The 67819-nt window shown below is 43.6% G+C and overlaps 1 protein-coding gene across 8 annotated transcripts; it reads left to right on the forward strand.

Annotated features, from left to right (window-relative positions):
- The first annotated feature begins 333 nt into the window (after positions 1–333).
- Positions 334–17356, forward strand: SERTM1 (serine rich and transmembrane domain containing 1). Of its 8 annotated transcripts, none has more exons than XM_075420563.1 (3): positions 334–351; positions 8470–8568; positions 16181–17356. In XM_075420563.1, exon 3 carries the CDS (start codon positions 16366–16368, stop codon positions 16687–16689), a length of 324 nt encoding a protein of 107 aa, XP_075276678.1. In that variant the 5' UTR covers positions 334–351; positions 8470–8568; positions 16181–16365; the 3' UTR covers positions 16690–17356. The 8 variants fall into 8 exon arrangements, with proteins under 8 accessions (XP_075276678.1, XP_075276626.1, XP_075276651.1 ...); XM_075420511.1 differs by lacking the exon at positions 334–351 and adding an exon at positions 1592–1657; XM_075420536.1 differs by lacking the exon at positions 334–351 and adding an exon at positions 1612–1662.
- The last annotated feature ends 50463 nt before the right edge of the window (positions 17357–67819 follow it).

The raw sequence follows: 67819 nt of genomic DNA on the forward strand, positions 1-67819 counted from the left end.
ATCTCACAGAAGTGCCTCTGCAGCACGTTACGAACTGCGCAGCTCCCAAAGAGCAATTTAAAATGAAGAACAACCTTTTCCAACATCCTTTTCAGAACTGCACATGGACATTAGCCAGACACAAGACTGAGCTGCAGAGGGTGCATTAAACTCCCCATCTGCTCTTCACAGCACTCATCACTGATTTATAACCCACAGTAAAGTCATTTGGCCAAAAAAATCATAGTGGATGAGAAAAGTGCACCAGAAGCCAGCTGAGCCTTTTCCTCCCGCAGTGTCCACGGAAGGAAACATGTCCCACCCAGCCAGCATTTTCCCAATATTTGATTCCAGAGAATGCAACAGCTGTAGGTAAGTCACTCTCTAAATGAACTAGCAAAGCCAGATTTTGTTCTCGTTTACGATACTTTATAGGCATTATCTCAGTTGGTCTTCGCATGGCTATTAATTCACTCCTGCGTAAACGATGTTGAAGTATCCTTGAGGGCCTCAGCAGCTTCCCTGAGAACCTGGAAGAGTTTTCAGGAAGACACCTGCAAGCTTCCATGTCCCAGGGAGCCTGCTTTTCTAACCCCCTCCTTTGCCATGCCCAGCTCCCGGCTGTGGTGCTGCCACCCGACCCTCTGCAGACTCCCTGCAATGGAGGAGCCTGCATTCCCTGTGGGCTGCTCTCCCCGGTGAGATGTCGCCTTCACATGGGATCAGGTTTAGGCACTGGAGAGAGGTACATGCTGTGGGACAGCCATGGGATGGTCAGAGGCCAGCGCCACTGAGGGCTTGTAAGATGTCCCATAACTGAACATGAGCCAGCACTGTGACCAGGTGGCCAAGAAGGCCAACGGCATCCTGGCTTGTACCAGCAATAGAGTGGCCAGCAGGAGCAGGGAGGATGCACTGGTGAGGCCGCACCTCGAGTACTGTATTCAGTTTTGGGCCCCTCACTACAAGAAGGACATTGAGGTGGTGGAGTGTGTCCAGAGAAGGGCAGTGAGGCTGGTGAGGGATCTGGAGAACAACTCTTAACGAGGAGCGGCTGAGGGAGCTGGGGCTGTTCAGTCTGGAGGAGGCTGAGGGGAGACCTTGTTGTTCTCTACAACCGCCTGAAAGGAGGTTGTAGTGAGGCGGGTGTTGGTCTCTTCTCCCAGGTAACTAGTGATAGGACGAGAGGCAATGGCTTCGAGTTGTGTCAGGGGAGGTTTAGATTGGATATTAGGAAAAATTTCTTTACTGAAAGAGTGGTCAGGCATTGGAACAGGCTGCCCAGGGAAGCGGTGGAGTCCCCATCCCCGGAGGTGTTCAAAAACCGCGTAGATGTGGCGCTTCAGGACACGGTTTAGCAGGCGCGGTGGTGCTGGGGTGACGGCTGGACTCGATGGTCTCAGGGGTCTTTTCCAGCCTTAACGGCTCGGTGATTCTCACCCCCGGTGACCTTCCCGCCCCCCGCAGGCTGAGCGCAGCCCCTCGCCCGCACCCACACACGGAGGGCACGCCGGGGGGGGGGCCGCGCGGCCCCCGCCCCCGGCCCCATCCCGACCGAGCGGAGGGCAGCGCGCGGGGCCGGGGGCGACGGGGGGCGGGGCGAGAGGCGGGCCGGGGCGGCGCTGCCTGCGCGGCCGCGCGGGACGGCGGCGGGAGCGGGAGCGGGAGCCGGAGCCGGGTGCGGTGAGCGGGGCGCGGGTCGAGCCGAAGCGTTTCGGGGCGGCCCGGCCCTGCCCCTCTGTGCGGGAGGTCGGCGCTGCGGGGGTTCGGGGGGCTTTGCTGGGCTGCCTGCAGCGCCGAGCACCGCCGCGCTGGCTGCCCGGTGCCGAGCGGAGCCGCTCTGCCCCTCGCCCGGTTCCGGGAGCCGCTGCCTGCGCTCCGTGCCCCGCCGGCTGCTGCCGCCGCGCTGGGGGAGCCCCCCCAGCGCCTTCCCTTCCCTGTCGTGCGCCGGGACCGGGGGCGGTCGGTGCTGGCAGGCGTTGTCGCCGAGGTGCGTGTTAGGCCCGCGCTTGGTTGTTCCTGAGGTGTGGGGTTTTTTTTCTGGAAAGAGCCTGGTTTTGTCCTCGCTGACCTCGTGGGTTGCCAGACTGCCGGTACCCGAACGAGCACTTCTGCTTCGTGTCGGAGAAATCGGCTGTGCGGGAGGAGGGATGGGGGCACAGGCTGGGCGCCGTTTGCGAGCGGTGCTGCGGACCGGGAGCTGGGCACCGCGGGGCGCTGGGTCGTCGCTGTGCGAGCGCAGCTTTGGCTCTGTGGGCAGAGGCGCAGACGGCCGCCCGTGTGGGCATCGTTCGTGGGGAGGCGGCAGGAAAGGGGTTGCTCCCTCTGCAAATAAATTGTAGGATGCCTGTCCGGTGTGCTGGCAGAAGAGCTGAGCTTAGACAGCACGGCGTGGAAAAAGAAAACAGGGCGGATGCACAAAAACGTGCCCTTTTCAGACACTTTCGGCCCAGCTAAAAGCTGCAGGCTGTTACGATGTCATCTCAGTAGAGGTAATGAAGTTTGGGACAGAAAGCGAGTGAAGCAAACTCTCCCCACCTTTGCAAATGCTAAACGGTTAGTTAGAGGGAAATTGTGAAAATAATGTCAAAGGGCTGAGCATTTGCCACCTTGATAAATATTTATGTAAGCAAAGAAAATTAGGAATGCATACTGGGTATTATTAAATTTAATTCTGAGGTGAGAGAGAAAAAGCTGAATAAAAGAATTCTATACAATCCAGACCATATAGGATGCGCATAGTGCTGGCAGTTTTATTCTGATAAGGGATCTGGCTGGAGGGTGGATGCTTGTTTCCTTACGATTTTGGTTTTTATGGTCATTTTGACCCCACTCTGACTTCTCTGTGCCTGAACAGACTGAAACGAAGGGCAACCAGAAACCACAAGCCTCCTTCCCTCTGCTGTAACACCGACAAGGGCTTGTCCCCCTTAGGGATGGTTGCTGCTGGCTGTAGCTGGGTACTGCCTGCCATCCTTCCCCGCGTCTTGCTCAGACTGGGTCAACCATATTGCTCAAGGTGGGGAAGAAGAGGCAGGCACGTCACCCCTCCCTCCCTCGTGTTTCCCTGGCTTGCCTGCCTGCGGACTGCTACTTGCTATATGCAGTACGTGTGCATTGCTGCCAACAGGAGAAATGCTGTAGGGCCTTGAACTGGTGGGGAAGGGGTCCTGGGCTATTTCAGCATCCCAGTCTACTCTAGTACCAAGTAGGTGAGTGTATGGGTATGAGTGTATTTGGCTTAGGAAGTTATTGCCGATTGCGTTTTGTTAACCTTTTCAGACATAAAAGGCTGACTGGGATAGCTTGTGTCTGCCAGGTGTCCTGGTTCATAATTGGGTCTTACTGGTGCAGCACAAATTATAAATTGTATTCCGTAAATTCCCCATCAGAGGCAGGAAGCGGTGCAGTTTTCCTCCTGGCGCCCCATCTATGCAGAAGCAGAAGATGAATTAGCTCAACCGTAGAGTACATCCAGAAGTTACTGAAAAATCTGATGTTTCTAATAGGTTTGAGACTTGGAATTTAAATACTAGAAAGTCAAGACATTTTCACCTCTACTTCCTGCGCTCTCTTGCAAGCACACCTCCCCTTGTGTCTTCACGACTGCGGTTACCCTCCTTTTCCTGGCTTGCGCAGAGGAAATCCTGTTACGGCCGTCGATCCACGGCGCTGCTGCAAAAACCCACCGCTTAGCCTGCCGCCTCGGCTGCGTCTCCCCTCGTTGTCAGTCCTTCTGCTGCTCCCCCTTCTCCCCTGCATCGGACACGTCAGTCGCAGGCTTCACTTCCACGCAGTCCTCGATAGTCTCCCCGTACGTGATGTGCCACCTCTCCTGCTTTACCAAGACCCGTGATCAGCCCATGCTCTCGGCGTCTGTCTCCCTCAGGCTATCACCTGTGTATTTCCCCGAGCTGCGCCTTGCGCTGATTTGTAGCTTCTTATAGGCACCTTGTCCATCGTTTCATTAATTTCCTTGATACGTCCCAGCTTCTGCTGTGGTGCCTTCAGCGGCTGTCTGGTGACGTGCCGAGACGAGCCCTCACCCGTGCTGCTGCACATCCCTGTCGCTGGAATTCGTCTGGCTCTGGATTTGAGCACAACGGTGTCCTCTAAAGCTAGGACACCTGAGGGGCAGTGTCACACAGATCACTCTATCTAGCACCAGCAGAAGCTCTCCTTCCATAGTCCGTGTTATCCTCACTTGCTCTTTTTGGCATTTCAGGTGCAACCCTGCCCCCTTATGCTTACACATCTCAGCGTGGTTCGCTGCAACTCCCTTTGCAATAGTGTTGTATCTTTGCGTAAGTTATTGCAAACAGTGGCAGCATGTAAATATTATGCACACAAATACAGATATGGTAATGCCCCAGTCTCTTTGTCAAGGGAGGGCATGCAGCCTGCATTGGTAAAATAAGGAGTAGTGTGAGGATGGAGATCTCTGCTGTTACGCTGCTGAGGTGAAGCGCAGAATCAGAGGAAAAGGCGGTGGCCTTGCATCTCTTGGTAAAGCAGGCTGAGGCACCTGAGCTGGGAAGCAGAGCTACAGAGAGCGGAGCTGCTGTGATAGCACATCTGCGCCTGAAATTCCCTGGACATTGACGTTCACAGTACGTAGTTGGTACTGAATCTGCTTTTTGGGGGAGAAAAAATTTCTGAAACAAAATGATGCATTAACAGAGGTTCCTATTGAAACAAGCGTACGAATTTCTGTCCTAGCTTTGTATTATGTCATGATTTCTATGGAGGTTAAAATTAAATCTACTTAATATTTTTGGGTTTGATATGGACCATATACTTTGTTTTTATAAAAAATATTTAAGCCAGTGTGTCAGCTGAATTTTACCATAGCAAAGTGTCCTCTTATTACTCTGGACGCCACTTCCTGGGTCACAACTTCATTAGTTAAGGACTGATAACTCCATTGACTAGCAAAGTTAAGGCCGCTTATTGTTCAGCAGAGCCCCTTGCCGAAGTGTGCAGGGAGGGCTCCCGAGACCGGCTGGCACGATGTGCCCACGGAGGGTGGCCGTGCCCCTGTGGAGTACGAGAGACGGAGGCTCTCAACCACGCTGGTGTCTGCAGCCACCTCCTCTGGCGTCGGGCAGGGTGCTGTGCCACAGCACTGGAGGGGATAATAGAGACCTTAAATCCATTCACTTTCAGATTTAGCCACATGTTGTCCTAAAACTGTATTCCTGGTAGGTCTAGGGGACTGTGCCTGATATTTCAGAGGATTTTTCGCCCTTTACCTGGAGCGATGCTGAAGCTGAGGGTCTGAGATCTGCAAGTTGTTAGCTTCACAGATGAGTGTGAGGGAGAATGAAAGCAAGCTCTGATAACAAGGACTGCTTGCCCTGGGGCTTGATATTTTGTCGGGTAGGCCTTGCTCTGAGTGAACAATGTGGAGGAGCCCATGAGAAGTCTGTGCGGCTTCAGGAAGGGCGAACGTGGTGCACATCCCTCTGCTGCACCAGCCATTTGGCCCCAAGCGTGGAGCCCAGCACCGGTGCCCTTGTGTTGAATACAAAAGGTGGTTATCGGGAGCCCACATTAAGAGTGAAGTGCGATCTAACAAAGCTTAATTAACTTTTTTGTTTGTTCTGAGATAACTGCATCACCAACACCCTACACATGCTGAGTAGTGTCTTCTCCTGAAAGGCTTATCAGTGTCGGTGGGATGCTCCACACAGCTGCTCGCTGGCTGCCTCGGCAAGGAGGGGTGGCAGGAATGGGATGATTCAACCATGAAAGGAGACGCCAAGCCAGAAGCAGCTGAAATATTTTCATATATGTGTTCCATTGAGGGAAACGGGCTTTAACTGTTTTTTTTTTTTACCTTCCTTTCTTTTTGCCCAGTGACAATGTACATTTTTTAGTTAAGCAGCCATTCCACCCTACACTAAATTTTCTTTCCAAACAAAGCTTTTGAATTCAGGGTTGCAAGAAATCAGACAAGAAGTCATTCCACAAAGCGCAGAAATTAAGGAATCCTGACACCCGCCTGTTCCTCCCTCTTCCCTGGCTAGGCTTGCCCTGGACCTCCTTCCAGCCTGCTGTCCCCACGGGCACCCGTGGTCTGTTACTTTGGCATCTTAGTGGCTGTGTTTGACAGTAGAAGTCAATTACCGAGACCTAAAGCTATTAGGGGGAACCAAATGGCTGTGTGAACCTTTGTGTCTCCTCTTCCTGATCATTTGCTGTCATTAAACTTTAGGAGCTTGACTGTCTTTGAGGTTTCTGCCTGGGCTTGAATTTGTCTGAAAGTGGCCAACAGGAACAAAAGTTATTCGGAGTGGGAGTAAGGGAAATAAAACTGGGTCTGGACACAGAGAAATCAAATGTGACCTGTCACTGTGGTCAACAGAGAGTGGGCTTTTGAGTTTCTTTGTTTTTTTTTTTTTAAGTAATCTGTAATTTTCACCAGAAACTTTCAACAAAAGTGGGAAATAAATATTTTTAACAAACCAGCGTAGGAAAGAGACTGATTTCCCCAGCGACCGTGTGTCCTTTGGGTGAGATCCAGACCCACCCTCCCAGGGGAAGCAGGACCAGAAGGACCCCATTTCCCTATCTGAGGTCCCAGATGTACAGCAAGGAGACTCCTTTCCCCATTCACATCCCAAGAGAGAGAGGGAACAGATGGGTCCCTGCTCCCCGCGTATCTTAACTGGTGATGGGAGTGAATATGGTGCTTGGGCCAAATCCTGCTGTGCCGGGACATGGTCAGCGTGAGCCTCGGCTGTGGGCTAGTCTGGCCGCTGAGACCATGAAAATAGATCTGAAGGGCATTAGACTGGTGCAGAAAAGGATGAAGGACCACGGAATACAACTGTGTGTGCCAAGGGGTCTTCTGTAGATAAGCTTCTTGATGTTCCGGTCCAGATATTTCTGTGTTCTTCAAAGTTAATTAAAAGCTCAGACCTCTCCATCTCACTGTGTACGCTTGCCATTTGAATATGAATGCACGCATTTAAAGAGCCTTGAGGATGTATTGTGTTTTGCGCTGCATCTCTGGCATATTTAATTAGCTCAAGATTTGGTAGGCTCTCTTCCCTTCGCCTTGGCGGGTACTGGGGCGTTGTATTGAAAGAAGGGCTAAATGGGCAAGAGCATTGTGTGTCTCTGGGTGGAGAGGGACTAAAGAAGATCCTGCAGGGACAAAAGAGAGCTGGAAAAGAAGCAAAATCATTTATATTTGTCTTGTTTGATGATAAAGTCCCCCTTGCAGAGATTCGTGCGTCTTTCCCCAAAGAGAGCCAGGGAAAGAAACAAAGGAAAGGGAAAGGGTCGCTGCTGCGAAGAGACAAAACTGAGGGGCATAGGATTGAGCTCTTTGGTACATGAGGCAGATTTGCCAGAGAAAAGGTGTGCAGGGGCTGTTTGCATCCCACTCTCCATCCCAGTACCACCACCTGCCTCAGCCTCCGTGCTTCTGGGGTGCATGTCCTCGCATCCAGAGGATGTGCTGGGTCCATCCCTGGGGAAGCTGGCCTCGGGGTTCACCTGCAGCCTCCCACCTCTCCTTCTGCACAGGGAGGGGGCCAAGAAGCTGTCCGACTCCCTTGAGGTGGAACACTAGCATAATCAGTGTTATCAAAACATTTGGATTTCAACAATGCTGACTTTTAACAGCTGCACTAGATAATTTTCTTTATTGAACTTGGACAGGCTTAAACCATAAGTGATTCAGTGATTGAAGGGATGAAAGCAACACAACAATACATTAACATTCATCCCCAGAGATCTGCTTCTCTAATGCAGTTCAAACCAAATGTGCTGAAAGGGTAGAGCTCTGAGACGTATAGTGGTTGTGCAAGCGTCTTTTCTTTCCCAAAGGGGAGGATCCTTTTTGAAAGTGGCCCTACTTTTGCTTTAATCTGCATTGTCTGGGATTGTTTCTTCATATACAATCCATTTAATTTGCTTTATTAACTACAGTTCGGGGGCCACGTTTTAATTTTAGGTATTGAATGAATGTAGCACACAAAAATCTGCTAGCTATCCTTGTGCATGTACGATACGCAGTTTGGGGATTTCAGGTAAATGAAATTAAAGTGCAGATTGTCTGAAATAAAGGGAATAAATAAATAATGATGTGTAATCCAGAAAGACCTCATTCCTGGCAGGAGTCTTTAGGGGATGGTATGAAATGAACTGGAATGCAGATACAGGACGCCGGTGCTTAAAGCAGTGCCAGAGGACAGCAGGGTGTCCTGGTCCTGGAGCACTCTGCAAAAGAAGAGGAGAAAGGTGTTATCAAGGCACGGTTGTAATGCAGAGATCAAGAGATAAGCAAGGTTTTTATATTGTACAGGCAGTGCTGTCACTGGACAGTAGAAGGATGTGACTAGCAGGAATAAAAAATAAGCCAGGATTCTTCTGAAATTTCTGGCACCGAGAGCAGTCAAAATTCAGCACTTTTCCTCCCTGTTTCTTTATTAATGTAGTTATTACTAAACTCTTCAGCTTTGATTTGCTTTTTTATAGGAGCTTTTCTCAGCATGCAGTTCCTTTAGATTTGGGCATCATAACTAATCACATCCTGCGCATTGGACCTTCGGCTTGCACCCCCATATCTTCCTGCTTGTAAGTATTTTATTCATTCTCTGTGCTTGTTTTTCTCCTGCTTTTAAGGAGCAGATTCAAATGACAGGCTCTGGGTCTGATCCCAGGTCATGATGTCTTTGCTTTACATTGATATAATTAACTCTATAATGTGCACATCTGTGGGAGATATAAATGATAGAAGCATTTGATGTTATCTGAATTAATCTAAGTATCCTTACGGGTCTGAGAGTGTCCTTTTCCCAGCCCCACACAAGACCCCAAACAATTTACAACTTGATTTTCACCTGCAACCAAGCCATCTGGGCACTTGTCGTCCTAGATTTTAAAAGTCATAAATTTAAATCATATTAAATTGTAATAAAAATGAAATTAGTTCATAATTTAGAAGGAAGACTTTGATTGTGGCAGGAAATAGTTTTTCCTTTTCCTTGTGTGCGCTTTTTTATTGAGTCAGTTGGTGACTGATCCGGTTTGCGAGGCAGAGTGGTAAAGGGATTCTCTGCTCCTGGAGGGTCCAGCTGTAACAGCAAAAAGAAGCATCCTACTTACTTGTGGTCTTTCAGTTGCCAAAGGCATTTGTGCAAGAATAAGAAGTATTAAGGATCGTATTCTAGATAAACTCCAATCGAGCAGTCATTCTTTGCCTTTCCTACCTAATCTTTCTACATTTTCAATGGAATAAAATGTTGCTTACTTCTTTTCTATCTAGAGCTGCTGTCTAATTTAGCTGCATGATGTTAAACTGCTATATTTTTCTAGTCTAGAGCAAATTGCCTTTCAAGACTGAAGGGTTGCCTGTATATAAAGTTCATTCACTCCTTTGGTATGAGCATGCAAACATATTTTTAATGGCATTAAATGCTTTGTGTTACATGTTAGCTGGAAGGACCATATGCGGTGACATAGTCCTATATTCTAAAGGAAATAAATGCAGAAAATGAAGATGAAATAATTAAACCAGAAGCTCACTGGCCTTTGTACATATATCAAATTAGCGAAGGTCAAAAGAAACCTTAATCTTTTTAATAGATCTGTTGAAATAAATCTAGTGAAAACTTGCTTCCAGCTTTTGGAATTAATGAGTGTGATAACAGGACTAACGGGAGCGGCGCACCTTTAAGGATGAGGAGGTTTCATCCTGGAACTGGCATCACCGTGTCTCCTGGGCTCTCTTCTGGGAGCCTGCACAATCCTCCTCCTCCTCTTCCTGCCCCTTCCGAAGCAGGAGTGGTTCTGGTTTCAGGTCATGAGGAGATGATATCATTATCTGCTGACTCCTGGCTTTAACTTTCTCAAATGGCAAAAGAGAGCAGAGAACACACTTGTGAGTCCTTTCACAGAGAGAATCAGTGTCATCTTTAATGAATGTCCTCTGCCTCGCCTCTCCGACTCAAAACGAAGAGCTGTCTGCCTCATACAGCGCAAGCGATTTTTGCACAGACCCGGAGTACCATCTTGCAATTCATCTCCCTTTCCTAACCATTTCCTAGCCAGATTAATTAGGCCAGTAATTTCAGGGCCATCTAGGATCTGCTAACCACCAGATCCTCCCCATCAGGGGAAAGGTCCCAAGTCTCATCCCTTTTGGGCACGTCGTTCCACTAGTGCAGGGGTGTGCTTCTTCGACCCTCATCTCCGCATTCCCTGGGACACATTTGTGTGCAGCTGGACCTGCAGGAGGACAGTGTGTGCGGAGATAACAAAGACTGGTGGCCAGAGGCTCCTTCTGCCAGGGTCCGTGGTCATCAGACATGGGCACGCTTCTTCGGCTGTCCTGCAGCGTGTCAGCAAGCGACTCCTTGCCCTCCACAGAGCCCTCTGTTTTGAAGGAGGTGGTAGAAATCTAATCCTGCTGTTGCACTCATCTTCTGCCTTTCTGTGTACATTGGGCTGAAAACAGCCAAAAGGGTTTTAAGTTTTTAGGGAAGGCAGGCAGATACAATTAACAGCGTATTGATGTCTGATGGGATGAGGGACCTCACTGTTGTAACGACGGTAAAGGCAAATTAAGCTCTCCTCTGTTAGGAGTTGCTGACCATAAGGGCTGTTTAGAATACCTTCTACCTGCGAAGAAAGAGTCGATGGGAGATTGTGAGAAAAATGTTAGTTTATGTAGCATAGAAGGGCTGATTTTCTTTGATGTGAATTTGTCTCTCTGCTTAAACATTTTGAAAGCTCTGAAACAGCCAAGGTGTTTCTCAGCTTGTAGTCACATAAAGCCAGGAGGAACCAAGAAAACCAAGTGCTTATCTATGGCTTATAAACTCCCAAGAAAATTAATCTACCAGCCTTATCTTTGCTTCCTGTTCCTCAATTTTTACGGCCTCAGTGGTTGCAAGTGTGCTCCATTAAATTGTATTTCACTGAGCCTTGAGAAATAGAGTTGTTGCATGAAGATATGCAGAGAAATACAATATAGGCAACTGGATGGTGAAGGATTTATGGCATTGGGACTATGAAAAAGCTCCCTGTTTACTGAGTGCCATCCTGGAGAGTGCTGCAGTCTCGTTTAACATTCACCTTAGACTGAACTGGGAGACGACTATTGTCTCAGCGATGCTCAAGATTGCATATGTTACATATAATTTGGCACCCAGGGTGTATGATAATTGATGAGGCCTCTGCTCCTGACCACATTTCCATTTCTTTAAAAAAAATAATAGTTTTTTGACAGGTGCCATCAAAGATGCAAACTGTTGATAGCTTTGGCGTGGCTACCCAGGCACAATATTGCGTGGTACCTGGGATTTACCTCTTAGATAGTGATGGCTTGCTTAATCCCTCACCTACCCAGTTTGCCCTGCTTTTGGTGAACGGCAATTTGCCTATATCCCACTTACCATGAGATAAAAGATGAAAAACTCCACCCGAGCCTGCGTACAGTATTTGCCAGGTAGCCTTACCCTTGGAGTAAGAGAGTTGTCCTCATCTGTGAAAAGTGATTTATACCAAGGACATGAATGGAGGAAGATGCACAGCTGGAGGAAAATACTTAAATAGTGGTTCTGGTTGAAAAGTGAGGATGTACAAATGACAGCAGAGCCTTTCCTTGTGTGCCAGCCCTCATACTTGGGGACTGAAGTAGCAGAACAAGGTTTTGCCATCTTGTACATCTAAAACCAGCAGAGCATGGAGGTGGAGTCTGCCGTCTTGGTACAGTGAGTTGTTTTGCTGAAATGCGTGAATCTAAGTTTGCCCATCAGAGCAGCAAGGCTGTGTAACAGCGGAGTAACAACAGCAGGAAAACTCGGCCGGTGTCGGAAAGGCTGACTGTGACCTGGGATTTTTAGTGGTGGGGCTAGACTCGATGACTCAGGAAGCCTCCTCAAGCCATGCATCCCTGTCTTGGGACTGCAGAGGTGCCTCTGAGAAAGTAATCCGGATCCAGCTACGCCACAAAGTCTGAGTCCCCCAGCAGACAGGTCCCAGTTCTCCTGTCCCAGGAGTTTTCAGGACTGATTATTTGGGAAGCTGTCTCCTGTCAGAGTTCCTCTCCATCTGCAGTCATTCAGCAATAGCACTTTAAATTAAGTCTTTGCTTTAAACCAAAACGACTTTCCAACAATAGATGAGGGAAAAGCAGGGGCCACTAGAGAATTTGAAAACTGTGGTTCCTTAGTTGTGTTCCTTGATGGGGTTATGGCTCTCGGAAAGACAGCAGGTTTATTGCGGTCAGCCACTTTCAACTTCACCATTGTACTGTGAAGTCAGTGACAAAATTCCCAAACACTTTTCTGGGAGCAGGTTTGGGCTTGAGGTTTTGATGTTGTTCTGTTTAGTTCTCAGAAACGCACAAAATCAATTACCAAACGAGAAGGTGAAGCTGACACCTGACTTTACTGGGGGTTATTCCTTTGGAAGTATTAGGGTCAGAGAGACAGAAATTGATTATGCGACTTACCTTCTTCTCCCAGCAGAAGCAGGAACCTGAGCCGAAGCAGTAGTGCTGGTGCACTGAATAAAACTGCTTGCGGGTCCCCCTCTCGCAGGCTGGGAGGTCTGACCTGTGGCATGGCAGAGGTTCGTGCAGGCGCACGTTGGTCCAGAACGGCATTGGCATCCCTGCCCTCCATTGCTGGCTGAGCTGGCCTGGCTGCTCTCCGGCACCATTGCAGTGCTGGAACAGCACTAGGGACCAGGATTGGATCTGTTTTTTTTCCCTTAAGCTTTTTGTACCTTTCTGTGAATACTACTGAGATGTCAGGACCAGATATGTTCACACTCGGTAGGATTTTGCTGTTTTACTCCATCAGGGTACAGATGGTTGGTAAAAATCCTTTTAGACTGAGTGGGACCTCACACTTTAGGTCCATATTTTTAAATGTGTGATTAAAACAACACAGATTTTTTTTTTCTTCCTAAAATATTACCCAAAGAGCCACTTTAGCTGAGGCTACATTTTATGGTGAGATTCATTTACACGTCATATCACTACACAGTGTGAGTGAGGCAACTAGGATCTGGGCCATAATCAGCTGGAATCAGAGTTTACAGTGCCTCTCATCTGACTGCAGAATACTCCATCAAAAATAGTCCAGTTGACATTGCAAGACCTATAAAGGCTCTGATCTAGCAAAGCATTCAAATCTCTGCTTAACTGTGAGGTTCTGATTAGTCCTATTTAAGAGCATAAATTTTTCACTGACGTCAAAGAAAGTCCTACGCCAAAGTTCTTCCTTGTACCGGGGCCAAAACTGTTAATGGTAAAAGCAGAATGTAGTGGATTTCAAATTTGTGAAGAATTTAAAGGCTTTTAACTTCTGCCATACTAAAGAATTTATGTGAATTAATTCCTTAAGTTATTATAAAGAAATTCAATTAATAATGGATCTGCTTTTCATGACAAGTAATCAAGGATAAACATCTTCTGTATCAAAGCTACCTGTTAAAAAGGATAAATTAGCTATAACGCACTTAACTACTTCCAGAACATGAACATGTATTCTTCCATTAGTTAATTTTGGATCACTAAATTAAAGACATTTCAAAAGGAGTGCAATCTTATAAGGTTCTCTCTTTGTTCAGTCTGGTGTGACTTATTTCATGAGGTACAATAAATGCTGTTTCCTGTGGGGTTAAATACTATTAGGGTTATAAAATGGTTTTGGTTTAGTATATTTTATACATTAGTATGAATGATACGTCACAAGGTTAAGAATATTTTTATGTGGTATTTGCAGATGCAGTTTTGTATTCTTGCATATCTTGTAGGCTGTCGAGATGCTCAATTAAGACTACCAAAAGCTCTACAATAAAACGATAAATGCAATAAATAAACAACTAAACAAGATCTGGAATGTAACCTTTTATGCATTAAAACATGGATGTGTATGTACTAGCAAATTAATCCAGGGCAGGGCATAGGTCTGTCATCGTCTCTCCTGTTGAATTAGCAAGCATACCTCCTGGCATGGTTTTGGCCAGGTAGCACTCTCAAGCAATGCCTGGACATATCTGGGGTTAGGATTGGATTCATCCCCAAAGGCAGATGTGATTTGGCAATCCTGTCCATGGGGATAAAAGGGAGTTTAGCCATCTTGATGCAGGGTGCCACACGAGTTGTCCCTGAGACCAGAGAATAGCCTTGACCTGTTTTAAGTAGTAGTATAGATGTAGTTCTGAGGTATAGAAAATAAAATAGGGCTTAAAAATGTAGAATTAGATTACAGATCACAGGATCACAGAATGTTTGGGGTTGGAAGGCACCTCTGTGGGTCATCTAGTCCAACCCCCCTGCCAAAGCAGGGTCACCTACAGCAGGCTGCACAGGACCTTGTCCAGGTGGGTCTTGAATATCTGCAGAGAATGAGACTCCACCACCTCCCTGGGCAGCCTGTTCCAGTGCTCCGTCACCCTCAGAGGGAAGAAGTTCTTCCTCATGTTCAGATTCTACCTACTGCTTAATGTAGTCCTTGTTTACTCAGGCACTTAGGGGTTTTTACAGCGTATAGCATAGCCTCCTAAATTTTAATTTACAGTGCAAAAGTACAGCGGGTAACTATGCAAATAACTTCAAGTGACTGCAAAGCAAACTTCTGAGCATTTTCAGTGGGTGTCTCCAAGGCTTCTGTGTTCTCAGAGAAGAAACAGGACCAGCAGAAAAGTACCTTATCCTTCTTAAGAATCTTTAGTCCAGGTTGGGTCACACCTAGTGTCAAAAAGTGTTGGCCTCTTCAAGAAAGAGGTGCTTGACTAAGTTAGCAAGGGTAGCATGTTTAAAGCAAAAATTATAAGGCAGACCGTTGCTGGGAACAGTGTTGGGACACTTTCATGGAAACTCAAAGAGATACTTGGGCAGCTGTGTGACACACAGGAGACCCCAGCCTGTCTCATCATGACTTTAAGGACCTGATTCTATCTCTCTGGCAGATGCTGACAGTGTTTGCTCTCTCTATCGCTGTGAAAATCGGTGAGATTTTCCTCAAAGCCTCTAACTGTGAGTTAGAGATAATTGTATTGAACTGGGACCACAGGACAAGGCTGAAAGCAAGGTCAGGATGAGAGGGACCACGTTGGAATCGTAGTTCTGTGTGGATGTTGTCTTCCTAGCAGGGGAAAAGCTCGCTGCCTTTCCCTGTAGTGCCTGAGTATCTGCAGTGAGAGGTTTACCATGGATGGATGGATGGATAGAAAGATTGCATGCGGACAATTATATGCAGAAAATGAGCTTCATTTCCTATCTGCTTGCACCTTGCATTATCTGTTTTGTGTCAAAACAAAGGCAATGGGTTATGTCACGCAATTCAGCTGCACCATGTCAGCTTTTTACAAGCAATTCGCCATCACCAAGCCTTCTCTTACGTTTCCAGACTGCACTTGGGGACTGACTGTGTCAGTTTAAAGAAAAGCAGCTTACCATACCCTGATCTGCTTGTCCTGTGCTGCTCTGACCTTTGCCAGTGCTCGAACTTCCAGGTTCCAGCAGAAAGTGGCCAGAGGCAAAGCTTTTTTGAAGATGGGATCTCTTCCCCATTGGCATTTTCTGCCTTTGGATAGTCCCCTCGCATTTGCTGGGCTGCCAGGGCTGCCCGTTCCCTTGGGATTTTGTTTGTAGGTGTCAGAAGCTGCAACACTTCACTGAAATGTGCCTGTTGTTGAGATCCCCATGCAGCATTACAGCGAGATGCATTTTGCTCTTTGGAACCATTTGATCCAATTCATAAATACAAAGTAAGAACGCAGGTCTGGCAGGTATTCTGGGTACGCCTGGCAAGACAGTGTGGAGTAAGTGACTAATGGCAGTGGATTTGTCATCCACTGCGGCGTTGAGCAGCCTCGCTTATCTAGGTTGGGGAGCTGATGTCCTGAGGGGGATTTTTGTTCCTTGACGAATCTGGATTCCAATAGGTCTGTCCCATATAAAGTACATTTTTGATCATGCCGTTCCTCGGTTAAACAACTCGTGGTGGGGAAGGGTCAATTTTAATTCATTGATGGGTAGGTTTTCTCCTAATCCCTGCATTTTGGAAAGTACAGATATAAAGATAGTCGTTAGCTAATACTTTAAGAATTGCAGCTTACTGCTAAGGAATAATAACTTGTAACTCTTAAGAACCAGATTGTCTCAGGCACACATTAAATCACATTATCTGCTAGTAAATTAATCTTGCTTTTTTTTTTTTCCTTGCAGTTCCAAAGGATACAGTCTTACATTGTCCTGGGCTTGAGCAGTAAAGGATAAATTTGATCGCTGGCTGACTTGTCATCTCTTCATTGTGATGGAAAAATGGATGCCTAAAATAAACCCTTTGTTATGCTGCTAAAACTGCTTTTGAATCCAAGATCTGTTGTCATTTTTAAAACCCAAACCCAAAAATGTCAGAACCTGACCCTTTGTCTGGATTTGTAGGAAATATGGAAAATGGGACTTTCCTGGAGCTGTATCCCACATCCCTTTCAACTTCCGTGGATTCATCGCCTGGCCGTTTATCCAACGTCTATGTCTATGTTTCTATATTCCTTAGTCTGTTAGCTTTTCTCCTTTTGCTATTGATCATTGCACTTCAGAGGCTGAAAAACATAATTTCTTCCAGTTCCTCCTACCCAGAATATAATAGTGATGCTGGAAGCTCTTTCACTAATTTAGAGGTTTGTAGTATTTCTTCCCAGCGCTCTGCTCTCTCAAACCTTTCTTCATGAAACTAAATGAAAGGAGATGCACAGGGAATGGAAGAGCTTCATCTAGTTTCTTGGGGAGGTAGTGCATGCAACATTTGCCTTAGAAGACTATTATGAAGAGATGGCTTTTAAATTTTCCTTTTTTTTTTTTTCCCCCCTTTTCCTAGTCTTCATTTCCCCTTTCACTAATGTTCTTTTTCATTTTGGACCATGGATAATGACACTTGGTCATCGTTTCATGCCCATAATAGTGATGCTGTCGTTTTCTCACACATACACTGTGTTCATTAAGAGTATTCCTGCCAAATTGTAATACGGTTCTAACTGGATGTGTCATTTTTCTGCTCTAGTTGTGATCCCTTCCCTGGTTTTGTATCAGTAACAAGATGACTACTTTTCTTGTTCCTTTTTCAATTAGATAAGGACTTCTGGATGAAATCCCTATTGCAAAAGTATAAAAAATCAGCTTAAATTCTAAATATTGGGACAATTTAAAGTTGTTGGTATTGTTTCTTTTTAAATTGTCGTGTCTTTTTCAGTATTTATTGATGTTTATAAAACATGCCTAAAATCCATTTCCTGAAGAATGTTGCTTTTGTTTATTTGTACTCCCAACTCATTCTGTATAAAGTCTCTGTATTTCAGTTTTTGAGTCTCTTTGGTTGACTTAGTAAAGCAACTACAATAACAATGCTCACTGTTGAATGTGTGGAAGTATTTCTGGACCCCGTTGTATCTCATTTTCCTAATGACTTGTTCCTCCACGGGGCAGCTTTTGCTGCTGAATCATAAATATCACACAGCTCCTTCGCAGCCTTCACTGATCCTGTAGCTTATTCGTAATGGATACCAGTACAAACCAGTGGTTTCTTTCAGGACATCTGCATACAACAACCATAGCTGGCAACTGAATAGCTCGTGTAACTGTCCTTTAGGCAGAAGATGTTTGTACTCATGTGAGCAAGGGCCAGAAATTGTTTATACTGGGGAGGACTTTCTGGGACAGATTTTGTCCTGTAATGTCACAAATGCATGCTGGGGTGGAGTGGGGACGCGAGGATCTGCGTGGTGGCCCGGCAGGCCTGTGCTCCGACACTCGGGCGGTGCAAAGCGACCTGCAGAGAGTAGGAAGAGATGGGAAGGGAAAAGGCAGCGGCTCTGCCTCTGTTCCCCATCAGCGTGAGGAGAGGCCAGAGATGCGGGGGTGAGAACGGATGATCTTTCACAATATCTCACTCATCTTTGCGATGCTATAGTCTGGATTATGATTTCCCCCTGCCCAGGATGTAACCTGGCACACAATTTCTGCAGTAGAATAATTAGCAGCTTTGTGAATCCTGTGGTCAGCTGGGAATCAGGGAATGGGGCTGGTCTCAGCGCGAGAGCAGGGTGACTGCTCTCCTGGCACACGGCCCTAGGTCAACGGGTTATGGAGCTGCAGAAGACCTCCCAGCCAGATTTCTTACAGATACCCTCCTGCTGAGCTGCCAATGTGTTCATCAACAAGACACATTCTGCCATTAACTACACAGGCTTTAAAAGACAAATGTGGATGCCGTGGTGTAAATATAATCATTAGAAACGCAGCTGTTCGGTGCCAAACCACACACAGGTGATGCTGGAGTCGGTGTTTCCAATTTTTAAAAGTGAACCTATGGTATGGTAAGTGGTAATGACTTACAGTGGGGTAAGTGGTAATGATTTATGGTGGTGATTAGCTCCTTACAAAGGTCAAAGAACTTGCTGACTAATAAAGAACTTAAGCCTGTGGGTTCTCTGAGCCAAACTGGCTTGATGGATATATTTATTTAGCCTCTGGAATATTTTATTCATCTAGACAAAAATTTCTTGTAAGTCACTTTTCACTGTAGTTGGTGATAGGCCTTGGGAAAAGAGTTAACTGTTTAAAAGGGATCAGGAAACACCGTTTCCTTTCTGAAAGCTCTTCCAAATCCCAAACCTGTAACAGAATATATTTGTGTGTTGACTGGTAGATAAAAATAAATGAACTGTAAATCAAGATATTCAAGACCCGCCTGGACAAGGTCCTGTGCAGCCTGCTGTAGGTGACCCTGCTTCGGCAGGGGGATTGGACTAGGTGACCCACAGAGGTCTCTTCCAACCATTCTGTGCTTCTGTGATTCTGTGAAGACGGAGCAACTGTTCAACTACCTTCTCTTACCTACAAAGTTGTAAATTTGTTGCTTCCTTTGCTGCAAATGCAGGAATTTAATCAAAACCAGAGATGAGACCACAGGTTGAAATGTGTAATTTTTCCCAGCGATATGTTTCCCATTACTAGTTTATGCTTGCGGACGTAGAGACATTTAATATTAAATACAGACTGTTGAAAACCCACTGGCTTTGTTCAATGAGCTGTTGTCAAGTTTCACAGGAGCTAAAGGTACTTTTCAGCCTGCACAAAGTAGCAGAGATAACTGAAATCACACATTTGATTTTGCTTTGAAGTTTACTAGAGGCTATTAATTTTTTTTCTACTCTACAGTGACATATGGGACTATATACAGTCATCATGATTTCAGCTGAGTTGCACCTGTTCTTGTCAGGACAGATTTGAGTAGAAACAAGTTGGATCCAACAGAATAGCATCAGGAGAAGCCACAGGCAAAAAGCACTATGGCATTTTTGAGCATTACTAAGAATTTGTTCTTCAAGAAAAAAAGACAAACGAAACAAACCTGAGAACCTAAGCTTGAGTTAACCTGAGCTAGATTTGCAGGGATTCTCCACCATAGTAAGTTGAAAAACAGATTAGGTTCTTGATTTTCATCAAATTTCTGTGTATTCTACCTCTCCCTCTCTCTGTCTGCCCTTCTTTCTGTCACTCACAAACCAAACAGACCTGGACAGACTGGAGAAGCAGGCCACCAAGGGAAAATGTAAAGTCCTGCACCTGGAGTTGAATAACCCCAGGCACTGCGACAAGCTGGGGGCTGATCAGCTGGGAAACAGCTCTGCAGAGAAGGACCTGGTGGTCCAGGTGGACAAGAAGTTGATCATGGGCCATTAATACAGTCTTGCTGCAAAGGAGGCCAAGAGCATCCTGAGCTGCATCAGGAGAAGCACAGCCAGCAGGTTGAGGGAGGTGACCCTTCCTCCTGCTCAGCACCAGTGGGACACTGGGGTTGCTCTTTCCAGGTTTAGGCTCCCCGGTACAGGAGAGGTGTGGAGCTACTGGAGTAAGCCCAGTGCAGAGCTACTAAGATGATTAAGGGACTGGAGTACCTCTCATATGAGGAGAGGCTGAGAGCGCTGTGACTGTTTAGTCTAGAGTAGGCTCAGGAGTATCTCATCAATGTATAGAATTACGTCATGGGAGGGAGGAAGAAGAGGAAGCCAGGCTCTTCTCAGTGGTGCCCATGGACAGGACATGAGGCAATGGGCATAAACATGAGTACATGAAATTCCCTCTGAACACAAGAAAACATTTTACTGTGAGGGCTGTCAAACACAGGCACGGGTTGCCCAGAGAGGTTGTGGAGTCTTCATGTGCTAACCTGGGAAACCTGCCTGCAGCTGACCCTGCTTTGGGCTGGAGGGATGGAATAGATGATTCTCCACGCCATGATTCTGTGATTCATGTCAGTGCAAAAACTCAGCAATTTCTAGCTCACTGCCTCCTCCTGATGTGTTTTCTCAGCTCTGGAGCTGAGTAAACAACATCTTTACCGGGGGAGTGATTTGGTCAATAACTTGTTACTGAAGAGTTTCTCTGTTCCTCCTCCTGCCTGCAGCCACACTCTTTTCCAGCTTTTCCACTGCCTTTTTGTGGAGTGAGTTCACTTTCACACTCAGCTTTTGCCCTGGGCCCCTTTTGTTTTCACTAAGCCCTCCTACTGCAACAGTGCCATCAGCTTCAGTAAGGAATCCAAGGCCACATGGCTTCAGGTAGTTGCAAGGTATACCTGGAAACCTGTAGACAGAAAAATACCACTAAAGCATGGGTAAGGGAAGAACAGGGGGAGTTTCTGGATCACACAGGAAAAACACTTTGCTTTAGTTCAACACATATGGCCCATTTAAGTGTATTTAATCAAAGAGTACCTGGTGAAGGCTGTAGCAGCCTCTGTATCTAAGACTCTCTTGCACTGCTGGCCATCCTGGCCCTACTGTCAGGTTAACCCATCCTATCCATCTGTCCTCAGTGTTACCAAATGATTCCTATCCCCATCTTAAAACAGCGTCACTCTTAGCAACTCTTCAGTTCTGTGGAGACTATTCCTCTGAATGAATTTTCTCCTTTCATCCCTTGTCTGTCTGTCACCTCACCTAGAAAGTTTTGCCTCTGTAAGCTTAAAGCCTTGTCTGGATTTCCTACAACTACCCTTTAATTTGGGATCAAGTCTTACTCCTCTTCCATGCAGATTGTTTGTCCTCCTCTTTCACTGTCTAACCCTGTGGTACTCTGGCGAGGCTGAATCCCCATGGAACATCGTGCTCCACTGCACTTCAGCTTTTTTTTCCTTCCGAGTCTTTTTTTTTTTGGTGAGATCACTGGGAAAGACTTCTGCATGGGAAGGTTATTTACAAAATCCATACACCTCCCATTCTTCTCCACGGGACTGTTCTTGCTGCATCTGTTACGGCTGTCTGAGGAAACATTGTGAATTACAGCCCAGCTGCTTCCCCAGCTGAATGGCCTTTTCACGTCCTCAGCCCCCGTACACTCCCAAAGACAACGGCCCCACTCTGTGGCTACAGCAGAGGATTACATGACCCAAATTCAGGGTGCAAAAGCAGCCTGAAGAAACCCTTTTTTTGTTTTCTGCAAGAAACGTCAGCTTACTCTTGCCTATGTCTTTGGCATAACGTAGAGCAGCCCTGAAGTTGCTTTACAGTAAATGAACTCTGAGACGACAGCCAGTCTGACATGCAAATGGGGCCCACCTCCAATCACAGCCCCACTCTCCCACCATCGCTCCATAAAGCTCCTGGCTCTGCCAGACCACCTGTAAGTGGGGTGGCCCGAAGTGGCTGAGATGCTTTCCCAGGCTGGGGCTTGGCCAGGAGCATTTTGCTACTTGAAGATGTTGTCATGGCTCCTCCCAGCACTGGAGATCAAAGCAGCAGCAGCATCCTGTGTATTCGCTTTCAAGGCCAGGTAAGCCCATTAGTGTAATCATGGTAATCACCACCCGGGGGACAGCAGCAGGACCAGGTGAGATGAGCTATTTTTCACTTCTTTGGGTGTTTTCTTTGTTTTAGATCAGTGGGAGCTGATCACCTGGTGTAAGTCTAAAAATCCCAGCAGGTGGCCATCAGCAGGTCTAGGATCTCTATGAGCCTTCAGGAAACCGGACTAGGCTCCTTTGCAAGGTTTGAGCCCACCTTCTGCTCCTTATGGACAGCAGCACAATGGGTGCATTTGTTTCAGTGGTTAACAGGCTCACCAAAAGATGCAGCTTTAATACAATTAACCTCTCTGACCAGCTTCAGTTAAAGAATTAGAAGCAAAAAATGCACGTTTTTAAAGTATAATCTAATGTATTTTTTTTTCCAAACCAACGTCAGAAGTTTTCTTTGCAAAATTGTATTTTTGCCAAAATATCTATTTCTAAAGAACAGTGGGAAAACTGTTTAGTTGAATCATTAAAAATGGAGCATTTTATTCCAGTTATGCTGACATAAATATTTTTGCCCACAGATTTTTCTAGGTAAGACATTCTACTGTTTTAAGGGGTACATATTTATTCTATACTTTTATTTCTCTCCCTTAGCCTCAATAAATGGGTGTAGGTGTCTGTCAGAACAATTTTATTACACATAGTTACTTATGAAGCTGCACTTGTAATACTGCATACTGATTTTGTCGTAGAACCAGGTGCAAGAATATGTTTGCATCCCTTTTTTGTCATAAAGTATTATTTATAAAGTATAAGATGGAAACTAAGCTGTTAATGAGTTGCATCTTCACTGCTTCTTAAACACACAGACCAATTTGTCTTTTGTCTTAGAATATTAGTTACAGCCAATAAATCATTTCCATGGCTTTACCTTGAGCCCAGGCTCAGCAGTTTCTGACAAGTAAGAAATAAATGCAAAGGACATATTTATATCAGAGGTTCCCTATGTGGTTTGCTCAGAGCACACCCTGCTCCAGCTCCCTGGATGCTGCTCCAGTGCTGGGAGCCGGGTGCCGGGGGACTGTCTGCCGAGGTATCCCCGTGACTGCACCCCTCTTCCCAAACAGCTTCATCAGGCTGCAGAAGATGGAAGCAAACATTGAGGCTTGCAGGTGATATTAAACTAGGACAAGCTGCCAACACCTACCAGGACAAAGGAACAACACAAAGGCACCCGGTGAGAACAGAAGCATGGCAGGGAGCAAAATGAGATGCAGCCAGAAAAACATGCAGATTAATGTATCTGAGGCAGAAGTAAACTGAAAAAGGACCACTGGTGGTGGGAGAAACATGGGCAGCAGTGACAGAAAAGCATCTTCTGATGAGACGGGGTGGTGAATTAGGTACAAATGGGCAATACTGCAGCAAAAAGGTAAGTAGGGCTACCCTCACGTGGGAGGCACAGGGTGCCTTTTCCTCCCATCCTCAGTGCTGGGGGGCACACGGGGACAGGTGACAGGCAGGGGGGCACTGAGGTTAGTACCTGGGCAGGTGACTTCACTGGCCCTCACACTGGAAGCCCCCCGGTTGCACCCCTCGTAGGGCCTCCCCTCCTGCTGCAGCTCTGGCTGTTGCTGCTCTGCTCCTGAATCCTTTGCCTCCCACCAAGTATTTTCTGCTGGGGGCATGAAAGACTCCCAGATCTCCCCTTACTCTAGTGCTTTTTTGCTGTCTCTTCGCATCTGAGAGCTCCAAAGGATTGCTCAATAAACTGCACTTCATCTGGGATGCCACCAAAAGGCTTTCCCAGGCTGTTCTGATGCATCTCAGCACAGCATCCCACTAACAAAGCCTGCGGGTCTGCAGCCCCTATTCACCCAGAGCCACCAAGAAGGCAGCAAGGTGGCTGGGACCAATGGCACCGAGAGCCTGGCCTGAAAGCTTAGATTCAGGTAGCAACCTCCAGGGAAGCGTGGCTTCACTAAACGCAGGTGGCACTCATAGTGTGACCCGACACGTACCTCGTCTTCTTGAGACACTGAGTTGGTGTTTCCCATCCTATCACCTGCTAAACTAGCTGTGTGCTTCAGCACATCTGGAACTACCTGCTTTTCAAAAACAGTTCTTTACATGTCCAGAGAGGGCTTTTTGATGAGAAATACCTCTGTCTTCACAATAATTTTGCAGATTATTGTGACACCATTGGAAAACCCATAGGACTGTGCCTAGTTCATAGGGTAAAAATTATGGTAACAAATATTCAGCAGTTTCTTTAAAATAAAAGCTGCTGCATTGTTATCAGTTTCCATTCATGCTTTAAGAGGTTGGGTTTATTCAGAAAACAACTACTGAATGAACATTTCATTGTATCTCTGCAGGGATAATTTTCCTTCATTAACTTTTCTATATTTGAGGAACTTGCAAATACACTATTCCAGATTACAGCTCTATGTTACACGCATGAAAAAATGGCCAGGTTTGCAATTTCAGCCAATGTCTGATACCAACAGTGAGTTAAAGGCTGGCTTAGATTTGACAGACAATTTGGCTAGACCCAGGTGGTCCCAGTTTCATTGGGTGTGTTGGAGGCATTGAAGAAACTGCCAGCTGTGCTGATGCAAAGCGAGGGGCAAGTCTGTGCTTTGCAGCAGGTGAGGTGAGCTCCTGTGGTCCTGTGCTCACCCAGAATGGGTGTCTAGCACACAGGCTCCCTCCTGCACTGCTGCACTCTCCTGCATCCTCTGCTCTCTCACGGGCTGGTGGCCCAGGGCAGACCTGGTCCTTGCACAGATGCCCTGGAAGGACTGTGCTCAGGATCTTGGCTTAGGCAAGTCCATGCTGCTCGTGTCTGATGGGCTCTGTGACTCCAGTAACCTCCTAAATAAACTCCACCCGGTATTAGACACCCTTGCCCAAGCTCTGTTCTCAGTTACTGATGTGAGGCCAGCAAAGTTGTTGTGGAGACACACAACCAACGACAACAGAAACATCTCATCCTCTGTTGTTTCTCATAACCACACCTGCACCACACCTCTGTCAGCCCAGTTGCTGTCTTTGAGTGGTTTTCTGTGGCTGCTGGCATGTAGGGTCAAATGTTACTGGCTAAAGGACTCTGCCATCTCCTCTTTAATCTCTTTTTTTTTTCATATAGGAAGCAAAGCGGTTTTTCTATTTTCCACATGCCAAAAACTGTTGCAGGTAGGTAAAAACATTAATTCATTGATGCACACTTTAGCTGGCCTCAGTAGCTCAACCTACATGTATGTATTGAAAAGGGACCCAGCAGCTGCATGTAACATAATTAAAGCACACTCCCCAGAAACACTCCAGAAAAAAATACCAGTAAACTCTCTATTTTGTTAGAAAACATTGTAGCTCATGTTGAAGGTAAAGAAGATTGGACTGACAGATTTATAATTGCTTGGATCTACTGAGAATTCAGAACAAGGCAAGCTGTTTGACCAAAGGCGCTTTCTAGTGTCTAACTCATCAGCATTCATTAAGTGGAAATGTCAGCTGCTGCGATGAAGAAAAATATCAGATACAGTAACTTGAACTTCAGCAAGATCAAAAGCAATTAGTTAGGTACTCAAGTCAGAGTGCTTCATTCAAAGTGGAAGAAAAGACAGCAAAAAAATTAGCTTTGCATGATTTTGCATTACAAAAATGATTGCAATTTTGTAATACAAGGGTGGTTACAGAAATAAAGGGAAAGTGGAAAAAATAGCAAGAGAGACAGACAGACAGACTGACTACTTTGCTCGTCTTGGGTCCTCCTAGTATCTGTCATCCAGATTTGTTCAAACTGGCTATCAAAAGGGCAGAGCCCAGTCGCTGCTCTCTCACATACATCCAAAATCCACCTGAGTAGATGTCCTCTTAAAGTCACCCTGCTGGGATGAGCTTCTAGGATGGTTTCTGGTTTGCTTCCCCAAGGATAGATCCCAGCAGAGAGGAAAATGAAAAGCAAAAACCAAGGAAGTTTTAGTCAGAATAGAACCAGATACCTAAATAAGTAGGTATACAAATAAATACATAGCAAATAAGAGAAAGAAGAAAATGTTGGAAAAGATGTACAGACAGAGAGACAGAAGAGGTGCAAATTCAGCTCAAATTCTGTCAATTTTTTTCCATGCAAAAAAAGAAAAGAAATGGATGCAGAAAGACAAGAGAAAAAAAAAATAGAAAAAGTTTTACTTTGTGGCAAACCAACTTCCAACTACTGTTCCCTGTTTACAACTAGAGACCCATCGATATGAGCAAGGGTAATTAGGAGAACGGGTATGATTACGTGTTTGGGGAGCATGGTGACTGCTCTGCCCATGTGTTTGGCTGCTCCAGGAAATGTGCCAGAGAGAACAGAGAAAAAGAGTCATCTCTGCAGACGAGAAATATGGCGCAGGTTGACTCTGCCCTCAGTAACGCCACGATCCGTGAGCTCTGCGTGGGGTGTGGGCAAGCCAGGATCTGCTGCTCACCTGGGTGCCCCTACCCGGCTCCAGGCAGCCTCAGGGAATGTCCCTGCAGCTTCAGGGTCCTGCGGCTGGTGGGTGCCGGCCACCGCCTCCCCGCAGCCAGGATGCTGCAGGAGATGCTGTGACTGCCCCTCTGAACATCTGTGTGCTGACCAGCTACAAATGCCTTAGCAAACCCTTATGGTCACCTAAAGCAGCTATCTGGCCTATGTCTTGCTTGGAAAAAATGTTTTTATATCTCTTTTTTTTCCCCTGTTTTGTTGTTGTTGTTTTCTTTAAAGCTAAGACATATAACTAACTTGGAAAAGCAGACCTTACTTGTACCTGAAGATACTCACTTCTGTTACACTGGCATTGTCTACTACTACAGGGCCTGTGGCAAAGGGAATAAAGAAATAAAAGCGGAATGAGAGCAAGGCAGAGTACAAGAGTGAGGAACTGACTTCGCTTTACACCTTTCCCAAGGATCCCAGGATTTACAGTTTTTTTAATATGTTCTTTTTTCAGAATTAAAACTGTAAAGAAATGACACCAGGAGCAACCCAGCCATTGCCCCCCACCCCTCACCAGAGCTGTGTTAGCCGGCATGGTTTTGTCTGTACAAGTGGGTGCAGGATGACCGAAGGCTGTGTCTGCTCCTTGGACCTGGGCATCTAGCTCAGAGTATCAGAAGTTCATAACTATCCATATCCATCCCCGCAGACACATCTTTCCAATCCTCTTTCTATTGTACTGGTATATATATCAGGTAATAAATTATAGGTACATATACAGACTGTGGAAACACCATCCCTATACTCAAAACTCACCTGGAGAAGGCTCTGGGCAGCCTGCTCTGAGGTTTCCCTGTTGTGAGCAGGGGGTTGAACTAAATGATCTCTATAGCTTCCTTCCAATTTAATTTTTCTGCGATTCCATTATATGAGTTAATCTGAGACTTACACTGAATAAGCAGAGAAGAAATTAATTGTAGAAGTACAAATCTTGTCCATTGCCATTGGCTGTAACACTAGCATTTGCACTTAGTAAAGTCTAGTTCAGTGTAAAACATAATATGGATCCTGTTATGATTCAAGAAATATCTATCATTATCCTTGATATTCTCATTTCATAATGTTTTAAAAGTCTGAAAGTAGAAGCCATGCTAGTTCATACATTTCTAGGGCAAAGCAAGGAAAGTGTTGGTTCTGAGGCTGTGAAGGAGACCACCATCGTTCCTGGATCCCTGAAGATCACTGGCCCTAAAGTAATTCCAAGCCTTTAGTGCAGAAGTGTATTTTTGTTATGCCAGCACTGTCTGGTTCCTGAGGTGGGACACCAACCCAGCCTGCCATGCGCTACAACTTCGCCTGTTCTCTTTTCCAAAAGATGCTTTGCAGGAGTATTAATGCACCAGTTTCTGTCTCTGCATATTTCAAATGAGGCTGGAAAAGAGTAACACTGCGAGCATGGCTTTCAATGACATTTTTTCCAGTTAAATGATTAGCTTTCACTGACTCCATTATGCCCTGTAACTTGTATTATAATAGTACTCAAGGTGACTGATGCCTCACTGCAGCAGGCATTCTGAAACACAAAGACAGGCTCTGTCCATCTCCATGCCACCTTGGTCAAAACAATTTTCATTTAAGCCATGTTCATGTCGCAACTCCATTTAAAATCCATCGACAGTCACTGTGCCTTTTGGTCATTATTTCCACTGGGAGATCCTATTAGTACTCTTCACCTTATAATCTTCTACTATGCCCTTACAGATAAAGATAAGTTAAAACTGCTGTGCTTAAAACAATGCAGCAGCTTGGGAAGCAGGGTAGGAGGCACTGGTTTCAGCAGAAAAAAGACTAGATAATTATCGCGTTTCTGAAATAAATGATGTCCAGGGAGTGGGCAATGATTCTACTGGCATTAACGTGCAAGCAGCCAAGCCTGCAGCAGCGTCCTATGCAGATATTTCCTATCTTTTTCCATCTTCTCTGTTCACTGAAAAATACAGGTTACAGATTAATGAGCTTCATGCACTTTTGTCAAAATTGTTTGTGTTAAATAAAACACATTAAAAGTTGAAATGTTTTATTACAACATCTTTGAAACAAGCACACTTCTGAAAGAAGACTGTTTTGAACTATATTTAAAAGTGATACGCATATCTCTGATTTTTAAAGAAGTATCCAAAGCATGTCTGTACATATTAAACGGAAAAAAAATTGTTTCACCTAAAAGTAGATTTTTTTTTTCAAAAACAGGGTCATGTTTTTGTGAAGAAAACTTACTTCAGATTGACCTGTGATGAATTTTTACAATTATTTAATTCACCCGGAAAAACCCAAAAAGTCAGTTATTTATAAAACCTTAATTTAATTTTCTTTCATGACTTGATCTTAGTGCATGTTTGCACGTAGACCTCCTGTTGACCTCCATCGATGCTATGTATCTAAAGGGAATGCAGAACCAGACTCAGCAGGCAAAATTAGTGTTTTCCTAATTGCTTTAATTGGTGTTTAATTTTTCCGCTGTTTAGAGCCCAAGTTACTGACTTGTATTGGGAAAAAGAAATGCACGCTGGAATGAGAATGTAATCAGATAAGAAAAATGGTTAACATTGTATTAGAAACAGAGCAATTGGTAAATGTGAATGTTTTCATTTGAGTTACAAATACCACCAATTTCCATTTCTGTTGCCACTTCAACTAATTTGTATTCAGAAAACCACATCCCTGAAAACGTGTAAAACATCTGCTTTGAAAAACTGAGTGTCAATAACTGAACCGTATGCATCATCGTACAGAGACCTCCGGGGCTGTTAAGAGGAAGACTAGATCATCTCCATTAAGGACAGTGATTTGTGAGTTCTCCACAGGATGGATCTAATCACATTATTTATTATCTCAGCCTACGGGGGGGGGGGGGAAAGAAGTGACTCAAAACCACTAGCAATGACACAAAGAAACTATGTTGTTTTATTCAGATGAAACATGTCAATGACTTTAGCTGGCTCCCCTTGTACACAGGTTCCTCAGAAAGCCCCTTTTTGCCTATTTTCTTTATTTTTTTCTACTTTCTTTAATTTTTCTGAAATTGCTGCTTGCCCTATGTACGTGGCACTTCAGGCTAAGCAATCCGAAACCCTTCAGTATGCTAACTAGGTGTGACTTCACCTCCTGCTGATTTACTGAGCCTAGAAAACCTATGCAACAAAAACTGCAGTGAAACAGTAGGGTAACTTGACAGTGGCAAATCACACCAGCTTATCCCTCTCCCGTGTACCTTTACCAACGCCCTTTACTGAGTATTACCAACTTTATTTCGCATGCAACCCAGGCCTTCTGCTGATAGCAGGTAACATCTGCTTTAGATCAAAAGGGTAGGGAGCAAGCACTTCTTACAGGCGGACTCTGCTCATCCTTGTTCTCTGTAGCAAGTTTTAAGTGGAGCTGGTGCATAACAAACCACAGCTGACAAGATGTATTTTTAGCCACACATCTCTCATCTCAATATATCAATATACAGCACCTCATTCGGGGTTTGGATTTATAACAGTAATGATACTCCAAGCATCTCCTGAGTCCTATTCAGTGTGCCTACCTGATGAGCTCTTGATGTGAAAAGTCTCTACAGTTAAATAGGGAAATGCCGTAAACACCATTTCGGGCAATATATTTGCTAAGTAAGATAAAGATCAATTACTTTCAATGCTTAAAGGTGGTGCTGCCACAACTCTTTACAAAGCCCTTTTATGAAAATGCTCTTATCTCTACTACATGTTCTATCACCATTCACTGAGACTACTTAATTTCTTCAATTCTATACTAATCATTATTAAATATAGCTAGATTTCCCAAGGTGGCTGCTACAAAGAAAAATACTCAGCCCTGAGTACATACAGGGCCCTTTTCCTATATACAGGCACCAGGAAGAATGTGTGATTAAACATGGGACTCTCAGAAACTGGCAGATTACTCCAACTAGGAGAAGAGGGGATGGAGAAGGCAGCATAATCCTTTCTTTCCCCATTCTAAGTGTTCGACAATCTGTGCCAGCATGCAGGGAAGCAACTGCTTTCTCTCACAGTTCACACCTATGAACTCAGACCTGGAGAGAGGCTTTTTCCCTTAGACACCAAAACCGGCTCCAATCCTTTTTTCAAAGGGTGGAAAAGTTGCCCGTTGTGCTACGAGAGCCGGTGTCCATTGTCACGGCAAAGCTGGCAGCCAGGAGAAGGAATTGCCAGGCAAATAGAGCTCAGCGCTTTGAGCCCCATGGTGGAAGGCGCTGACTCGCTCTACGGGATGCCTCGTAGGCATTAATGCCAGCACATGGGGGCTTGCATACAACAGAAAGACTCCAGGGAGTGAAACTGCCTGATCCTAGCAATCCCACAACAAACTTAGACGTGCTAGCTCATTAAGGTCATAACTTGGTGAAACCTGGTCAGATTTTTTGTAGGGAACTCAAAAAGACTCTCCAAAATTCAGTACCCTGTGTACGAAGGCACACAAAAAATCTTAATGAAATAGGAACTTGGGAAAGAGTAATGCATTTTTTCATCTTCTGTTTTTTTTTTTTGTGTGTGTGTTGAAACTCTGAAAAAATCATCTCAGTTGGATGCCTAGCAAGGAACTCCCAGCCTAAGGAAATACAATCCAGTGACACAGCAGCAGGAATAAACAGGATTTTGCAATGCAAAACATTGTTACTTATGTTAATAATAATAGGGTGCTATATCAGATACATCTTGATCAAAGTTTTACAACATAATCCTCATAAACTACAGTATGATAAAATGATTAACAGCTCACAGTCAAAGTATTAGAATCTGCTTACTATAAATTACCACTTGAGAAAGCAACAGTCTTGGTTCCTTGAGGCCATTAGACTTTTTGATACTTTTCGACTGGCCACAGCTGTAATACAAGAGCTAACGAAATGTGCCAGTGATTCCTACGAAACATCTGTGTCCATAATCTGGAAGTAAAATTCTGAGCAATTTAAATCTCTGGGCTAAAGTCCAGTGAAGGAATTGTTAAATAATCACTTCAGAAGCAATTTCCTTTAGTACAGGATGTCCATGAATTTTAACAGGTCATAAGTACACAGCAGCGAGGGTTTTGTTTCATGGTATGGTTTTCCTTCTCTGACTTGAATTGCCAAATGTTCTTGAATACACATTAATACACTTTATGATTCAAATGAATTTCTGGAAGTCAGATTTTAAGGGATGGGATCACATCAGAGCTGATTCTTTCTTTCTTTTAAAGCAATACTGGTGTCAGTATGCATTCTGAAAGGATTATTTGCTAAGTAGTTTCAGATACTTTCTGTTTCGTTTTCATAAAACACCCATCTGAACAGCTAGACCTCTGCACCACTGCATCCTGGTTTTCTGGAAGTCCCCAAGGATTTGTGGTTTTGCAGGGTTGAATTACAATATTTTAATTAATAAATCTTCCTTATTATTTAGGGATTATTTTGCTCCCCTGAAAAATCCAGTAGTGAAGTCTGGATTAAAAACATAAAAGAAACACTTTCAGTACAGGTTTTTGGACTTGCCAAGGCTTTGATTTCACAAAGTAATGGACCAAAAGAAGAATCCCAATGACGGTTTTCAGAAAATATGTACGAAACACAGATTTGTCTAACATCCTGCAAATGTTTGTTGACAATGCCAAATGAGTTCATTTTACTTTCCCTCTCTCTCACATACACATCTATATATTTGTGTGCTTGTGTGTATGCCACCATACTCCCCCGTCCTCCCAGTCGCTTCTGTTGTTCTTCTCTGAATTTGTCAGTCGCTTCCTGGAAGATGCTCAGCATCCCACTCAGTGTTGCAGCTCCTGTCACCCCACAGGCATGGAGAGCATTTGCTGCATTCCCGCTTTGCAAGGAGATGCCTCTGCATAAACAGCCTCAAATTGGCCATATAATGTGACAACCTCACACTTAATATTTTTTTGCTCCTCATCACACTTAACCTTGTTACACCGTTGCCCTGGTTTCATCCTCCTAGGGGGAATCTCTGCCTCAGCTGAGCTTCCCCACATGTTGTATCTTTCCTTTTTCCAGTTTGAACTTCAGTTTGTTTTGTTCTTCCCATGTTTTTCATGAATCATTGTTATTTATTTGCCCATGGTGCTATAAGACCATAAAAGAGATTGCCTGGGGCTCTGTCTGTGTTAGACTCAGTATTTGAAGTGTTTCAAATTAAGTAGGATTGGAGGAGTCAGTGCAGTTCTCAGTGGTTTAATCCATGGATATACAAGGTACAGAGAAACCATCACCTCTATCCTCCAAAGCATCTGGGTGAGTCTGAAATCAATCAGCACCATTGAAAGCCTGGGCAGAGGGAAGCTGTTCATGGTATATTCAGAAAACTGAACCCTGGTCCACTCCCTTAACCCCAAAGCCCTCCTTTCCCTTCGCATCTTTTCATCTGTTCTTCACATCCTCTGTGCTCACTTTGTGCCAGTTTAGCTCACCCTTGGGATTTCATTTAATATTCTGTTTACTATTTCATCCAGATCATTAAATAAGATGTTAAATAAGTCTACCTGTAATACCAGTCTCAGCAGTAAGCCACCAAGCACCAGCTTGACACATTAATGTTTATCATTACCCTTTGTTTACAATTCAGGAAGTTTTTCATCCCAGTCAAAGTACCTATCAAGACAATTATGAGAGTAATATTTCATAATTCATTCTAGCGTATTACTAAAATGTAATTATATCGGTGTAAATTATCAGAGCTATCAACAGAATTAGGCAAGGTATGTTGGTAGAAGATCCGTTGCTGTTACCTCCTCTGCTTTTCTTTTCCCTAATTTTCCTGTTTGAGGTAGAGCCAAGGCCTAGGAGCAATGGGGTACCTTGGGCAGTACATGGAGTCATGAAATACTGTGGAGAAGCCACAGCTGGGAGAGTTACAGACTGCTGCATTGGGTGGGCAAGGTCTACAATACTGTTCTCTGTGGCTCCTGCTTTCCTTCTACAGATCTGTGGGGTTTTCCTTCCCCAACATTTGCCCTGTCACACGATGAGGAATGGGAGTTTATCCTCTTCCAGATGTAACTGCCAGGGTTATTCCTCCCTTCCAGAGAAATCAAATTGCATTTCATTTTCTCTTCTTGTTCACATACATCTTAGAGCACGAGTTGCCTTGCTACGGAGTTTCCTGCTCCCTGAGGTCAACTCCACTGACTACCAGACAGTCCTTATAAGAGACCTCCCCTTCCAGCAGGATGCATGGAGTGACAGTGGTTGCCTCCTTGCTCTTCATCCACTTCTTCCTGGTTCAAGCTTTAAACAACTGTTGGAAATCTCTTGCAAACAGTGCCTTTTCAGCCTTATCTCGGCAGCATCTGGTCTTTGGCTCGGAAGCACATCCAGCTCCAGGAGCGTCACTGAAGCTACTCAGTACTGATGGCTTCTCCTAGGCACCATCTCAGCTGTCTCAGGCTCTGCAGGAACTGGCAACGTAGCTGCTCCCAATTAAACACTACATTTGCTGCATAAATGCCACAGTCCCCATGTGACCTGAATCCACTGACTTTTTTATGTTTATATTTTCCAGGGGTCCATGTCTGGTTTAGAAATTAACAGGTCTTCTATTAGATCTTCTCTACTTCCTAAATGCTCTTCTTTTTCTTTCTCATTATAGACATAATCTTTTTAGAGTCAGATAAAACTCTTCTTGTGCGAATTTAGTCCCCTCGCTGATTTCTGGATGTTTTGCTTTCTGGCAGACTTTTTCAGACAGGAAATTGCCTTCATTAAAACATGTTCTATTTTTCGTTTGTCTTTTGATCACTTCCAACTACATTTCTACTGGTTTTCCTACTTACATCTTTTGCTGAAAAGCCTTAGCCCATTCTCTCTTTTTGTTTTGTTCTGTTGTTGGGGATTTTCTTTAACCTCAGTTCTTCTGTGCAGCTCATTAGTCTAGACCTGAAGATGAGGATGGTGGGGAAGAAGAAAAATAGAAAGCATTCCTGAGATCCCAGCCTTAAGCACGAAATTAAACACTTTATAAAAGGAGCAGCACCTTCTGCTACAGATTGCTTAGCAATGCCACAAGTAATGGTACTCCTGGCCACTGAAAGCACTTAGCGTCCCAGCTAGTGGCATGCAGACTCCAAGCAGGACAGTAGCAGAGCATAATACACACCTCCACTTTCATTCAGAGGAAACATTTGCTGAAATTGCTATTAAGTGGCTGAAAAAGTGTGAAAATCACAGAGGGGCTGTGTTTTCTGCAGAATCACAAACTCTTCTCATCACTTCTGCTGATGTTAAGATGTATTTGCTACAGTAAATTCTGCCCTACCTAAGTTGACAGCGAGAATCAATACTTCAAGGTATTTTGTCATCTCATAGGCATACGCATTATCACAAGACGCCATGCCTTGTGAGCAGCTGAGCACAGGACTAATGTGTTTTACTTTCTTTTAAACATGAAGACTTTGACAGAAGACTACCTAAAACAGGGAGTGTCTGAGTCTCCCTAAAGGAAAAGTTAATAGGGCACGAGATACTACATTTCAAGCCTTACTGCATTAGCCAGTGGGACAAAAAAGCTTCAGTTTTATTTTGAAGGACTCAAAGTAGTGTTTTCAAATATGTAGCTGGTCACTTTTTAATCCCAGTAGTCAATGAGAGTATCTTTTGTGATGACTTGCAAAGTTACTTCTTAAAAGAAATAGACAATTTTAAACTGAAGCAAAATGTATGAAATAATAATAAAAGCAAAATAATTTTGAAAGGTTTTTTGGAATATTTCACCATCCAGCTTGGGTCTCAGTGTGGATCTGAGGCATGAATATATCTACATAAATGGAAATCTGGGAATGTCACTGAACTTGAAGAAGTGTTGGACATACTGCATGAACCAAAAGCCTTTGCTGAAACTTTATTCTTGCAGTCTCTGTTTCACTGCTCATCCATTTCAGGAACCAACAATTTTTCATGGTATTCAAGAGCCCTCCAGCTGCAAACAGTCTGTGCAGCCATCGCTTACCATCCACTGAGCCACCATGTTAGGCAATGGAAATCACTGGCTTTCAGGAGTCACAGTTAGACCCACCATGAGATGTACCAGAGCAGGACACCTTTGCAATGTGTTTCAACGGAGACATCCTTGCCTCGGTTTCTTGTTCAGCAGCATCACCCCTGAAACTGACTTCTGGACTTTTGGCTTTGCTGCTTATCTGATTGTAGTATTGCACAGGGCAATCCTCGCCCAAAAGTATGCCCAGTCTAAAGAAAACAAGAGGGAAAAAACATAGCTATTTTTCTCCTTTACAGGTGACTGATCAGATCTTTCAAGTGGGAAGCTAAATGCCTTTTCCAAAGTATTAAAGACAGATAGCAAATCTAGGAATTGGAGCTCAGTATCTTGAATCCTTGGCCAAGGTCCCACCTAGAAGGATCTCTCCTTCTGTGAATGTTCAGTTAGAAGGGAGACATGCTTTGCATCTCTCAGCCCTCTGTCTAACACAGTAAACAAAAGCTACATACACTCTAAGTTGCCACCTCTTTTATACATTAGCTGATAAAAGGTGACAAAGCTTTAGTGTTAATAAAGGCTCAAGCTGGGGACCTACACTATCAAAATTACTTTGAAATGTTTCAGTTTTCATTAACTTGAAGTGGTTTTTTTGTTCGGTTGGGGTTTTGTGGTTGTTTTTTTTTTCACTAACTCCTAGTTTATCCAGAGAGAATAAGCACCTGCTACTGACAGCGAGACATACAGGTAAATACACGCAGTGGAGCTATTCATCTGAACATCAGCACTCCTGTATGTGGTCACCTGTGTAACTCACCAGGCTTCACCAACGGTATTGACCAGGTTTTGATCACCTAGACCGGGTGCCAACACACTGAAACCATTTGCAAATAACTACATGCAGAGTCTTTACCTGCAAGCTGAATTGCACCTCAGTTATCTACAATGTAGATATCCACTCCTGACGTAGCGACTCCAGACTCTCTGGACAATTACTGGAGGGAAACTGGGTTAATGGAACCAAACCTTCCCAGATCCAAAGCATCTGACCTGTTTGAGATATCTGTTTTCTGATCAGGCATTTCACGACTGACTTAGAACTGATTTTTGGCAGTCAAGAGAGTCTAGACTGAGCAGCTCAGGCGTTGCCACTGCACAGGTTTACCCTGGGACAGATGACTTCCACACTCCTCTGCTCTCTGTGGGCCTTGCTTGCAAAACTGCCACAGCCAAGCTCTAAAGCATTGGCTTTGCATCTCCCTTTTCTGGACACAACAAGCCCCACCAAACAGGGATCAAAGTCTTTCCTTTCTGCACAACAGCTGAAAATATTAGTGTAGACAAAATTTGAGGTTTGTTTTTTTAAACCCTTTCACCCTGCAGGTCTTTCATCCATCTGACAGAGCAAGTTTCATTCACTTCACATAAACTGGAGATTAGCCACTAGAGAGCTGAAAATAACCAGCCTTTTCAGCAAAACAGTGTTCTCCAATGGAACGATTCCTCTTGTGTTACCGTTCACTGCCTAAAGAACCTATCAGGGGAAAACTGTTCAGTTCTCATAATTTAAACCAAATAAGGATTGAAGCAGTTTATTGATTTGTTAACACCACAAACTCACCAGCAGTACATTCGGATCAATATCAGTAATATAACAGATAAACCACATCTCCTTCAGGAGAAGACAAGTCCCTCCCTAAGCCCCCACATGTGTACCCTGGGTGTGGGTCCCCACTTGTTGCACCCCACATGGCCATGCCACCCACTGAACACAGGCTCCATGGGGCATCCTGTGGGGATGATGTTCTGTTTGATGTAGGTGGAGGCTGTAATGCTGGCAGGGCAGCTTCTGGCAGTGTCAAACCAGGTTTGACTGTTGCTGGTTACCCTCCAAGGTGTCTTCCCCTGGCACATCAATTTTCACGCTTCTTTCATACTTCTTTTCAGGCTGACTCCTCCTTTGCTTCAAAGCTCTCTTCAAAGTTCCCTGACTGCTGTTTGATGGTCTCTCTTCCCCTTTAACACCGTCAGTCAGGGGGCTGATGGTCACCTTCAAGATCATCACTTAACATGGGCAAATGTCCTCCAGACAGCTCTGTGTATCCGATACACATGCACACACACACTCATACTATTTACCTCACACTCTTGTGTTACCAAATGTTGTTATTCAAGCTGTTTGCCAAGGGTGGGCTCTGCGAGCATTTCCACAGTTATTTTTAAAAATGTTGTGAATACTCACCTCTTCCCTGGTTATTTTTTATCGTTTAATCTGATTTATGGTTTAGTTTGGTATCTTTGTGGATGCTTGAAACTGTGCACTCACCTGCACACTTGTTTCTTATTTAAGAAAAATCAGTGGCACTGTCACTGAATTAAAGGTTGCATACTGTGGCTTCTGACAATTATACAAGGAAAAACAACTGTGAACATGCCCAGCACACTGAGTTACTAAACTGTTGGTAAGAAATACAGTACAGAGGCCATACTGTCATCCATCAGCTTTGTCGCAGCCTGGCAGACTGAGCAAAGACTGGGAAGCTGAGGAATCCTTTGCTTCCACACTTGCAGTTGCTGTTGCTGTACCATGATACATTAAACACCAATCCCGTGCAGGCTGTCAAACCCTACTGAAACCTCTTCAGCAGATTGAATGGGCATTTACAGTAGTGGAGGGATCTGCTCCAACTTCAGGGGAAAGAGCAGCTGCACCTGGCATTGGTAAACCTGTGTCTCATGCTTCTTATTACAAACCCGGGACACCAGAACTAGCCCATGTCACGGGAATGTTGTACTCTGCTACCTTCTCATCCTACGCTTGGTTTCAGGCTCCTTTGTACCACTACAGGAACCAACAGAATCTCATGGATGCTTTACTTTGTGATGGCTGGCTTCACACACATGCCAGCTGCTCAGACTGTGTCTCCTGGTCCTGTCCCATTGGCTTCATGGCCCATGGTAGCAAATCCAGCCCTGACTCCTCAAGACACCTGAAATTCCTTTACAGACCTTAATTTCAGGACAGTACTGAGCCCAAGGAGAATGCACAAGTGATATTGTGAACATTTTGCCCAGCTATTTGCAGAGTCAAAGTATGGCTATAGCACTGCGCATCAAATACTGGCTTAGTTTGGTAACAGGCTATTGCAGGTAGGAAGAGAAGCAGTCTGGGTGAGGAACAGTCTAAGGGAAGAAAAAAAAACCAGCCAGCTATTATCTGCAAAATGGGAATATCAAGGCTCCAAACCAAGTTACCCAATGGTGTTACCAAGACTGAAAACTTACTGATCAAGGGAATTAAAGAGCTAAACAGATTTTCCTCAAGAAAGAGACAGAGATGACTTGCCAGCAACTGTTAGCAGGAAGACCAACACTGAAAAAAATAAGTTATATGATGCTTTGATTGGGCAAGTCTTAGAGAAATCTAAATCTTAGAAAAAATTAACTGAGCTGGCAAGGAAGGGCTAGGATAAAGGCTATGCTTGTTTTAATCTTGTTCTCTCTGCTTGTTACATTTCCATAAATAAATAAATCACAGTAGTCTGGAAAGCAGCTCTGCTGTGTTGTCTTGATACCAGAAAACTGGAGGGTGTCAAATTGGTGTGATGCCAGTTTTGAAAAGGACTCCAGGGGCACTCTGAAGAACTCTACATCTCTAATCTTGGTGAATCTACCAGACAAATTAATTAAAAGTATAATGAAGATCAGAATTAGTGGACACCTGGATAAAAATGCTCTATCTGAGAAGAATCAGCATGGCTTTAGTGAAGAGAAATCCTGCCTTATGAACAAGTTCCTTGAGAAGCTGAAAAAGTATGTGAACAGAGCTGATCAAGATCATCTTATCTACCTCAATTTCCAATAGACTTTTGACTAGGTCCATTGCCAAAGATCATTTAGGAAACCAAGCAGCCATGGAGCAAGCAGGACAGTGCTTTTACAGGTAAGTAGATGGTAAAGAGATAGGAAACAGAACTCAGGAGCACTTATTCACTTTTCAGACTGGAAGGAGCTGTGTGGGATCATTTTGCTATTTGACATAATTTGTGAATGAGCTGGAAGAGGGATTTGGTAACAGGCTGACATGATATTTACTGATCAAATCAAGCTACACAGGGTTGGAAGGGCAAAGCCAACAACTAACAAAAATAGAGTTCCTACAACAGTGAGTGACTGGGCATGGTATAATGGCAGATGAAATTTGCTGTAGGTAAACATAAAAGGATGAACTTCAAAAAAAATCTATCCAAACTTGACATTTGAATTGGTGGGTTCTGAGCTGCTCATCCCCACTTGGGAGTGAGCTCCTGGGGTTATGATAAGCAGTTCTATGAAAATCATAGTTCCATCATAGTTCTCAGCTGTGGTCAAATGAAGGAATTCAGGAAAAGCAGTGGACATCCTTATGCCACTGTACAAATCCAGTTTACCTCTATCATGAAAACTGTGTGCAGTTCTGCTCTCCTCATCCCCAAAAGGTTTTAGTAGGACAGGAAGAATCACAGAATCACAGAATGGTAGGAGTTGGAGGGGACCTCTGGGGATCATCTGGTCCTACCTCCCCCTGCCAAAGCAGGGTCACCTAGACGAGGCTGCACAGGGCCTCATCCAGGTGGGTTTTGAATATCTCCAGAGAAGCAGAATCCACAGTCCCTCTGGGCAACCTGTTCCAGGGCTCCATCACCATCAGAGTGAAGAAGTTCCTCCTCATACAATCATAGAATCATAGAAAGTTTTGGGTTGGAAGGGACCCCTAGAGGTCATCTAGTCCAACCCCTCCACAGCGAGCAGGGACACCGCTAACTAGATCACGTTGCTCAGAGCCCTGTCCAACCTGGTCTTGAATGTTTCCAGGGATGGGGCCTCCACTACCTCTCTGGGCAACCCGTTCCAGTGTTTCACCACCCTCATTGTAAAGAATTTCTTCCTTATATCCAGCCTAAACCTACCCTGTTTTAGTTTAAAACCATTACCCCTTGTCCTGTCACTGCTGTCTCTACTAAAAAGATTGTCCCCATCTTTCCTGTAGGCTCCCTTTAAGTACTGAAAGGTTGCAATCAGGTCTCCCCGCAGCCTTCTCTTCTCCTGGCTGAACAAGCCCAACTCTCTCAGCCTGTCATCATAGGAGAGGTGCTCCAGCCCTCGGATCATTTTTGTAGCCTTCCTTTGGACCCGCTCCAACAGTTCCATGTCCTTCTTGTGCTGAGGGCTCCAGAGCTGAATGCAGTACTCCAGGTGAGGTCTCACCAGAGCAGAGTAGAGGGGCAGAATCACTTCTCTCGACCTGCTGGCCACGCTTCTCCTGATGCAGCCCAGGACACGGTTGGCCCTCTGGGCTGCCAGCGCACATTGCCGGCTCATGTCCAGCCTTTCGTCTATCAGTACCCCCAAGTCCCTCTCAGCAGAGCTGCTCTCGATCCTTTCATCCCCCAGCCGGTATTGATAGCGGGGATTACCCCGACCCAGGTGTAGGACCTTGCACTTGGCCTTGTTGAACCTCATGAAGTTCACACAGGCCCACCTCTCCAGCTTGTCCAGGTCCCTCTGGATGGCATTCCATCCTTCTGGTGTCTCGACCGTACCACTCAGCTTGGTGTCATCTGCAAACTTGCTGAGGGTACACTCGATTTCGCTGTCCATGTCATTGATAAATATATTGAACAGCACTGGTCCCAGTACGGACCCCTGAGGGACTCCACTCGTCACTGGTCTCCATCTGGACATTGAGCCGTTGACCACTACCCTTTGGCTGTGACCATCCAACCAATTCCTTATCCACCGAACTGTCCACCCATCAAATCCATGGCTCTCCAATTTAGAGAGAAGGATGTTGGGGGGGACCGTGTCAAAGGCTTTACAAAAATCCAGATAGATGACATCCATAGGTTTTCCCTTGTCCACCCTTGTTGTTACACCATCATAGAAAGCCACTATGTTGTTCAGATGGAACTTCCTATGCTTCAGTTTGTGTCCATTGCCCCTTGTCCTGTTGCTGGGCACCACTGAAAAGAGTCTGGCCCCATCCTCTTGATACCCACCCTTCAGATATTTATAGGCATTTAGAAGGTCCCCTCTCAGCCTTCTCTTCTTCAGGCTGAACAAGCCCAGCTCCCTCAGCCTATCCTCACAGAGAGATGCTCCAGTCCCCTAATCATCTTTGTAGCCCTCCTCTGGACTCTCTCCAGTAGTTCCTCAGAAGAAGACAGTAAGATATTCAAATGTGTAAAACGGCATTTATACAAACAGCTAAGACTATATAAGCTGACAAAGTGAAGGTGTACAAAATTATCTGTGCACAGAGAGCATTGATGGGGACCATTTGTTAATTCTTTTTTGCAATGTAAGGAAGAGGGAGCGGCAAATGAAGCTAGTAGGAGACAGATAAAATACAAGGCAGAGAAGCTGATCCTTCGTGCAAAGAGTAGTTGACAGAAAATGTGGATGCTAAAAGTTTACATGTTTAAAGATTCTAAATAAATACAAACAGCATCTGTCTCAGGAGGCCTGTGACCTGAAAATGGTCTCTTTACTGGAAACATTAAATGAAAGCAGGTTCATCTCTCTAAAACTACCAGGATTAAAAGTATAATTACATTTTTATTATCACTTAAGCTCCCGGAATGAAACCTGAGCCCAAAAAATATGAAAAGTAAGAAAGAAGGACTACTTTTCGGATGTACTCTGCAGCATTAAATACACAGCTGGTATAAAAAAATAATAGGCAAAGATAATTAAAAAATTTATAGCAAGCAGTGTAGTAATTATTTTCTGGGATGCTATAAAAATGGCAGCATGGGGTTCCAGGTGCGTTAGTCTAAGGACTTCTCTCTACAAAGAGGTTATTTCACACAGAGCTGGGGTATGCTCAGCATTGCGGATTAGATACTCTCATCTATGCAGTCAGCCCTATCCCCCTGCAGTTAAATCACTGCTTCTCTTCAGCAGAAATTTTCTCCAAAGGAAATTTTCAGCATCCAGGGCAGATATCCCAGAGGCATATGTGCTGTAGGTGGGCCCCTACACATCACAGAATTCTCCCTGGGGCCTATATTGGAATATAAAGTACAAAAATTAGGCAGAAGCTACTCAAACTCTGGGACTTTGGAGACAAGCGCAAAACATTCTTGACCTTAGTTGACAGAGATGATTTTCAATATTTGCAGCATGTATCATATTGAGCTCGGTGCAATATTTAGGCAAAAAAAAAGGATTATTTAATTAAAAGTCTAGTGTATGAAAATCATACTTTCACAGTGTGATCTTATGGAACTAACACCACCAAATGTATACATTAACTACAGTTTTTGAAGTGCAATACAGGTGTATTTTCTACCTTCTGACTCTGGCAACACTTCATTCAACATCACTCACCAGTATGGAAAAAAATCTAAATAAATGACACTAACTGCTACTCCCAACAGGGCAGCATCCCTGCAGGATGACTTCTGCAGGGGCTGTAGTACAGGAAGGGCCTGAGGGCTGTCCTAAAGCAGGACCCTTTCTGTGTGGCCAGTAGGTCGAGGGAGGTTCTCCTTCCCCTCTAGTGAGGCCCCATCTGGAGTACTGTGTCCAGTTCTGGGCTCCCCAGCTCAACAATACGAGGAGCTATTGGAGAGAGTCCAGCAGAGGGCTACGAGGATGATGAGGGCACTGGAGCATCTCTCCTATGAGGAGAGGCTGAGGGAGCTGGGCTTATTCAGCCTGAAGAAGAGAAGGCTGAGAGGGGACCTTCTAAATGCCTATAAATATCTGAAGGGTGGGTATCAAGAGGATGGGGCCAGACTCTTTTCAGTGGTGCCCAGCAACAGGACAAGGGGCAATGGACACAAACTGAAGCATAGGAAGTTCCGTCTGAAGATGAGGAGGAACTTCTTCACTCTGATGGTGATGGAGCCCTGGAACAGGTTGCCCAGAGGGATTGTGGATTCTGCTTCTCTGGAGATATTCAAAACCCACCTGGATGAGGCCCTGTGCAGCCTCGTTTAGGTGACCCTGCTTTGGCAGGGGGAGGTAGGACCAGATGATCCCCAGAGGTCCCCTCCAACCCCTACCATTCTGTGATTCTGTGATTCTGTGATTCTGCAACATGACTGCAAAGGAGGAATGGTCTAGAAGATACCTCCACATTTCATGTTGCTGCCCCAGAAAGAGTGTTTTGATTCTTTAGTGGTCTCTGATGACTGTATAGGAAATCCATATAGACTCTGCTCTTCTGGTAAACCCAGATCCATTCCAGCTAACTGGGTTAGGGTAGTATCTAAAAAGATCATAGAATCATAGAATCATAGAATCATAGAATCATAGGTTGGAAAAGACCTCTAAGATCATCAGGTCCAACCTTCCACCCAACGACACCATGCCTACTAAAGAAGAAGATAAACCTGCTTGCTCCCCTTGTTTTGGAGAAAAGCATTGGCTGGCACTTCCTTTTGTGTTGGGTTTTATCTAGGAAGGATATGATAAATGACTTGATTTATAGTTCCCAACCGGACTTAGGAGTCAGTCAGGCATCTAGCAGATAAACACCTCAAAACTAAAGTGCATTTGGACTTGCACACGAGCATGACTTTAGGTGCTTTAAGAACAGTATATAGAAAACCAAGCCTGCTACAAAGCACACGTGCCTCATGCTTAAATAGCTGCCAAGTAGAAACAGGATTCAAACCGGACCTTAGCAGCAGCTATGTGTGTGCTTAGGGTGCAAGCAAGAGGAGTGGGACAGGTCTTCCTCTGGTGAACAGATCTTCACCTGTCTCACCTTTTGCTAGCCCACTGGATCTAGCCCAAACATACTCTCCTGACATTGCAATTTAAGGAAGTACTCTGCAGGTAAGGCACAAGTGAAAAGAAATTCTGCTTTCTATCCTGCATATGCCTTCTACAGCTAACAGGTATTGAAAGACTTGGTAATGGCTCTTTGTGACATAACTGAAGAGCAAATGCTCAGTAAAATGTCACCTGAAGTGACAACATTTATTGGCTCATGAGAAATTGTTCAGCATGTGACTTTCTAGAAAGGGGGAACTGATGTCTAAATAATTGCATTATCAGTTTTCAAGATGACACCAAGCTTCCATATGTGTTCATATTTGCTTAAGTTGAAATAGGCCTGCAAACCTAATAAGAATGAGTGAATTGTATCCATGTTTGATTTGATGACACATTGAAAATTATAAGTTTATGTGAATTAATAAAGAAACGAAGCAACGTGATTAAGAGAGTAGCCTTGTTAAACAAGGCTCTTGCACAATAAAATGTAACACTAGACAACTATGGCTTAATTTTAGTGTTGCTTGAAAATGAAAAGTGATGTAAAATGGCACTCTGGGGTTCCATGTTTGTTAGATCTTAACTGCTTTCAGATCAAACACACTCCCTTTATCAATAAGAGATGTGTTCTGTCAGTACTGGAAATTCTGCCTGCCTTCTAAAACTCAGAGTAGCTTCTCTTCTCCTTGTGTCTGCTTCAATGTCTACAGGAAGTCAAGGTGTGAATTCATTCAAGATACCTCAGCCCTAAGATCTTCCAACTGTGCTTTTTTAAAATTTGTGCAGAACTCCATGACCCCAGGTTTGGTGATCACCGTGTTGAGAATGCCCTTCAGGGATTCAACACATTCAATGTTAATGATATTATGTACAAAAGGTGCTTGCAGAACTGAACACAAAAAAGAGTATTTCTGTCACAAAATAGGCAGATCTGACTGTATGCACACAGGGAAGTGATCTCTTGAGTAAGAAGAGCATTTTTACATATCTGCTTTCCAGAGTATGACTACACTATAATTATTTTTGACAATACATCAGAGTAATGTACTCTGACATATTCTGTAAAATTAATGAAGCCATGGTAATGGCAGGTAGAGCACCAAGCACTTCGCTGTTAAATCCTCAGTGAGTGGTTAATTATAGAATTAGGGACTTCAGCGAGAAACTGTCCATTCTCCTGCTAGTGCAAAGAGTCTCATGGGCTTTCAAAAAAGTTGATTTGTGGTTCAATGAATTATAAATTTTAAAAAAGGAATATAATAAGCTACTAATATTCCTAGTAGAAGATGGCAGATGTCTTAAAGAAAGAGACCAAATTATTCTGTTCAAAGAATCGATATGTGTACACTTGTTAAACAGATTTATTTACCTGTTTCTTTAAATGCTAGTTATTTTGTTCTGTGTGATGATAACCACAAAGGAGGCACAGTCATTTCAGCTCCTTCATAGAGCCTTAAAGCATTTATTCTAGCTGGTTTTTTAACCCAGTAATGATTTGTCTGCTGAGAAAGTCTTGATCACTTTACTCATTCTAAGAGTGGTAATTAATGAAAATGCATATTCCTTTTTTGTTGGATGCCTTCAATTCAGAAAACAACGTCGGTTTCATTTTCCTGAATCCGTAAATTCCTTTCTAAATGGAGAAGCATGTAATTTTGCCTTTTAAGTCCCGGAGGGTTTTGTTAAGGGGTAATCATTTCTGAAACCACATGGGCAGTGAAGGTAAATCCTATATTGGCTCACTGAGAACCAAAATTGAGATCTATCTGGAGCACTGGATGGTTGAAACACTTAGCAGATGATTGGCAGCTTGTACTCCGTCAGTCTACCTTTGTAAGTTTTTAAAGCTTATGCTAGCTCATACTAAAAGACATCAAATAGGCAGAAAATGTTGACATATCGTCAATGTATTCTAGTAGTAGAATCACCTTGAATTTGATACTTGACACTAACAGAAGATAAGTCACTCTAATATCTTCAGGGTAGGCCAGGCAGCCAGAAATTCACTATTTCTCCTGCAGAGTGCTGTTGTCTACATCTCTGCACAATTTGGGCCGTGTCAGTCCCACATACATGCTTAGCTTTAAATTTGCCTGTTGGCTTCCTCGGTACTGAACGTGCTTCCAGGTATTCTCTAACACCATTATTGCATTGACTTCACCAAGAGCTCTTGTGCAGAGAGCAGGAGAATGCAAGAGACTGCTGGCTGTATTGCTCACTGCTAAGTGAAGAAAAATCCTTGCATTAAAGTTCATAATCCATAGTAGGCAAATCAGAGTAAGTGGAAACAGAATCTTAAGATTTTTAGAGATATTTAACCAAAGTAACACTTTTCAACACTTTGGCACTCAAAGCTGTATTCTTCTAAGTGAAGCCTTTACCAGAAGGGTTATGAGAAACAGCTGATGAGACGGGAAAAATCAGTTAATCATATTCACACCATGTAAGAAAAAATTAGTAAGTTCCATTTAGTGTAATCATTCAACAAATCTTCCAACTAAGCAGATAAGAAAACTTTGGCAAGACTACAATACCTGCATCTTCTTGGTTTTCACCTGCTGGCAACAAAAACTAGCCACAGAAATCTAGTGACAAAAAATTTACAGATTTTTTTTCTACCTTTTTTTTCGACTTCTATCATGCCAGATGAAAAAAAAATAGGGTTCTTCTACCTTGTAAACATGTAGAACACTTTAATCTCCACTATAATCACTCTCATCAAGTGTGTTTCTAACAGAGATAAGAAACCTGGCACCGAAGTGAAGTTAGCTATGGGTTAGTGAGGAAGAAACGGGCCCATTGCTGATGAAGGCTGTCAACACTTCCCTTGGGTGGGAAGTTGCCCAGTTCTGTCAAGGAAATTAGAGTACCACGGCTACTCAAAATGCAACTCTGGGCATGTTCTCACTAACTCTTTGTTGCCCAGTTTTTATCTTTCTGTTTCTGGTAAAAGTACTGGAGAGGTAGGTCAGTGGGAGAAAAACTTCAGGTTCACTGGCTGCCTCAGATATCCTCTGATCTTGTCAACATGGGCGTGACACAAGATCCAGACACACAGCCAACGGGAACAAGGAGAGATCTCTGAAGCTAAGGCTTCAGATATTCATGATGATCTTTTAAAACAAATTTTGGATGTTGAGGACATGAGACACAGCCTCTTTTTCCTCAGGTATGTAAGGAGAAAGGAGCACACTGAAGAGTGGCAGGGTATCTTTTTAATATAGCTACTAAGTGTGGCATAAGGCGTCCTAAATAGATTTGCATCCAGAAAAGCCCTGTGACTCTGTGTCAGTTACTTTGAGAGGGATCTGGTGATACAGAATTTAACAAAATGCCAGTTCAATATACTGCACTATATCTTCAAGGTTCAAGGCACTTTGGGGTGCCATTTGTCAGGCAAGCATCTGAAATCCTGCTCCTTTCAGTTTTCATTGCTTTGTAATGTCTCTTTGTGCAATAAAATTAGATAAGACAGAAAAGTCACTATATGTACCTTTAAATTCTTTGGCCCGTACTGCCTGCCTGTCATGGATTTCATGCTGACTTGCCACAAGTAAGAGTAAACCAAGATCCTGACAAAGAGTATCCTTGCCTTCAGTGATGGAACAGGCAGAAGAAGGCTAATCAGTCCTGTTTCATTAAACAGATTTCATAAAAAATCCGAGAAATCAAAGTTTCAGTACACAGTGGCCACAAATGCTCATGACAGCCTAACATTTTTATTTAAAAAGACCATTCACAAAAGGCACTTTACTATTTACATCATTCAAACTACAGAGCAGGATACTAAAGCTCTTTGATTGCCATCCATATGTTCGCAGAATATTATAAACCAAAATGAAGTCCAAAGTCACTCTATCTTCTGATATGAGAACAAATTAGCATTGAAAAATATTAATAATTTACAAAGGAGACTACATGGACAAAGTGATCAAAGCAACACAACAACTCCGTCATGGGAACTGAGTTCCTGAAAGCACCTCGGCTTCCATGGGCTTCTAATGTCCCTTTCAGAGGTTTTATGAATTAAATCTTGATGCCCTTACTCAGTATTTCTACAGTCAAAAAGCCATTGGTGTTTTTGCCTCAGAAGAACATCAGGTGTAGTTACTGACTGAAGAACTCCACAAGTCAAACACTCTTCTCCCAAAGGTCCTCCTTTCCCCACAGCTGGAGACTCGCCCTCCCAGTTTTGCTAGTGGACTGGAGGAGGCAATTGAATAAAGATGTATTTTTTGAATTTGTTTTGAGCTTGATATAGTTCCTCATCATATTCACGGCACATCCTCACAAAGAGCCCTGCCAGCACAACCTTAGGGGGACTGCCTGGTGGCGCAGAGGCTAGGGATGGGGAAGATGGTAGTGCCTTAAGGCATCATTGAAACACAGCCTCGGACGCATTCCCTTCGACTAGGGAGGTCTTTAGTTAACGCATAGCTTGTGGTACTGCTTCTGTAAGCTACAATGATATATGCAAATAAATCGGTGAATTGTTTGCCGGGTCATGTAATAGTAAGGTGGCTGTATTACTGACTTAAGGGTACAAGCTGGTTAGAAACCACTGCAAGTAGTCTACAGCTTGTCAGCCTCACTGAAAGCAGTTATCGGTGCTCCTCAGAAAAAGATAGGCCCTTCTGTCCAAGGAATACTTTTGATGTTGAATAAAGTATCTTTAAATTAGTACTGCGAATCAAGATTTAGTATTTCTGTTTAATTCTGGTAGATAGAATTTGCTGCGGTACTTGAAAAACTGCTCTTTCATTAAGATCCCATTGATTTCAGAATAAAACTCTGGAAGTGACATTAAATACCATAGCCAAGTCCATCTAACATTTTGCTGCTGAAAGAAGGAGCTTTGGCTTTTCCCCTCTTTCCTATGCAGCACCCACATGAGGGTCTTGCACTACTGCCTTCACCTCACTCCCAGGAGCATGGCTGCTGGCCATAATTTGATACAGGGCCAGCTTCGATACCAGACAGCTGCCCAGCCTTGAAAAGCTAAGTGAGAAAGAGCTGTGAGGTGCTCTCTGGAGTCAACTGCTCTTTGCTTGAGTGACGCTTTTAAGGTAATGCTCTTGGCCTTGGTCCTTGCCAGAGCTCCACTGCAGCCATGCCCATGCCCAGCAACGCATCTCACTAACATGGCCATGGTCCATGGACTTAACTTCCTGGCTTCTCCTCAGGCCCTGCTGCGTCACTATGGACGTGTCTGATGATCTGGGCTCTTGGCTGAACCCAGCTACCATCACTGGGTTTGTTCTGCTCGTCTCCCTCGTTTACTGTGGGACAGGGCTGTGAGGTTTCTCTCTTGCCTGTCCTGTTGTCACCCTGGCTCCTGGGTGACATTGACGACACAACCCATAAAGACAATGGCCACATGTGTGCATGACCTGGCTCTCCTCTGATGTTCCAAAATGTAGGATGATGTCTGTGGTGGCGTTAGACAGACAGCTGCTGTTAGGACAGCTTAAAAACCTGAGCTGCTTCTGCCACAGCCGGTGTCAAGGACCCTTTTAGGAAAGGTCCTGCAGCCCATCCAACCAGCAGGCTATTTTAAAAGAAGGGTCAGATAAAGTAAGCCAAGTCTGCTAACACCCAGGAACACCTGAAAGATAGTACAGCTATGCCACAGTGCACCATAACATACACCTCTGTTTTTCACCCTGCTAACTGCTTGAGTTCACATTGAGCCAGTGATTAAATATAACATTTGTCATCTTGATAACATCTTAAACTCTGTTTTTAGTAACTGGGCTATACAATAGTAAAAAATAGGAGGCCTTAATTATGCGTTTCTATATTCAAGATATCTCCATCATTATGCCAATTAAAATTTGTATTCATTTTATTTAATGACAAAGCCACATTCCCCTAGAAATTTAACCTTTTCTGAAGGCCCTCATGTCAGGACACCAGCACAGTGAAACGAATGCATCCGCAGCAAGAACCTTCCCTGTCTGTTCTCTTCAGTAACACTGGGAAAAAAGATTTGCTGTTTCCTCTGCTGCGGTTGGTCATACTGCTTTCTCAGCTTTGAAAGTAAAAAGAGAGCAACCCAGAGAAGCATGGTTGTCTCTCCACAGCAAAGGGACTCAAAAAAGCAGCAGCTGTTTATGATATGCTCTTCCCTTCATCAGCTACAGTGCTAACTGCAGCCTGCCCAGGAAGCAGCAGTACTGAGCCCAGCACGAAAGCTGGTATGAGAAAGGAACAGCTAGATGCCTAGTGAAGCTGCAATGTCAGAAGTTATAAGAGAGTTTAAAGACAACAAAACAGCAGTGGATGATACTAAAAATGCTAGTCTCTTTCACCCAAAGATGTGGAGTGGGTCTTGTCTCACTTATCTTGCATGCTAGGTACCTACTTCAGAGCACCCTGGGCTGCGTTTACTGCTGGTGATGAAACACAGGCACTGTGTGAGGGCACGCATGATGGTCAGATGTTTTTAGCTATCTATGTTATGATTAATACATTTACACACTCTGCTGACAGAAAGGGAAGCCTTGAGTAGCAGACATCCCAACCACTAGCTCTTGCATTTTCACACATAACCTTCAAACATCGTCAATCCGAACACAGGATACTTCTCACTGCAAAAAAAGCTACGAAGAAAACCAAAAAAAGAGAATGAGGTGCACTGAGAGATGAGGAGCAGAGCACTAGAAAAGAACTGTGAAGAAGCTGTCCCCTCCTTTGTGAGGACTTTTACATCACATTCAGAACATTTATTTCACAAAGGGTTAGTGCCTTTTTAGAGAGATGAAATCCAATCAGAAGCTGTCTCCGGCCTATGTAGATAATTATCATGAATGAAACCAATTTGTCATGTTGAAATGCAGTCTCGTGGCTCATTACAGACATTACAGACAGAAAAAGTGTATCCAGTTCAGGTTATAAATGAATCTTCTCACTGATTTACAAATGTTAAATGGTCTGAGGTATCCACAGCGTGCCTAGAATGAAAATAAGGTTAGACTCTTTCGGAGTAGCTACACATCCAGTTCAGGAAACTTTAGCTCATTATTTTAGTTATGGGCATCCAAAATCAGTGTCGCAGAGAGCTTCATTCCTTACTGAACGCTGACCAAATGTGGCAGATCTCCCTTCTAGGTCAAACAGCTGAATAAACACGTGAATGTCATAATCAGTAGCTGGCATTTTTTACCAATTTTAAATGAGCTGGTTTGGTTTCAAAGAGACAGTCATCAGAGGAGAAAAATGCTTCACATCTCTACAAAACATCATAACATCCTCTCCCAACAAGGAGCTATCACTTTTGGGAACAAAAATACTCCCACAAAACCACTTACTTCAAATCTAGGTAGGTCTACACTATATTGTGGAAAATTGCAGTAATTGTGGTTTATGCCCAAAAACACTACAGGTTGTATAGGCAAAAAGGGTAAAGAGGACTGTTATTGCCTCCTGCCTTTGTTCCTCAATTGAGGATATGAAGTATTAATCCTAGATCCTCAAAGATGACTAATCACGAATTCAGTGGAAGTGTGGGCCTAATTATCTCTGAGGATTGGAGCCAAAGCAATTTGCTAAAGGTCACCAGGAAGTCTGTGACCATTGCAGACAAGGAATTTGAATCTGATAAATGTGAATCCAAAACCATAACCACACATTGTTCGTGACTTCCGCTGACAGCTTTCAGGAATCCTGAGGAGACCGCTTCAATGATAACCTCTCTGAGGCTCTGAATTCAGCAACACAAACAACTTACTGACAGGCGAGAGCAGCTCTGCCTCTGCCAAGCACTAGTCACCCTGCAGCAACTGTTCTTTAAAGTGTGGTTAAGTGTCGAGTGGTTTGTGCCTTGGTGAGTACAGGCTAAGCTAGCTCACGTTTGCTGTGGGGCAAAAACATTTCCACAGGCTCTCCCAGCAGAATAGCTGCCGTGGTGCAGACTTGCCGTACGATAACTTGTTCAGGCAGTCAGTCACTCCTGCTGACTTCCAAGGATTAGCAGAAGACATGCCCCATGGCTGAAAAGCGGCCACCTCTTTTTATTTTATCCCATTTTTTTGTGATAAAGTATATTGAAATATTGGGGGGGAGGGTTTGGTTGTCTAGTTCTGAATATGAAATTGGCTTAGTGTAATTCTCCGACGGGAGTTCTATCATTGCTAAGCTGATTAGAAATCCAGGAGCAACACAGCTGAGCTCTATTGTAAGCTATCACTAACAGTCACCACTGGGAATTACTATGTACTCCTGAAGAACAAAATCCATTTTAAATCAGAATGAGAGATGCAGGACAGTCAAGCAAGCTTGGAAGGTGACTGGGTAGTGTTATTAGTTAAATGGATTTTATAAAACATCAGTTTTTCAAAGCTTTACTCACTAACACGCTGTAAGACCAGGTCCTCAGAGATCCTGCATCTCATCAAGGGCAAAACTTGGAAGCAAAGAGAGAGCTGGGCTATAAATCGTTCCTGAGGGCTTGGTTCCTTGAAATCCTCCAGCAGTGTAATCACTGAACTTTTCAGAGTACTTGATCACACAGCTGGCATGCCCTAAAAGAGGGTTCCAATAAAACGCCTCCGACATGCATTATCAAGCAGCATACAAAACTGCTGCACACGCAGAACCCTTGTCATCAATCGAAGCTTTGAAGGCTGCATTCAGCTTACAAGGAACTTTCTGAAGTTGAAGGACATTTTGCTCTCTCCCCACCGATGTCTGACATCATCATCACGATTCGCGTCTGATGCAGGCCAGCTACGTGCCGCTGCATGAGTGTGCGAGCTGACAGGGAACAGGCCAGCAGCTCTCTTACAGAAGCCATCCTGATGGCTCCATTCGTTGAACAGCACTGAGCGATCATACGATAGTTCGCGGCTGTGAGGTAATGGCAGACTAGCAGAGTGTTGAGTGCAAACTGTCTGCATCCTTACCTTGCTGCCATTTGATTCTTACCATGATCTTGGCCATCTCCCTGAGCGATCATTGCTGCCTCTTAATAAGGAAATGTGGTCTTACGTAAGTAGCTAGATTAACAGGCATTAATGGTACAGCAAAATTAGTGCAAGTTTCCTCTGACTTCTTTTGTGAGCTACTTCCTTCCTAATTTGGAAGAATTATCTCTATTTGCAAGAGGGAACCAAAGACTCCTTATAAATCCATTTTTTTCTCTTGACATAGCCAACACACACAGCAAGATGAGGTCTATGACTGAGACAATTCTCTCTCCATACAGACCACAAAAGATCCTTCACATTCTCCAGCGCTAGTGATCTGGGCCAGATGGCTCAGAAAGGTCACTTTTAAGAATATCTTGGAACATGTGCTTGCTTGCTTTTGAATCTAAAGCTGAATGGTCTTGAATCTTATGTCAAACATCATCCCAAAGCCCCAGATACCATGGCAACCTCATCCTGGAAGTCCCTACAGCTTGCTATTCCAGCTTTTCTCTAGGACCCTGCATTTAAGCACTGCTTTTTTGCTCATTGTGTGCTCCTCTGGGGATGTAGACGTCTACTTTTCGTGTCAATCTTCCGACAGTGAAAGATACTGAACCGGAATTTGGCACTGACTAACAAGAATCACTTAACACAAGACGTGGGATAGACGAACTATGCTGTTGGGTTTGCGGAGCTGGGGGTTGTGGTTCCTGTTCAGAGGGTAACTTCTGGTTTTATTAAAGCACTCTGTAAGCTGTGTGATCACTTCAGAGAAAGGAACCCAGATCTTCACCTTATAAACTTCTCAGCTGTGAGACTTAGGATCTCTTTGGGGACTCCTCTCTTGACCCTGTTGTGCTTGCCTTCCTGGCTGCTTAGAGACTTCACTTGGAGTGAGTTGCTGTGGGTACCCTGTCCCTCTCACAAATACAGCTTGGAGGTCAATACACTGTTGGAAGGAAAGGTAGATGGTTTGCATCCTCTGAGACTGATGAGGATGCTGAATCCAATTTGCACACTTCCTGGATGATTTAGACTCTTAGAAGATGTGAATTCTGCTCTGTGAAGTACTTGTGTCTGGATGTAGCACTCAAGTTGATAGAGTCACTTAACATAGGTTCCTATCTCTAACGGTACAGAAGGATGGGATTTCAACCACCCCTTTTCCCATGGGCTACCACGCCTTTTCCCATGGGCTAACTCCCGAGCTTTCTGGATTGCTCTTTGGAGATGCCCTGGGACATGCCCAAGCTATGTGCAGACAACAGAGTGAAGTGCTGGATGCTGACAGAGGATGCTGATCCTACCGGATCTTCGAATCAATGCTCTTCCGCTTTTGGGTTCTACCACCTCACTCTAATGATGGTGCTACCTGAGACCCCTGCATTGTCCCATAATGTGCTCCATGTCTTAACTCTTTATGCTGTCTGCCTTGGGCCCTAACTTACATGCTCTGGCTCATTTGCTGAGGCTAGAGGGCTACTTCTTAGCTATTGTAATATCTATGTGTGAGGCATACCAGTAGTTATTGTGGATCTTTTCAAAACTAACTTAAAAACAGAGTCTCATTGGCTTTGGTGATGGAACTAATCAACTTCAGTCCAAACTCCCTGTAGTAGTTAGACTCCTAATTTCCACAAATGTCAATATAAGACAGCTTTTTAACTCCTTCTGGAACCTGTGTCACAGGTCCTTGAAAATCCCTGTTTCCCAGCTTTTAAATCCATTGCTAATCCTATCATCCAATGCCGAGATTCTTAATTTCTTACCCCCCAGTCACCTCTCCTGGGGCTGGTGCTAGTTGCATCTGCAAGAAATCATGAGTCAGTCATGAGTCATGACAAGCCAAATGCTGTGTACAATTAATTGCCTATTTACAGTTTGAGAGAGACACTGATCCTGTTAGGGTTGCAGTGACTTATGAATAATTACAATTCCTGAGATAGATTTCATTTTTCCTGAATTGACACAGTCAGATGGCACTGTCTTCTCAGCATAAGCCACTCACAAACACGTACATTCTTGTGCAGGAAAATCTGGTGCTAGCAGCCAAACAGCAATCTGCAGTTCATAGTACACACTTGTAATCCCAGTACCAGTACTTGAACACAGAATGGTTTTCCTGGAGCTTTCATATGTTCTGCTCCTTCTCACAAACGGCTCTTACAGACTCCAGGCTCGCCTATGTTTTAGTCACTGTTAATATTTACCATAACTGCTAATAGTAGGTCAATGATCAAGGGAAGTGTTTATACAGAAAAGCTCTTTTGGCTACCATTATTTTTTGCCATGTGGTTTGCTTTAAGTTCTTCAGGTGAGACAGCAATGATCATAATGGAAAATTTTCCAGAAGAACATGAGGAAGAACTTCTTTACTTTGAGGGTGACGGAGCACTGGAACAGGATGCCCAGAGGGGTTGCAAAATCTCCTTCCCTGGAGATATTCAAAACCCACCTGGACGCCATCCTGTGCAACCTGTTCTAGGTGAACCTGCTTTAGCAGGGGGGTTGGAGTAGACGACCTCCAGAGGTGCCTCCCAACTCCTGCCATTCTGTGATTCTGTGTGATTCTGTTATCTTTTGCCTACTTTGGATGCAAATGTACTTGACTACACACAAACCCCTCAGGTCTTCAGGCACCCCATGTGGCATTTGACATTTGTATTTTCTGCCTGAGCACTGCTTTGCCTTGGCTGTGGAGCTGTCTGTAGACTTCCCTGTAACAATGAGAACCTCTTCATCAAATTGTCTTAATGGAAGGAAATCCTCTCATACTGTAGCTGACAAACACAATAGACTGCAAGCCCAAGAGACAATGGAGGGCACATTTTGCTCTTCTAAAATCTTTTGTATTAGATATGGCATCAAACACTAGGGACTCCATCAGGTAGTCACTTGCCCATCTTCTATTCCAAGGCATTTCACAGACTGATAGATAGGGATCAAATGTGTTCCTGATGGAGAGAGCGGTAATCTGCAAAAAAGGGATGGCCAAATACTAAAATGCAATGACAACATATCCAGCATCTGCTGCAGATATGATGCCACACATTCCTTATTGGATATAGAAATAAGGATGGCCTACTGCTTCAGTATTTTACTAGTCTGTTTGGTTCTTAAAGATATTTACCCCAGCAATCTGCAGTAAACACTTCCACTGTGTCTTTTATATGATTGAACGAACTATGAGAAAAGGTGGTCATGTACTGCTATTTCCATTTTTCTCCTCTTTTTCTACTGAATCTTTCAGAATCAATTCTTCAGGGAGAAGGCCAAGTCCAAGACTTTTGTGGAGTACTGCCAGCAGAGAATTTGGCCTCAGGTTTCTTTTTGTGTATGATGAATTGACAGCCTTGTACCTGTAGCCAAAGGGAGCAGATGGAAGAAATTCTAGTGACAATTTTGTTCTAGTTGTATGCTTCAACAAAACACAAAATATTGCAGTAAAGCCCTTTCTCATATAATCTTACATATCAAATGAGGGTATCAGGAAGCCAGATGTGCCCATTTTAGTTTACATTCAGCTCTGGAAGCCACCACAGCATAATTTCCCAGTACCACTTTCATAGCGGCCAGTGTATTCAATGTTTCGTTTTTCCTCCTCTCCAGCTTCTAAAAAATAAGATAGCTTCTGACATTCTGTGATATTTTTGTTATAACTACAGTGAACCCCACTGATTAGTGTGATTGTGACTAACGTAGGGCTCCTGGGGTTGAATCAAGTGAACTCAAGCCTAGTTTACAGACACAAATCTGGACGCTATTCCTTGTTGATCCAGCTGTAAAGGGACATGGACTAATGGCCAGACAGGCTGCGAGCTGCTGCCTACAAGAACTACAATGGCCTTACCAAACCAACTCAGTGGGTTAACTATATTGTTAGCCTTGATCAACACAACTGTCTTTTTAAAGAGACTTGTCTCATAAACCTCATATTCACTAGCATATTAGCCATTAGTCTCAATAAAGTCTCCTACAACTGCTGTTACGAGAGAGTTAGCTTAAGAAGAAACCATGGTGACGGAGCACTGGAACAAGCTGCCCAGGGAGGTTGTGGAGTCTCCTTCTCTGGAGATATTCAAGACCCGCCTGGACAAGGTCCTGTGCAGCCTGCTGTAGGTGACCCTGCTTCGGCGGGGGGGTTGGACTAGATGACCCACAGAGGTCCCTTCCAACCCCTACTATTCTGTGATTCTGTGATTCTGTGATTCTATGATCAAGAATAATCTTTTCCTCATGCTTATAAGAATATTAAATTGGTTGGACAGGGTCAGAAGAACGATCCATCGAGCCCAGGATTTGGCCTTCAGAAGGAGTTACTATGTAGTTTGTCAGAGGTAGCGCGTGATATGTGGTACATTTGGCCTCAGACGCCTCAGTTTAGCTATACCCTCTTGCCAATGACCTTCCATTTCCCAGGGGTGTGGACCATCAGTAATTGCCAGTCTCCAACATCTGGTACTAGGACTGCTGCTTCTGGAAATCACAGAATCAGAATACAAGCGCAGCAATAGATGAGACCCTACGAAACCCCAGCACCTCCCACCTTTTCATTCCCTTTTCTCCCACCCACTGACAAAAGCACAATCCAGTGGAGTGGAGCAAGGCTTTGGCCAGTCCTGTGCCCGTGGCAGCAGCCAGAATTCAAAGGTGGCAGGAATGGATGGTGATACCCCTCTAGTTAGGGGACATTTGGTGAAGTGCTCCAGAGGGTGGTTTCTGGCACTCCATTCAGTAAGACTAGTTTCTCTTGAGGGTAAAAGAAAAAAACAAAAAAAAAAGGAAGAAAACAACAACAACAACAACAATCCCCAGGAAAACAGCAGTTAGTATGCTTGATAAAGCCAATAAGAACAGAACACTCAACAGCAGTGCTTCCTCCAAATGCTCTCATGGCAACCATCCAACAAATAATCATTCAAGGACTTCCTGAGTCAGAGATATTGTCACTATGTATATTACAACTGTATTATGTAATTGTTTAATACAAGTGTGGTGTACACCTCGGATATTTAAAATATATGTTGCATACTGTTATATAGAGTACTATTGCACATAACACGATACATCCGCATTTTACTTTGGTTGAAATTTTCTTTCATGGATTTGTCCAGTCACTTTTTTAATTATGCAAACTTGTAGCATCCATAAACTTCTGCAGTGAAAATTTCCACAGACTGATTGAATATTGTATGGAAATTCACCTCTTTTGTTTGCTTTTATCTAGTCATCTGCTAGTTTCATTTGAAGTTCTCTTGCTTTTGTATTGGATGAGGCAGCTTTCGATAACAATTTATAATTGTCTTTTCTAGCCACTCATTTTAACAGACCTTTCTATGCTCTCAGTTATCTCTCTGCCAGTCTACTCACTTGTCTATTTATTATTTAGCAGTTCCATACCTTTGATCATCCTTATCACTCATCTCTGTACTTCTTCCAGTTTTACTATCGCCCTTGAGACAGAAGAACCAGAACTGTACTGAGCATCTCCCAGAGGCACACTGTGCATACTATTTTCTGTTTAGTTTGCTGTTGCTTTCCTAATAAATTTTAATTGAGTAGTTGCTTTTTGCTTAAAAACAGAACAATGAATAATGTATTAGAGAAACAACAAGGAGATAGCCTAGATTATCCCTTAGCACCAGTGAGGTGTGAACTGATCTTGGCATACCAAGTGCAAAAGCAGCAATGCTGCTAAAGGGGCAAAGAAATCATGTGTATCCTCATAACTCATAGAAAGACCTCTGCCTTCTACTGAACCCTAAGGAACTGTCTTAAATGAGAGCTTTTACTAAAAATAATGCTTTGATCAACCTCGTGCTTTTCTTGACAGCTTTTATTGCTCTATGGAAGGGCTATGACATTTCCAAGGGGCCAGCATTTGAGCAATATTTCATAATTTACTGGGCCAGAAGCAGATCTAGATTAAGACTTCACAGTTCTTAGCTGCGGACAGCTTCCTAAGAAGCTTTAACTACCCAGCATGGAAGCTGGGATATGCGAGGGGAATGCTTCCTACCACTGTTACCTACCCACCCAGAAGGCAGCTCCTCCTGCCATTCTAGGATTTTCTTTTGGGAGGAACTACTTCCCCATTTTATAATTACAAAGATAAAGACTGATTTAATTTTGATTCTGCAAAGGGCATAGAATACTAAAGTAGTTCTCCTAGCTCAGTGTTTTCCATACATATTTGGTTGGAGTCAACACAAACACATGGCACCATTTAGGGGACAGGCACTGTGAGGGGGCTTCTTCCCAGAGTTTTCATGGTTTTGACAAGTAATTAGGGTTTGAATTTTGAGTCATGACAGGCAGAATTTTAACCAGGAAAATGAGAAAATGAATATGCAAAGAAAGGAACAGAGACAGATTAGCATTAATTGAATGAGAGCAAAACCAGAACTGTCATGGTCGTGTTATCAGAGCTTTCACAGAATCACAGAATCACAGAATAGTAGGGGTTGGAAGGGACCTCTGTATGTCATCTAGTCCAACCCCCCCGCCGAAGCAGGGTCACCTACAGCAGGCTGCACAGGACCTTGTCCAGGCGGGTCTTGAATATCTCCAGAGAAGGAGACTCCACAACCTCCCTGGGCAGCCTGTTCCAGTGCTCCGTCACCCTCAGAGGGAAGAAGTTCCTCCTCATGTTCAGACGGAACTTCCTGTGCCTCAGTTTGTGCCCATTGCCCCTTGTCCTGTCACTGGGCACCACTGAAAAGAGCTTGGCCCCATCCTCCTGACACCCACCCTTCAGATATTTGTAGGCATTTATAAGGTCCCCTCGCAGCCTTCTCTTCTTGAGGCTGAACAAGCCCAGTTCCCTCAACCTCTCCTCGTAGTGGAGATGCTCCAGTCCCCTCACCATCCTTGTAGCCCTCCACTGGACTCTCTCCAGTAGCTCTTCATCCTTCTTGAACTGGGGAGCCCAGAACTGGACACAGTACTCCAGATGAGGCCTCACCAGGGCAGTGTAGAGGGGAAGGAGAACCTCCCTTGTCCTGCTGGCCACACTCTTCTTGATGCACCCCAGGATCCCATTGGCCTTCTTGGAGAGAAGTACTTTTCAAGAGAAGTGCTGAGAATTTTTATGGCATACATAAGGAAACTGGGAAAAAAGAAATTTGAGGGAAATGTGTCTTTTGAGAATGACCAGTAAAGCAAAAAGAAGCCAAAGGGGAGAGGACTAATTTAGAACTAGGTATGGGTGATCCATAACACTTCCAGTACCAGGTTCAACTTGATTTAGTAAAGCTATTCAGAGATGTTGATGCTGAAAGGAACACTTCCAATTCTTGGTCCTCATCTACAGAACAGATCTGCTGAGGAGAAAATGGAAAAAAATTAAAAGTTTTAACTGTATATTCACTTATTCACATGTCGTTCTACATTTAGAGTCACTAAAGTAACATATCACAGCTCACTAGGATCCTGCAGCACTCACAATTTGAGGCATCCTTTTCTGAGGAAATTGAGAACCTTTCCATATAAATACTGGAGGATCCCATGGAATTATGTAAAGGCAAATCTAATTCTCTTATCTTCGGATCAAGAAGATAAGCTCATTTCAGACTAAGACTAGAGTTTGTTATTTCAGTAACAGCTCTCTAGACTTTACAAGAATGAGGTGGGAAAGAAAGGAAACTAATCCTACTGAATGAAATCAGCATTGGTGAAGTTCCTGGTCACACAGGGGTGTGAATGGCCTTCCTTCCTTACCACACTGTAGTTTACTTCCTGACCCCACAATCTCTCAGAGAAGCTCACTCTACTCAGCGGGAGTAGGAGAGCAATGGTCCCTCATTATTGTCATGTCTCCATTTTTCTAATTGAGTCTTCAATCATTGTGTTTTGAGAGGGTTGAGAAGGGTTGATTTATTAGACTTTTTTTTTGCCTTCAGGCATTTAACAAACAGGTTTCAACTGTATGTCTTTGGCTTTAGCTTATTTAGCCTGTTTCACAGCTTTTAGCTTATTTAGATAATTTTAGCTTATGTCTTTTTCTTATGATGATTCTTGGCAGTGTCAGTTGACGACTCTGGGACTCTTGGTAGGTGCAGCATGGCAAATGACAGAGACACTCTCAGTGCCACAAGAATTTCTGAGTAAGTACCAGACAGAACACGAGCCGGTGGGTAAAACATACCTCACCCACATGTGAATAGGAAGTGAGAATTTGACACATTTTCTTTTCAAGAAATTTTTCTTGATGGCTAATGCCTCGTCCCTCCCCTCCCTTATCCTCTGCTCCACTCCCTCTTATCTGTGAAGTACAGGTATTTTTTCTACAAAAAAACTCAAACATTCACAGGTAGATCTGTAGAAACAGTTTTCCTCAAGCTAGAAGCTTCTAATCTTTAATTCTGGAACATACTGATTTCTTCATATGAATACCAGTATGTATTCTTATCAGATATACTGGGACTAGAAAAGAATTGATTTTCATACAGAACCTTTAATGGGAAAGCTCAGGTCAAGAATTTGCGGAAGCCATTTTGTCCAGTTTCCTTCTTCTGGACCAGAATTCAGAGGATGGCTTTGAAAGACAGAGATGACAGGCTGCAAGGGACAGAGAATTGTGTTAATGTATGTAATGCCTTCTGGTTCCTGCCAGCTACAAACTCCTCAGCCAAGCCTTTCTGTTGGGAAGCCTTTCTGATAGCATACACACGGAAAGAGCAAGATGAAATGCTGCTTTTAGAAGGGAATGGAACTTGAGGTATAAAAAGGTTCAGAAAGTGTCCCTTGCCCTGAGATTGCTTTGTCCCTCCACAGCGAGGACTGCCAGAATCAGCACTGTCATGGCGTTTCCCTGCTTGCAATTCTGAAACACAGAGAAAGGGTAAAGACAGAAAATTTTGCCTGTTTCTTCTACTCTCCCCACATGATCTGCAAAACTTCTCCCTCACACCAACTGTATTGCTGTGGTCTCAGCCTACTGGGCAGTCACTGCAGTGGCAATTTGTCTGTAAGAAAGCTCTCCTCTTTGTAACATCACTCAGATGGGAGCACTGCTGGCACCATTTCAAGGGTATAATTGGCTGTATATGAAGCTACCAGGCCTTTCTTCACTGGGCCTCTTTTGAAGGGTGAAGTAGCAGCGTTATCTGAAGTGCAGCTTTGCATGGGGTATGCTCTGCTCCATCTACCTGATACAAGAGCAGATACAAATTCCCAAATTGCTGTCCGATGTGAAGAAAGCTGAAAACCCCGTGGAAAGTCCCAATAGTTGCACAGAAGTGCATTACAGCTACAACAGCAATGAGCCTGTCTCCACAAATAAGGAGGCACCCAGCTGTCAGCATCACAGCTCGGCTCCTCCCGATGCCCTAGAGAGAAGGACACCACAGGCAGTAGTGCTGACTGTTGCCTTGCTGAAGTAAACTCCTGTGAGCGAGTATAGCGGACAACCCAGAGGCGACAGAGGAAGAGGTGGCAAAGAAGACAAGTTTCTCCTTTGCCACAGTGAGGAAGACACAACCTTACATAACAGAGGAATGATCCTTCCCCGGAATACAGGGGAAGGGAAAGCAATATCTGCAGAACATCTTTCCACTGGATTTGGTTCACCCAGTATATTTAAACAATACACAATTCTGCAGACTACTCTAGCTAGTATGACTGAGCTCTATGGTCCTTCCTACTAATAACGCGAGTACTATCAAAAGTAAGATTTATGGTACCTGTATTTGAACTGATGGTGGTTTACAGAGTTTAAAATCAGATGGGGGTATTAGATCATCCGATCTGAATCTCTAGTATTTCACAAATGTTATCTCCCAGCTCCCCTTTTATTGTGGTATCTTGTGCTTGGCTAAACACATTTTCCAGAAATTTAGCTAGGCTTGAGTCCAAGAAACAGAAAGCTGGAGAATCCACCACTGCTTTATCAGCTTGATCCAGTGGTTAATCAGCTTCACTGTTAAAAATTTGTGCCTAAAGTCCCATTTGAATCTTTATCACTTTAGTTCCCAGTTTCTCCCTAACTGTGAGTACTGAAAGTGACATTTTTACCCGAACATCCCAAGGGGAGTTTTTGGTGAGATCCTTGCACACTGTGACCTTTAAATCATTTTCAGAGCCATATTCTCACAGTGAAAGTTCACCACTCCATAAGCTTGGCTTACATTACATGTTCCCAGCTTTGCATTGTGGTAAAATACACTTTCTGAGGATGCTAGGGACAGAGCTACAGCCTCACTGTAATCTACCATACCATGTATCTTCACATGGTCTGCAAATTTCATCAGCTGTTTGTATTTACTTCCACATCATTAATTCAAATGTTGAGAAATCTCAGGGTTAGTACAACTCTGTAAAATATCACTACAGACATTCATATTCAGTTATGACTCTACGTGGACAATTCATCACTGGCATCTGTTTAAAAAATTACTTCCCAGACTATTTTCTTACTGATCCTTTACTGCTCATGTACAACACTGATCTTTATCAGAATGCACTGGTATACTTCCAAATTTCTCATCAAAGCCTAAATAAATCACATTTTGTACTTTTCTCAAACAAAAATATACTATGTTAAAAATACAATTTTAAAAACCTAACCAAACCAGAACCAAAATCAGAGTCACTTTAAAAGGTCTATTTCCTATTAAAAAGAATCACCATTGGCACTTATTCTATGTTTGATATCCAGTTCTTTAGCAGCTACAATTCATGTCTAGTCTTCACTACAGAAGATTTATATACCTGTGACTTACATCAGGATAGCCAGGATATACTACTTTGAGCCATCATCCCTCTCTTTGGAATACTGCTGTAGCATTAACAGTCTTCCTGTCTCTCGGAACAGCTGTGGTGTTCCAAGATCTATTAAAACTGAATTTTGGCGGACAAGAGGTCTACCTGGCCAGCTCCTCAGGTCTCTGGGTACAAGATACATAGGCCTGTGGACTTCAGAACATTTTTCTTTTGCAGATGTTTAATATCCTCCTCAGCTGCTACTGAACGGGAAAATACTTTTCATTTCCTCTTCTGATGGAAAACAAGCATGGTACATTTTCCAATGAACTAACAGAAATATTTTTTGAACTTCTATTCTTTTTTCCTTAATAATAACTTTGTCATCTCCATTTAGTAGCAGGCCTAAGAAGAATTTATTTTTTAATAATCTTCTTTTTAAATCACTTTTTCTAAGAGATGCTAACATTCTTTAGCAATTTTTCTACATTGCATGATTGTATATTAATTTCTAGCCAGAACTCCTTACCTATTTTTCATTACATATCACTTTTTATCAACAAAACCTGCCCTGACTTCATTACTGTGCCAAGGCTGGCTCTAAGCCAAAGTTGTCCCTTCTGATATATTGGAATTATCTTTTTTAACCATTTAAAAAATTATTCTTTTAAACCAATTATTTTCCTTTTTTTTTTGTTTTTACACAATTTTGCTCATATTTTTTTCTGTTTTAAAAAAATAACTCTTCTACACACGCTGTGCATGTTTGCATGTAATATGCTTTTTTATAATTACTGAGTAATCTTTTTTCCACAGTGACTGCAATTAGTCTTGCTTACTGGTCCACCAATTTTCCACTCTGTGATTATGTATTCTTTACCATCATTTGGCACTAAACAGTGCAGCATCACTCGTGTAAGAAAATTACTGTCTCAAATTTTCAGAAAGTTTGACAATATGTTAGCACTGGCAGTCTGAGCCCTCCCTTCTCGGTGTTCTACACTTTCAACATAATAGGATCATGCATTTGTTACAGAATAAACTGTTAAAAGATCAAAAGTTTTGTTGATCTGCCTGACTAGGACATGCTTGAAAGACCATTACTTTAAGTACAATCGGTTTATTATGTGGGAGCAGAGAGGCAGGTAAGACTAATAAGGCCAGACACAGGTTAAAGAGCAACTCTCACAGATTACACTAATACTCTAAGTAGCGCTGGCTGTCTCACCTGTCAGCAAGCTACCATAAAATTAAGGATATTATATACAAGCTCACATCTGATGCCGGTGGAAATCGGCCAAACACAGCTGCAATTGGTCATGTCACCGCAAACATCTGACACATTTACCCTGGTAACAAGAGATTCAGGTCATGGGCCAACTAGGAGGACTAAACACAGTAAAATAAATCATTAGCCTTCAGGGATATCACTGCAGTCAGTAGAGGTGACTGATTTTTGTGTTAATGTTTCTTTGTCTTTTTTCTTACGAGCAAGATGGATCTTCCAGACACTGCCTGAGTAGGTAAAGGCGTTGTGGTTTCCTCAACAGTAAGGCTTGAGTCATAGAAGAAACTGTCAACAAATACATGGCTTGTAGGTCCAAATTCTGCTCTGAGTGGTATTTGCATAGCTATATAGAAATTGGCAGAGTTGACTTTCTTCTTACAGATTTCAGTGTGGCTGCTCAGGCTTTAAATCAGAGCTGAATTTAGCAATTAGCAGTCCTTCATACTGGATAGTTAATAAACATACATAGAAATAGGTTCACTTTATTAATACTGTTTTTAAAACAATCAAACAAACAGTTCCTATGTAAAACAGATGAGAGGGGAGACTGTAACATCTAGATTCTCTAAATCTAAAAATCTTTTGTAACACAGGCAGTTTCAGAGGAACACAATGATCTAAACTTCCAGCTTGTGTTTATTGTCTAAAGCACAGTATTTGCATTTTTCATCACCACTAATGAAGTCCAAAATCTGCATCTGTGTACTCCTTACACTGCAGACTGTCAACTGGCTTTATGCTCAAAGCGCTGGCCTGAAGCTACCGGCCCTCCTCATTTCAGGATAAAGAAGCGTGGAGGAACCTCTTGGTGGAGTGGCAGTGCCAAAGAGAAGCAAAGAGGAACAGATTTACAGTTTTCAGACCTTTACATGTTTCTAAACATGACTCATAATTCTTTATTGAGAAAAAGCAGCTGAGTAAGAATTACCTGGTCCTTAGTCAACTTTCACATATTACTTGGAATAAAATTGTCTTCATGACAACCTTTGTGTGAAGAATAATTTATAACAAGAAAATAAAACCATGAGAATCACTCTCTTTATTCCATAGCATCGTACAAGAGCTGCAATATAAGGAGGAACATTTAGAAGTAGTGAGTTTTTTTTTTATACAAACTGTTCTGTTGAAGAGAGAATAAGCCATAATTATCCTTATGTCAATATATGAGGAGTTAAAAAAATTCCTCAATGGTTCGAGCATGTTCATATTGCATTGTGAGCTCCCTAAACTGCTTTCAATAATTTAAATGCCCAACTGTATACAGGATGGATAAAATGGTCTAGAAAACTGAGAGTGGAGGGCAGAAAAGTCTAGGTTGCACATTTTTCCCTTCCCTCCCAAACACCATCCAATGGATGATCAGGAGAGTCTGACTGTGTGGCACAGACTGCTGTAAGACTGCTCACACAACAGTACAAAAAAGGATGTTGAATGCTAACAGCTCATTAAGCCTACAAGATGCTGCCTATTTAGAACATAAAATAAACTTCATAATTATGTATACAAAGTCCTTAGGAAGGACTTGTTCTTACTCCTCTCAACATTTAATAGGCCAAGACCCCTCAGCATTTTTCCCATGTTTACCATGTAGTTACTCATGAATCCCTCTACCTTCGAAGGGAGTCTCAAACTTGCAAACTAAACAGCTCATTTCCCCCTCTAGGACATACGGCCTTTTGGAATTGAGGAATTATATTTTTCTGCAAGTCACTCACTCCTTATCTTTCATAATGTTTATTATCTAGCGTTAACTCATAAAAAATACTACACAACACTCCACCACTGCAGTCCAAACAGCTTGACTTTTCTCTGCTGAACAGAGTTACTGAAAATCTGCAGCAGTCGGGGTGGCACTGTTCAAAGGGGAACATTTTGCCCTCCTTCCTTAAGGAGGTGGTCTCCTCTGAGTGCTATGACTTGAAGTAACACAGCAACTCCTTCACAAAACTCCATGAATATCTGCTTCTTCCTCAGAAAATTCTGGATCTGAAGCTCATCATCTCCAACGTACAAAGCAACATAATCTTCCCTAATATTCCTGTACCAGAGTATGCAACCAGTAGCATTATTCAGCATAGCCATTAAGTCTGCAGTGGCCAAATTAACTTCTAGCTTTCTGTATGCCAATAGCTGCTTCTAAAATAATAACCAGGACCTGGACAGAGTCTGAGTGTCTACTGAACAGTACAAGCCATTGATCCCAACTGGGAGAAGCTCAGCCAGTGAATCACAACATTTATCCTGGCTGGAATGGGTAAGAATTATGCAGAAACAGATGGGCCTCAGCCAAGTGGGTTGGGAGGCTGCAGGGACTTCAGGGTTCACAAAAATCTTCTGAAAAAATACATGGAGTTCTTTTGCCTAGAAACAACTTTTGATGCTGAAGTACAACAGTGTGTGTGATACGCCTCCAGAAATACTTGCATCAGGTGTATGCAGCTGCAATGCCAATGTGGTAAAAAGTCTGTAAATCAATACAAATGCTTGAGGTGAGGTTGCGTGATGGGACCAATAAACTCAATGTTTAAGAAAAACGTTTTGTGTGAAGTAGCAGTCCCAGGGCATCTAGTACTAACCAAGGAGCTGGCCCGAGATCTCTGAAAGCGAAGGATAGAGGCAATCAGAAATAAGAGATATACGCAAATGACTAAGCAGTGCTCAGATGGCCACTTAATGACTCCTTTTCGAGCTCTCTGACAGCTTATCTCAGGTTCCTGTATTTGGAACCAGCTTGATTCAGTTGGAAGTCTGGGCCCTGATTCCTCCAGAATTAAACTATTTAAACATTCAGCTTCAATAGAATGGCTTTGAAAACAGATGGGTCCCCAAGGACTTTCCAACAGGTTGTTAATCCCAGATGCTTGCAGACAGGCATTCAGGTCCAAACTAGACATGTTCTTGGCTGCAAAGGTGAAAGGCAGAGAATA

This window comes from Opisthocomus hoazin, chromosome 1 (genome assembly GCF_030867145.1).
Source record: "Opisthocomus hoazin isolate bOpiHoa1 chromosome 1, bOpiHoa1.hap1, whole genome shotgun sequence".
Taxonomy (NCBI): domain Eukaryota; kingdom Metazoa; phylum Chordata; class Aves; order Opisthocomiformes; family Opisthocomidae; genus Opisthocomus; species Opisthocomus hoazin.

Coding starts and splice junctions, on each gene's coding strand:
- SERTM1 (XM_075420563.1), top strand. CDS start 16,366: ATGTCAGAACCTGACCCTTTGTCTGGATTTGTAGGAAATATGGAAAAT.